The sequence below is a fragment of the Nuphar pumila genome, chromosome 7 (assembly GCF_984573655.1).
Source record: "Nuphar pumila chromosome 7, dmNupPumi1.hap1.1, whole genome shotgun sequence".
Taxonomy (NCBI): domain Eukaryota; kingdom Viridiplantae; phylum Streptophyta; class Magnoliopsida; order Nymphaeales; family Nymphaeaceae; genus Nuphar; species Nuphar pumila.
This window is the reverse complement of record NC_143255.1, coordinates 8,811,152-8,883,240: the sequence shown is the minus strand read 5'-3', so window position 1 is coordinate 8,883,240 and position 72,089 is coordinate 8,811,152. Positions and strand designations below refer to the sequence as shown.

Here is a 72,089-nt window from a genome sequence, read left to right as displayed (position 1 = left end):
ACAACTGAAACGGAAGGTTCATCCTCAAGATTGTCTGGCATAGAGATTCTAAGAAGATTGCGATACTTTCCAGATGTATTAACAGATGCCCGCAGTCCTACACCCTTCCGTGGATTTGGGAAGGATCACAATTGGACGGAGAAATCTATTTTTTGGGAACTACCGTATTGGCCGACCCTATTGATACAACATAATTTGGATGTGATGCATGTAGAGAAAAATGTGTTTGATAATGTGTTCAATACAGTAATGAATATTAAAGGAAAAATGAAGGATAATCTGAAGGCCCGTATGGATTTAAAATTAATATGTAAAAGACCAGAATTGGAACTCAAAGAGTATAATGGCAAAGTACTGAATCCAAAGGCAAAGTACGTGCTCGGACCTGATCAAATAAAACATGTATGTCAATGGTTGAGACAACTGAGATTTCCAGATGGATATGTCTTAAGCACACATACGAGCATGATAGAATCACATATAGAGTTTTTTTATTGCCTTAGAGCACATATGAGCATGCTATAATCACATATAAAGTTTTTTTGCCTGCCTTAGAGCACATATGAGCATGCTATAATCACATATTCAGTTTTTTAACTGTCTAAGAACATATATGAGCATGATAGAATCACATATAAAGTTTTTTTGACTGCCTTAGAACACATATGAGTATGCTATAATCACATATTCAGTTTTTTGACTGCCTAAGAACACATATGAGCATGCTATAATCACATATTCAGTTTTTTGACTGCCTTAGAACACATATGAGTATGCTATAATCACATATTCAGTTTTTTGACTGCCTAAGAACACATATGAGCATGCTATAATCACATATTCAGTTTTTTGACTGCCTAAGAACACATATGAGCATGTTATAATCACTTATTCAGTTTTTTGACTGCCTTAGCACACATACGAGCATGATAGAATCACATATAGAGTTTTTTTATTGCCTTAGAGCACATATGAGCATGCTATAATCACATATAAAGTTTTTTTGCCTGCCTTAGAGCACATATGAGCATGCTCTAATAACATATAGAGTTTTTTTATTGCCTTAGAGCATATATGAGCATGCTATAATCACATATAAAAATTTTTGCCTGCCTTAGAGCACATATGAGCATGCTATAATCACATATTCAGTTTTTTGACTGCCTAAGAACACATATGAGCATGATAGAATCACATATAAAGTTTTTTTGACTGCCTTAGAACACATATGAGTATGCTATAATCACATATTCAGTTTTTTGACTGCCTAAGAACACATATGAGCATGCTATAATCACATATTCAGTTTTTTGACTGCCTAAGAACACATATGAGCATGTTATAATCACATATTCAATTTTTTGACTGCCTTAGCACACATACGAGCATGATAGAATCACATATAGAGTTTTTTTATTGCCTTATTGCACATATGAGCATGCTATAATCACATATAAAGTTTTTTTGCCTGCCTTAGAGTACATATGAGCATGCTATAATCACATATTCAGTTTTTTGACTGCCTAAGAACACATATGAGCATGTTATAATCACATATTCAGTTTTTTGACTACCTTAAAACACATATGAGCATGCACAAATCACATATAGAGTTTTTTTACTTCCTTAGAACATATATCATTTATGATAGAATCACATATAAATTTTTTTGCTTTGCCTGCCTTAGAGCACATATGAGCATGCTATAATCACATATTCAATTTTTTGACTGCCTTAGCACACATACGAGCATGATCGAATCACATATATAGTTTTTTGCCTGCCTTAAAGCACATATGAGCATGGTAGAATCACATATAGAGTTTTTTTGTCTGCCTTAGAACACATATGAACATGCTATAATCAATATTTAATTTTTTGACTGCCTTAGCACACATATGAGCATGATAGAATCACATATATAACTTTTTGCCTGCCTTAGAGCACATATGAGCATGATAGAATCACATACAGAGTTTTTTGATTGCCTTAGATCACACATGAGCACATGATAGAATCATATATAGTGTGTAATTTATTTCATTATATTTTGTTTATCAATACTGACTATTCTTTTCTTATGTAGGCTGCTAGCGATAATCAGCGTAGCGGAGCTGAAGGGACAGATAAAGACAATGAACAAGAAGACGCACAAAATCTTGGTGATGATTAGAGAACTGTGTTGAAGAAGTTCTAGTTTTTTATGTTTCCTAATTGTAAATAATTAAACTTGTTAATTTTAAGGTGGAACGATTAATTGTTGTAGAATCTTGTTATATGGAATTTTTTGTGTGGTTTGTTTTTTATTTACAGGAAATATAAATTGTACCATTCTCGGTATTTAATTTTTAAATAAATTTTTTTAATTTTTTTTTCGTTTTTGCGACGGATTAGCGACAGAACCATCCGTCGCTAGTCATATAAATCTAGCGACGGCATAGCGACGGACGTACATCCGTCGCCAAGCCGTGGTCGCCGTTTAGTATCAGCGGATTGGTGATGGAATACAGCGCTCGTTAGTCCGTCGCAATTAGCGACGGACCTGGCGACGGAATACATCCGTCGCCAGTTAGCGTCGAAAAATTCACAACGTAAGCATACCGTCGCCTCGTCGTCGCTAACAGGCGTAACGACGGATTAGCGATGGATTAGCGACGGAATGTGGTCGTCGCTAATACCCTGCTTTGTTGTGGTGTACCTAGTAGGGACTTCTTTTGGTATGAAATATATCATCTTACTAGGAGATAGGGTCAGCAGGCCTCTGAGGTATCTAAAATATATGGAATAATCAACCCCCAGAATGTCGTGTTGATGCCCAGATAGTACCTTCCATAAGTATCAGGGAGATGAGTTAAATATCAAAATAATGCATTAGCTTAGGTTCAACGATACTTGATTGTAAGAGTGAATGAACGTTGTTGTGTCAAGTCCTGCATAACCTTAAAGAATGTATCATAATCGATATACAACTGGACTGATTAGGAAAAGACCCACATTGTACCTGCATGACTAAGCGAAACTTGATGAGCTTGCGTTTGGATTTTGTGGGATACAGATCAGTTAAGTCATGGAGACTTGAGCTTGATAATCCAATTGCAGCCTTGAAGAGGCTTATGTGATGTTTAGGCTAAGTCGTGAAGACTTGACCTTGATGTTCCTATCACTGCCCTGAAGATGCATACATGCATGATATGTATGCTAAGTCATGAAGACTTGAGCGAACGATTCAAACATAGCTCTAAGAAGGCTCTTGCGATATACGCTAAGTCGTGAAGATTTGAGCATTGTTATTGTGAACCTTGACCTTGAGTGTCTGTGTATTTTATAAAAATACTTATGTGATTGAATGCTTTCTTACCAGACCAGTAATGATATTGACCCTGTTTAATGTGGCTTACAGGTTATGAACCTGCGTTGCGATATGTGGAGTAAGGCAGTATCGAATTCTAGGGTTTCTCTAGACAGTGTTGCACCATTTTTTTTATTGAACCAATACTGCTTTTCCAAGTAGTAATGTTTGTAATAAATAAGTGGTTTTGATAAATAAAATACTTCGGTGGTCAATGAGTTGTTTGGCCACATACCTGTGACTCGCCTGAAGCTTTCTAAAATTGATGACTCATTAATTATCAGTCATTTTTGCTGCTATAAACTTTTTTTATGTTTTCCTGCAAATAAAAAAAAAATACGAAAATTTTAACTTAGCCTTGTTTTGAAAAATTGGAGCGTTACAGTTTCATTATTTTTTGTGTTGAATCGTAGAGACTACAACATCTCACCTAGTTCTTGAGGAATAGATTGATCCTCATTCTGATGGTGATCTAAAGATTCTTGAGACTAGTGGCGTAGCTAGACTTCATGTGAGGGGGGGGGGGGGGGGGGCGCAAACAGGGGTGTAGCAAAAAAAAAAAATTGGTGTGATAGTCGGGGTTCGGGGGCAGTGCCCCCGTTTTTTTTTTTTTGAGATAAAATAAAAAATGGCTACAATTATTAATAAAAATCTATTTCATATGGACAAATCAAACTATTTGCTGCAGTAAAAAAATGGATAAAAATCTATTTCATATGGAATCAGGGCTGGGCTAGGACTGGGCTTTTAAAAAAAAGAATTTTTTTTAACTGTTTCGGGAGGCAGGACCCCCCAGCTCCGCCTCTGCTTGTGACTGACGTATATCATACACAAAGTTTTGTGGGATCTAATATAAGCTGTGGGCTCATCATGGATCGGGTTTTCATCACAACTTTTATTTTCTGTGTATGAGGAGGACTTGTCGATTTTTCCAAAATTGTGCTTCTCAGTAACATCATCAACGTCCCAAGTTGCAGGATAAGAGCTGAGCTATCCCTCAATACTATCAATGTAAATCTTCTTGGTAGGTGGATATAAATACTTGTATCCTTTATAGTGGGCGTTATACCTTAGAAAAACACTGAGTAAAGACTTCAAATCAAATTTGTTTTTACAGTATTGTGGTAAATAGGGAAAACACCGACTTCCAAAGACATGAACAAAATAATAATTAGGCAAAATTTCATGAAGTTTAAAATAAGAAGAATCATTTTTCATAGATGACGTAGGTAGATGATTTATAATGAAAACTATGATAGAAAAAGTTTTCACCCAAAACCTTTTAGGAACATTGGCATGAAAAAGTATAGTTAGACTTAATTCGCTGACATTTCTATGCTTTCATTCGAAGATGCCATTTTGTAAAAACTTTTATCTTTTTCTCAAACTGTCTCAACAAGTTTATGAAAATGTTTGAAACAATCAAAGAAATTAGATTTTCTTTTCATGCGATAGAACAAAGAAATTAGATTTTCTTTTCATGGGATAGAACAAAGAAATTAGATTTTCTTTTTATGCGATAGAACAGTGTAAATCAAGAAAAATCATCAATAAAAAAATATAATATCTGTAATTTTTTCAGGATAAAATATGTGCAAGTTCCCTGTACAGGTTCAAAACTTTGACTTTCAAACTTTTTAAAAGAAAGTTTAGATGATTTTCTAAGTTGGCAACCAGAACAAAAAATTCTTTATTGTTATTTTTAAAAAACTCAATGAATTTATATATTTTTTTTGCGAAAGATAAACATTTCTAATGTTGAGATACCCAAGACATTTGTGCCATCTCTCATCTGTGGTTTTCTTGAACCAATTTGCAAAACATGCCCTATGTCCTTGCTCCAATGTGTAGAGACCTTCTTTTGTATTACCTATTACAACTACTCAGTTTTTGTTGTCCTGTCTTTTTAACACAACCAGAAGTAGAGGAGAATTAAAAAATATATGTTAGTTTTGTAGTAAGTTGGTTGACACATCAAAGATATTTTTTAAAAATTTTTGGGACAGATAGAAGATCGTGTACAATTTTTTTTTATCTTTCATTATTGAACCTCGGTTTCCATTTTGACTTGTTTTCTTTTGCTTTGTTTTTCTGTCACGTCAGTCCAGAAGAGAACGTCTTTCCAGACCTCACACGGTTTCGTTCTTATCAATTTTTAATGCAGCCATGAATAGACAACGAGAATGGTCCCACCGCTACGTATAGGATTTAGGTATGGTTTTATTTTTTATGGGTCCGATTAGAAGCACCATCTAGCTTTGTTGTGATAAAAAAATTGTGCTTCTATAGATTGGTTCCTCTAGAATCCTAAAAATGAGATCTATGGCTTTCTGGGTCCCCTTGAACAGGTTTCATTCATACATCAAAATCCTGAAATTAGGGTTGTGGTCATAGTAGGGGCCCATACTCGCATCTATTGGCATTTACTTTGGGTTCAGCACAAATTTTAGAGTGGGGTGGTGTTGGGGTTAAACGCTTCTTTTTAACCGGGGTCCTCCCATAGATTTTAATACATCAACTCAAATCAACAGAATCCATCCGAATCAATTCGCTAAATATTTTAAAATATTAAAAAATGACAAAAAATGATCCCATTGCATTCAGTTTGGACTGATTTTATGCTCTGTTAGGGCCAACGCCAGGGGTGACCAAATCGGTGGGCTGAAAGGAAAGTGAAAAGGGCTAACTATATGAAAGGAGTGTTTGAAAACTGGCCAAATCAACTTGGTGAGTCAGTTGATTTGGCCATTCACCGATTTAAATTAGTGAATGGCCTGGGAATTGATAAAACTCCACGGAGTCATGGGCTGACTAGGCCGCGTAATCTTATGATCGTGCCTTGAGTTTGAGGCTTTCCTTTACTTTACTGTGCTCTTTGATATTGTGGAGTCTCGCCTTACTTTGAGTCAGTGAGCTTTTTTCCAGTATTGATTTTTCTTGATTGAAAGAAGACGTGTGAGTATTTTTCTGTTGAAGACTTTCATGAATACTTTTATGCAGAATTGATTTCTTTTCTTGAGGATGTTTATACAAAATTCAAAGACACCTTACTTTAAACCCGTTGATTTGTTCTTTGAGATCAGAATTGAGATTCTTTCCTTCTCCAAGACATCGAGTGGTTGGACTTATTGTGTAGTGATCTTATTGTTATACCAACCTTGTGAAAATTGGATTTCAGAAAAGAGATTTCAAGCCTAGAGGCACGTTCTTAAGATCGCTATCTTTAGAACTTCAATCGCCCCACTCCGAAAATTCTGAAGATGCGAAAAAGGGTTTTGTTACGACTGAGTTCTCAAGATACAACTAGGCTTGAACCTCAAGAGAGTCACTGCTTCGCAAGAACAGATGACCTCTCCCACACATGAACTCTGCAAGCCAAACCGAGAAGAAAGAAGGGAGAAGACTGGAGAGTCAGAAATTATGATATCTTCAAAAGATGAAAATAGAAGATATTTATAACCTTTTAGAGAGGCCAAAACGTTTTACGATAAATGAGATTAATGGCCATAAATCTGACAGTTTGAAAATAGGACGAAAAGGTACCTGAACGGTCACCCACCTTTGACTGTCAATCAAAGGCCTCCAAAACCGTCCAACAGTCACAAAGCGCCTTAAACTCAATATAAATGCTATTAAAACTTTTCAAACGGCCAGATGTCTCAAAACCGAAAAATCAAAACGGATATTTGCGCCTCATATGCACCTCGCACCGCTGCGAGCGTATGAAGTGCGCCATCAAAACGCCACATTGCGCCTCAAGCGCCCTTGCGCACGCACGCGCGCGCGCGCGTGTGTGCGAACGGCGCGTTCGTTGCTGCACGATGCGCAGCAACGTCCGCAATCCACCTAAATACTCAAGGCTTACCAAAGTAAAGAATAGATTACAAACTCTCTATTTAAACCTCTTGAAAAACTTTTCTCTCTTAGATATGGGACTAAACTTTTTCAAAACACTTTTGGTAGAATCATTAATAATTTAAAACTTTCCTAACAATCCCCCATTAGTTTTAAAATATATATGGCTTGCATAGAAACTTATGCATTAGTGAAAGTGTCTGCATGACTTGAACCCCCACTATTTGAAAGAAAACCTAAATTAACCAAAGTGCTAAGTAGACTTACCTTGAACTTAGCTCCTTATATTGTTAACGGAGTTTTCAATCATACATAGGTTTCCAAAAGTTCGATTGTGTGGATTTCATGTTGGCACATTTAGAGCCTTGTGCTTTCCTAGATTCATGAGTGCTCTAGAGAATTGTCAATTCTCATAAGAAACGGCTCACATTTCTACACTCATATAGGTGAGCTTGTCTAGGTGTACTGTAACACACACCTTAGCCTTAAGGCCTACAAACTCATTAAGAGTTATTAGCTCAACCCTCATATTAGTTACAGCTCATGAGCACACATCAGTAATGGGCTTACATAAATATGCTCAATATCTGTCATTCACCAATTCGTTTCCCATTGAACCTATGCATGTGGGATCTCCAACGCTCTAGGTTGGGTATCCTTAGGTGATGACTTAATTGGCTTAATTCTCATTCCCCTCGATGTTTTATTGATGACATCTCTCGAAAGGCCTTTCGTAAATGGGTCTGCCAAATTTTGACATGACTTCACATATTTCAATGAAATAATATTGTCATCAATCATTTGTCTTATAAAACTGTGTCTTAGACTAATATGTCTAGACTTTCCATTGTATTTCATATTACCTGCTTTACATATAGCTGATTGGCTATCACAAAACATTGAAATAGCAGGTATAGGCTTCTCACCTAGTGGAATATCCACTAGCATATTCTTAAGTCATTCAGCTTCTCTACAAGTAGATGCCAAAGCAATAAACTCAGATTTCATTGTAGAATGAGTTATACAGGTCTGTTTCTTAGACCCCCATGCAACTGCTCCTCCTCCAAGGGTAAAAACCCAACCACTCGTAGACTTGGAATCTTCAAAGTCAGTATTCCAACTTGCATCACTATACCCTTCAATAACAGCAGGAAACTCAGTATAGTGAATTCCATAGTCTAAAGTATGCTTTAGATATCTAAGAATCCTGTTCACTGCATTCCAGTGTTGATGACCAGGATTATTCGTGTATTTACACACTTTACTCATTGCATAGGCAATGTCAGGCCTTGTGCAGTTCATTGCATACATAAGGCTACCTACAACACTGGCATATTTTAATTGTTGAACACTAGCACCATCATTAGGAGTCAATTTCATATTTGGATCATATGGGGTGCATGCTGGTGAACTATTAAGATATCCATACTTTGTAAAAATTTTCTCAATATAATGTGATTGACATAATACAATGCCATTTTTATTTCTTATTATTTTGATTCCTAAAATAACATCTGCAACACCCAAGTCTTTCATACAAAACAAGGAAGATAAAAATCTTTTTGTTTGATTTATGCATTCACTATTGTTACCCAAAATAAGCATATCATCAACATATAAACAAATAATAATAATTGAGCTACTATCTACTTTACTGTAGACACATTTGTCCGCATCATGAATTTTAAAACCATTATGCACCAGAGAACTATTAAATTTTTCATGTCATTGCTTAGGGGCTTGCTTTAATCCATATAAGGATTTTTCAAGTTTGCAAACTTTGCGCTCTTGCCCTAGCACTACAAAACCTTCAGGTTGCTCCATATATATCTCTTCATCTAATTCTCCATTCAAAAAGGCCGTTTTCACGTCCATTTGATGGATTTGAAGCTTATATATGGCAGCCATGGCAATCAGAATTCTAATAGTAGATATTCTGGTTACAGGAGCAAAAATATCAAAATAATCAATACCTTCTTTTTGTTTAAAGCCTTTTGCAACCAAATGTGCTTTAAATTTATCGATTGTACCATCAGCTTTTAATTTCTTTTTGAAAATCCATTTGCAGTCAATAGTCTTGCAACCAACAGGTAAATCCACTAATTTCCAAACATTATTAGACATAATTGATTCTATTTCATCATTAATAGCTTCTCTCCAAAAGGCAGCATCTTGAGAAGACATAGCCTCTTGAAAAGACACAGGATCATTCTCAATTAGAAATGTATAAAAGTCAGAACCAAAATTAGTTGGTTTTCTAATGCGTTTACTGAGTCTAGCTTCAGTTTCTGGTTCATCAACACAATCATTAGAATATTCAATCATGTCATTTACTGGAAGTTCATCTACTATAATCCGACTGTCATCAAGAAGAGAATCAAATGCATTTTTATGTTCTATGAAAGATGCATCTCTAGATTCTACAATAACATCATTAACAATGTCCAAAAATCTATATGCTTTACTATGTTCAGCATACCCAACAAATGCACATTTAAATGCTTTAGGTCCAACCTTCTTCCTTTTATTTTCTGGAATTTTAACATATGCTAAACAACCCCAAACACGAAAATAACTAAGATTAGGTTTCTTACCAAAACACAATTCATAAGGTGATTTATCAGATTTGGAATAAGGAACTCGATTAAGAATATAACAAGCAGAAAGTATAGCCTCTCCCCATAAGTTGGAATGCAAACCCGTATTAAGCAGCATAACATTCATCATTTCTACAAGTGTTCTGTTTTTCCTTTCTGCTACTCCATTCTGTTCAGGAGTTCTAGGAGCTGACATTTGATGGATAATACTGTTATCTTCACAGAATTTATCAAATTCTCCACCTAAGTATTCACCTCCTCTATCTGTTCTTAAATATACAATCTTTGTTTTAAACCTATTTTGTACTTCAGCTAGATAAAGAAGAAATTTGAAAAATGCTTCAGATTTATGTTTCAACAAATAAACATAACAAAATTTTGAGTAATCATCTATAAAGATAATAAAGTACCTATTGCCACCACGACTCAAAACATTATCCATCGTACACACATCAGAATGCACTAATTCAAGTAATTTATAATTCTTTTCTACACTAGGAAACGGGAGTCTAGTTAGCTTAGTTTGAATGCATGTCTCACACTTATGTTTATGTTCTATTTTCACATGACACGGAAGAAGACCAAAGTTATTCATATTATGAATGCAACGAGAATTTATATGTCCTAATCTTGATTGCCAAAGAAAATAGGAGTCAACCATATAAACAGAAGTAGTAGCTTCATTTATGCTCATCTTGAACATACCACCAGTGGCAAACCCTTTTCCTACAAAGATTTTTCCTTTGGTCACAGTTACAATCCCAGACTCAATAACAATCTTAAAGCCATTTCGTGACAGTAGATCTGCAGAGATTAAATTTTTTTGAACTTCTGGAGCATAGTGGACATTCTCAAGTGTTAGGACTTTTCCGGAGGTGAACTTAATTTCCACACTCCCTTTTCCCAGCACTTTAGTTGAGGAAGAGTTTCCCATAAAGAGATTGCATCCCTCCCCCACTACTTCATACGACTTGAACAAGTTCCTGTCGTTTGCCACATGAACAGTGCTTCCAGTATCCAAGTACCAATCTTTATTTGCAACCACCATAAAGGTTTCAGAGATTACAGCAACAAGCCTTTCTTCTGACTCATTTGGCTTAGGACCAGTCCTCTTCCATTCTCTGCATTCTCTAGCAAAATGGCCAAACTTGCCACAAACATAGCAACTAATTTTCTTTTTATCAGTTGACTTTTTCCCTTTCACGAAATTCTTTTTGATTTTCTGGGTTTTCATGATTTTGCCACCCTTGTTACTAACAAAATTCACTTTAGGATAACCTTCTTTAGGACTCGAATTCTTTTTGTCACGAAGACGAGTCTCTTCCTCAATTCGGATGTCCTTAAGAAGGCCATCTAAAGTGATTTTCTCATTTTTATGTTTTAGGTGATTCCTATATTCTTTCCAGGAATCCGGCAGCTTCCCAATGATGACAGCAACTTGGAAGTCATTATCAAGATACATACCTTCTCCTTTGATCATATAGGCCAGTATTTGCATCTCATGAATTTGAGCAAGTATAGGCTTATCATCAACAATAGAAAAATTAACATACTGATCTACTATAAACCTTTTGTTACCAGCATCTTCTGCATTATACTTGATCTCGAGAGCATTCCACAACTCTCCAGCCGACTCCAATGGTGAATACAAGTCAAAGAGAGAATCGGCTAAAGTGTTCAGGATATGCCCTTTGCATCGGTAGTTGTCAGTAAACCACTTCTCTCGCTCTTTCTTCTGTTCTTCAGTCTCAACTTCTCCAGCATCGACAGTGGGACAGGGCTTTTTGAGAACATAGTCAATATGCAGCTCGGATTGCAAGAAAGAGACCTTTGATTGCCACCGCTTGAAGTTTGACCCATCAAATCGATCGAGTTTTTCAAGGTCACGGCTAAGCAGATTGATGGAGTTGGATGTCGAACCAGAGGCCATGATGAAGTTCTAAATTGTTATACCAACCTTGTGAAAATTGGATTTCAGAAAAGAGATTTCAAGCCTAGAGGCACGTTCTTAAGATCGCTATCTTTAGAACTTCAATCGCCCCACTCCGAAAATTCTGAAGATGCGAAAAAGGGTTTTGTTACGACTGAGTTCTCAAGATACAACTAGGCTTGAACCTCAAGAGAGTCACTGCTTCGCAAGAACAGATGACCTCTCCCACACATGAACTCTGCAAGCCAAACCGAGAAGAAAGAAGGGAGAAGACTGGAGAGTCAGAAATTATGATATCTTCAAAAGATGAAAATAGAAGATATTTATAACCTTTTAGAGAGGCCAAAACGTTTTGCGATAAATGAGATTAATGGCCATAAATCTGACAGTTTGAAAATAGGACGAAAAGGTACCTGAACGGTCACCCACCTTTGACTGTCAATCAAAGGCCTCCAAAACCGTCCAACAGTCACAAAGCACCTTAAACTCAATATAAATGCTATTAAAACTTTTCAAACAGCCAGATGTCTCAAAACTGAAAAATCAAAACGGATATTTGCACCTCATATGCACCTCGCACCGTTGCGAGCGTGCGAAGTGCAAGGTGTGCCATCAAAATGCCACATTGCGCCTCAAGCGTCCTTGCGCACGCACTAAAAGTGTTTCCCGTCCAAGTTGGCAATCTCCAGGTGGGGACACCGATAGTCAAGCTTCTAGGGAGCCCATCAGTTACCACTGAAAGTGTTAAGAATAAAGCAAAAATAAACTAACAAATCGAGTCTTCCCCACAAGTGTGAATCAATGGAAACAATGTGACGATGACAGTGGAAGAAATAAAAATCAAATCAACAGTGGAAACAAAGGCAACACACAACGATTTACGTGGTTCCCTCTCAACTGAAGTATGTCCACGACGATCGATAGGTCAACACCTTTCACTATCTTCTTGCAAAGATTACAAGGTGGCCAAAAGGCATAAGCCTTACAAACACACACAGTGTAACAAACAAACAAGAGGATATACCTCACTAAAGAACAAGGGAACAAATGATCTGAAGAACCAACCTGTCGAAGCTGTCCTAAAAGAAGTGTAGCAGTACTTCTTACCCCTTGCTCTCTCCGCACTCTTTCGGTGCCTTAAAAGTGTTTCTCACACTTTCTGTCTTTTTGCACTCTGCAATGCTCTCACTGAAAAGTCATATCCAAATCTCTCATCCATACTATATATATAGGAGACGAGACCCGCATTGAACGCGAAAAGAGTAAATGTCTAGCATAACTTACGAAGCGTCAGAAGCACTAATTGCTATTCCAGCAATACTCACGAATCATCATTCTACGATGCCATAAATCGCTATCTAGCGATGACCACAAATCGCTATGCGGTGATGTCACGAACTGAGTTCCTGCAGAAGCCACAAATCGCTATCCAGTAATACCACAAATCGTTGTCCTACTGACAACACAAATCGCTCCTCAGCGATACCACAAATCGCTGTCCTGCTGACAACACAAATCGCGCTCCAGCGATACCACAAATCGTTGTCCTGCTGACAACACAAATCACTATCCCACGATACCACAAATCGTTGTCTTGCTAATAGCACAGATCACTCTCCAGCGATACCACAAATCGTTGTCCTACTGACAACACAAATCGCTATCCCGTGATACCATAAATCGTTGTCCTGCTGACAGCACAAATAGCTCTTCAGCGATACCACAAATCGCTGTCCTGCGAATACGAAATCTGATTTACACAATTCCAAACACTAAACACAAATCACTGATCCACAAACTTCTGAACAGTTGAATCATCATTCAGCTGAAGAAGACTTCTACAAATCGCTATCCAACAAATACGAAAAACATCCTCGATAAGATCAGGCGACGTGCTTGGAGTGAGGCAGACGAAGATAGAATAAGAAGAGAAACCCAACAATTCTGCCCCTTCTCGACTTATGAGGAAGCTTCTTTCATTACTGCTAAGAATCGACACTTCTCATGCTTGCCCTTAGTCAATGATTTGGTCAGCATATATGATGTATTGTCATCAGTATGCACTTTCTTCAACTGCAACAATTTTTTATTCAAAATATCCTGAATCCAGTGATATCGAACATCGATATGTTTTGATCTTGAATGAAACGAGGAATTTTTACTTAAGTGAATCATACTCTGGCTATCACAGTGAAGAACATACTCATCTTGCTTCAGGCCCAACTCTTGCAAGAATTTTTTCACCCACAACAATTTTTTGTTGTCTTCCGTAATGGCGATGAACTCGACCTCTTTAGTGGAGAGAGCTACACATTTCTGTAGTTTTGACTGTCATGCAACTGCTCCCCCTGCAAAAGTAACCAAATACCAAGAAGTAGACCTTCTACTGTCTACATCACCAGCCATATCAGAATCTATGAACCCTTCAAGAATAGGTTCATTCTTTCCAAATCACATACTCAACTTTGAAGTGCCCTGGAGATACCTGAGGATCCATTTCACTACTGCCCAGTGTTCCTTCCCTGGATTTGAAAGAAAACGACTGAAAACTCCAACAGCATGAGCTATGTCTGGTCGAGTACTGACCATAGCATACATCAATGAACCTACTGTCGAAGCATATGAAATTTTCTACATCTCGATTCATTCTTCATCATTTGCAGGACATTGCCTTGAGCTGAGTTTGAAGTGGCCTGCAAGTGGACAATTTATAGGCTTTGCCTTGTTCGTGTGGAATCTCTCAAGAACCCTTCTAATGTACTTCTCTTGCGATAACCAGATCAGCCCATATGATCTGTCACAAATGATTCTCATCCCAAGAATCTACTTTGCTGGACCTAAGTCCTTCATGGCAAAGGTCTCACTCAGCTCTAGCTTTAACTTGTTTATCATGCTGATGTCTTGGCCCACAATCAGCATATCATCCACATAAAGCAAGAGAATGGTAAAATTACCATTTGAAAATTTCTTCACAAACACACAATGGTCTGTAGAGGTTCTTGAATATCCATGCTCAGTCTTGAAGGAATCGAATTTCTTATACCACTGCTTGGTGCTTGCTTTAATCCGTACAAGCTCTTCTTCAACTTGCAGACAAGGTGTCCTTTACCCTTGTCAATGAAGCCCTCAGGTTGCTTCATATAAATTTTTTCTTCTAAGTCACCATGCAGAAATGCAATTTTTACATCAAGCTGCTCAACTTCCAAATTCATGATTGCAGCTATACCGAGCACAGTTCGGATGGAGGACATCTTTACAACTGGTAAGAAGATCTCATCAAAGTCAACTCCCTTCTTCTGAGCAAAATCTTTCACTACAAGCTGTGCCTTGTACCTAGGTTGGGAGTTGTTGCCATCAGTCTTCTACTTGAAGACCCACTTGTTCTTCAACACCTTCTTCCCTTTAGGTGTCTTTACCAGATCAAAGGTGTGATTCTCATGCAATGAATCCATCTCTTCTTTCATTGCCTTGAGCCACTCAGCTTGGTTTGCATCCTTCAAAGCTTCTTCAAAAGTTTCTGGCTCACGAGTATTTTGGGGATGACTGTTTTTCCCTGGTTGACCTCCTTATCGGAGTCTAAGGAAATGACTCTTGGGGTGCTGGCTCTCCCTCAATTTCTGTCCCAGCACTTCCTCCCTCTGCATCATCCTGAGGAGGTGGCATCTCCTCCACAGGATCCTGAAGAGCCGGAGCATCAAGGGGATCTATATCAACAAGATCACCTTTACTGGATTCTGATGGCTCAGACTCACCAATTTCTTCAATGGTCTGATCTTCCAAGAAGACGATATCTCGATTTCTGATCACCTTCTTATCAACCGGGTCATACAGTTTGTAGCCAAATTCTTTATGTCCATAGCCAAGGAATATGCACCGTTTGGCCTTTGGATCAAGCTTTGACCTCTCTTCCTTCGAGATGTGAACAAATGCTTTGCAGCCAAACACCCTTAAGTGTCCATAGAAAGGTTCTTTCCCAATCCAAACTTTCTCTAAAACATCTCCCTTCAAGGGAATAAAAGGAGACAAGTTGATCAGATCAACTGCTGTCCTCATTGTCTCACCCCAAAAAAATCTTGGCAATTTAGAGTGAGACAACAGACATCTGACTCTCTCAAGAATGGTGTGATTCTTCCTCTCCGCAACCCCATTCTGTTGAGGTGTCATCCTCACTATCGTTTCATGCTTAATTCCACGACTGATGCAATACTGATCAAATGACCCAAGGTATTAGCCACCATTATCCGAGCAAACACACGTCTACCAGTTTCCCTTTTAGCCATGGCCTGAAAATGCTTAAATACCTCTAGAACTTGGTCTTTAGTTCTCAGAGCAAAAGCCCAGACTTTTCTTGAGTAATAATCAATGAAAGTCATAAAGTACAGTGCACCACCAAGTGTCTTGACCTTCAGAGGTCTACATACATCAGAATGTATAAGATCTAGAATGTGAGATGTTCTAGATGCAATGCTTCAATGGAAAGAAACTCGATTCTATTTACCGTGGAAGCAATGGACACATGGTTCCAAAGGTGTACCTGTGGCACCGGCCATGAGCTCTTTCTTGAACAGAACCTGCAGTCCCTTCTCGCTCATATGGCTGAGCCTTCTATGCCATAATTTTGTGGACGAGCCAGTCTCCACAGTATTCACAACACTACTGCAAACTTTCGCTTGCAAAGTGTAAAGGGAACATACCTTTGTACCTCTGGCTACCACCAAGGAGCCCTTGGTTAGCTTCCACCTTTTATCACTAAAGGTGTTGATGTAGCTCTCATCATCCAACTTTCTGACAGAGATCAGATTCAGTCGGATGTCTGGTACATGCCTCACGTCTTTCAACAACTTGCAGCCAACATTTATTTCCAAGCAGATGTCGCATAAGCCAATAATCTTTGACACATCTTCATTTTCCATTTGAACATTTCTGAAATCATCTTGCGAATAGAAAGTAAAGAAATCAATCTGTGAGGTAACATGAAACGAAGCTCTAGGGTCAATCACCCAATCGGTCTCCTGACCGATCAAATTTATGTTGGTGCCATCACAGACAACTGTGAGCTCTTTGCCTGTGACTGCGGCTGTAGCACCCTGCTTCTCTTATGGGCTCTTCTTTTTGCTCTGCTCCTTGAACTTGGGCTTTCTGCAATCCCTCTTCATATGCCCCTTCTTGTGACAATAATAACACTCGACGTCTTTCCTTGAGCTCGAGTGTGAGTGGCCTCTGGATTGGACACGGAAGTGTGGGGTCTTACTCTTACTCTTGCCTCTCCCCTTATTTTTAATCACAAATGCCTCGAAGGAAGAAGTAGCACCTGATGACCTTCTCCTAGTCTCATCATTCAGCAGGCTGCTGGTAACTTGGCTCATAGTTACCGTTCCATCAGGTGCAGAGTTACTAACAGTAACCACCAAAGTTTTCCAACTCTCAAGAAGGGAACTGAGGATCAATAAAGCTTGTAGCTCATCATCAAAAGAGATCTTCATCGTGGCCAGCTGATTCACAATGCTTTTGATGTCGTTCAAATGCTCTGCGATAGAGCTACCCTCTTTATACTTAAGGATTACAAGCTTCCAAAATAGAAAAGCCTTATTCACTGTCGTCTTTCTGTTATAAAGGCTTTCTTGTTTGGTCCAAAGACCATATACTGAAGTTTCTGTGGATACGTGATGAAAGACACTATCATCTATCCACTACCGAATGAAGCCGATCGCCTTTCAGTCTAGCTTTCTCCATTCGTCGTCTTTCATCTCTTCTAGTTTACCGCCGATACCCTCAATGGGTATATCCAGATCTTTATAAACTAAGAGGTCTTCCATCTTAGTTTTCTATGTCATCCAGTTTGTGCCATTCAAACTGATCATACGCTCAACAACGTTGTTCTCCATGACTTAACACACGAATATATAGACCAAGGCTCTGATACCAGATGTTGGGGATAAAGCGAAAACAAACTGACAGATCGAGTCTTCTCCACAAGTGTGAATCTATAGAAACAATGCGACGATGACAGTGGAAAAAATAAAAATCAAACCAACAACGGAAACAAAGGCAACACACAATAATTTACGTGGTTTTCTCTTAACTGAGGTACGTCCACAGTGACGGATAGGTCAGCACCTTCCACTATCTTCTTGCAAAGATTACAAGGTAGCCAAAAGGCATAAGCCTTACAAACACACAAGGTGTAACAAACAAACAAGAGGATATACCTCACTGAAGAACAAGGGAACAAATAATCTGAAGAACTAGCCTGTCGAAACTGTCCTGAAAGAAGTGTAGCAGCACTTCTTACCCCTTGCTCTCTCCACACTCTTTCGGTGCCCTAAAAGTGTTTCTCACACTTTCTGCATTTTTGCGCTCTGCAAAGCTCTCACTGAAAAGTCATATCTAAATTTCACATCCATCATATATATATATATATATATATATATATATATATATATATATATATATATATATATATATATATATATATATAGGGGATGAGACCCGCATTGAATACGAAAAGACTAAATGTCTTGCACAACTTACGAAGCATCAGAAGCATTAATTGCTATTCCAGCAATACCCACAAATCACCATGCTACGATGCCACAAATCTCTATCCAGCCATGACCACAAATCGCTATGTGGTGATGTCACGAACTGACTTCCTGTAGAAGCCACAAATCGCTGTCCTGCTGACAGCACAAATCGCTATCCCGCGATACAACAAATCGCTGTCCTGCTAACAGCACAAATCGCTCTCCAGCGATACCACAAATTGCTGTACTGTTGACAACACAAATCGCTCTCCAGCGATACTACAAATCGTTGTCCTGCGAATACGAAATCCAACTTACGCAGTTTCAAACACTAAACCACAAATCACTGATCCACAAACTTCTGAACAGCTAAATTGTCATTCAGCTGAAGAGGACTTCTACAAATCGCTATCCAGCGAATACGAAAAACATTCTCGACAAGATCAGGTGACGTGCTTGAAGTGCAGAGGACGAAGATGGAATAAGAAGAGAAACCCAACAGAAAGGACCCGCACAACCCACAAATGAGTTTGCGACCTCATCCTCCCACTACAAGAAAAACCCTGATTAGCGATGAACATTTGCGATAGATTTTTTCTGTCATAAATTAGCGACGGAATTAGCGAGATAACATTATTCGTCGGCAATCTTTGAAATATTTTTTAAATTAGCGACGATACAAATTTCGTCTCAAATCCGTCACTAATTACCGACAGATTGGCAACAAAAAATTTTCGTCACAAAAATTGTATCTACTTAGCGACAGATTGGCAACAAAAATTTTTCGTCACAAAAACTGTATCTACTTAGCGACGGATTTAGCGACAGAATATTTCCCACGCTAAAACTGTCACCAATTAGCGATGAATTTGCAACGAAATATTTGCCTCGCTAAATCCGTCGCTAAATTTTGATTAAAGCTACCAAATTAGGGCGCTAAATTTCCCATCGCTCTGTCTCTCTCTCGTTACTCACATCCTCCTCCTTAAGGCGTTTCAGCTACCTCCTCCCCCATGTCTACTCACGTCGCCTCCCTCCTCCCCCATGTCGACCCATGTCGCTGTACGACGATCGAGGCCAGGACCAGCCGACGACGGTCACCTGCCCTTCGACGACGCACCTTCGGCGTTGCATCTTGGGCAACACCCTGACGATAGGCAAGGGGCTCGTTTTACTTCTTTTTTGTTTTTAATGTCTGTCGCTGGAGCTATCGGTAAAACGACGATGCCACCGGGCATCCAATGGCACCGGCAAGGCCACTGTCATCCACGGCATTCTCGTCTTCCCGACGAGAAGCCACCGGTTGGAACCACAACCCGACGACCATGGGAACCAGAAAAAGGGGTTTTTAAAACCCTTTCCCGATTTTTTGTTGCTGGCAATTCGACGGTCACACCCCCCACCTCCTTGCATCCTGCGGCAATCCCGGTGACGACAGAACCTCCTTGCATCCCAACGACCACAGGTAATACATCGATCCTCCATTTTTTTTATAGATCTAATCTGTCGCCGGGGATGTTTGTCGCCCCATGACGACAATCGCCGCGTACCGGTGATTGTCGCCCCAAGGAGACTCTGCCGACGAAGAACCCCATCGCCCAACGACAGAGGTTTTTCATGGATGTGATGCTAGGAAACACTGTCGTCGAAGACTATTTTCTGAATACAGAGACAATCTGTTACAGTCGGCGGGCAGTCGCCGACGACTGTTTTCTGAATACAGAGACAATCATCACAGTGGCAGATTTTTTAAAAGAGAAGGGCGAGCAAAAGATCATGAGGTGCACAAAATTTCTGTCATACTATTAGTATATTACTTATTGTGTATTTGATTCTGGGAACTTTTTTGGCTTATTGTATCCATCTTTTTCTATGCATTTGTTGTATCGTAATATTTAGCATATGAACAGTCAATAAATTGTGTATTCACTATCTATTTATGTTGTTTGTAACCCTTCACGATTCCATCTGCAAGATTATGTGAAACATAAATAGCTAAAGTAATTAGAACCTACAATATTCTGATATATAGTCTAAGAAGTCCTTAAGGGATGACAAGTTGGAGGTTAGAAATAATGTTCTGTTTTCTAACTTCTTTTATTTTTGGAACTCACAAACTGGAATATTATCTGCTCTTGTTCCTAGATAACCGACAAAATTTTACCTCGCATGGATATGCTTTTAGTTGATTAGGAACCGACCAACATGTCATGACCTGCTCACTTGTCATCAACAAACTTTTAGTTGTTTGGATGAATCTTATCCAGAAATTCCATAGCTTCAAATAGTTGGTTTGGTTTTGAATTGAAATTGGTTATGTTAGACTATTGAATGCATTTAGTAGTAACTGAACAGTTTGCTAGGTGAGTGCAGGTAGGGGTGGCAATCGGGTCGGGTTGGCGGGTTGGTGGGTTGGCGTGTCAGCATACCTCAACCCGAACCCGACCCGTTTATTAAACGGGTCGGCTGTGGCAAACACGAACTCGACCCGTTTAATAAACGGGTAACCCGACACGACCCGCCAACCCATTTAATAAATGGGTTGGGTCGGGTAAACGGGTTTTCAGGTTCGCGGGTCGGGTTGACGGGTCGGGTTGGCGGGTTGACGGGTTGGGCAAACGGGTTGACCCACCCGCCTAACCCGTTTATTAAACGGGTCAGCCGGGTTGGCGGGTTGGCATACCCCCAACCCGAACCCGACCTGTTTAATAAACGGGTTACGCGGGTCGACCCGTTTATTAAACGAGTTGGCTTAAGCCCAACCCGAACCCGCCTAAGAGGCGGGTTGGCGGGTCGTGTCAGAAATTGCCACCCCTAAGTGCAGGTTTCATGCTTCATCTCATACACAAGTCTTCGAGGATGAGAAAGCTAAGTGTGGCCTTTCTTCTTGTGGAACTGATTGTGTTGGACTCCATGGTAGAATCAGTCAAGGAGGCCTGAGAGACAGTGGTTTACCCTTATATTGGTTGTTGCTAGACCTTGTCACAAAATGTTCAGAAATAATTCTCAGTATCATGTATACTATTAGAATATTTTGTTAACATGCCATGGAAAAATCCCTCATAACTTGTTTAATCATGAGCTTATTGTACTTTTATATTTTTGAGTGATGTTACTGTTTCACCTCTGCAAAATGATAGTAGTGGCATTCATTCTTTAATCCCAAATGAGATATTCTCTGGACTCTTTGCTAATGTTTTTATTATGTGTTGTCATGTATTGATCTTTTTCAGATAAAAGATGAAGTTGGGTCTGTCTTGGATTTTATAAAGTATGTCTATGATGTTTTTGGTTTCACATTTGAGTTGGAGCTGTCAATGGTATGATATTTTTTCACTTGCATCTGATAAACAATAGTTTGTTCAATATAAAGTTAGTTGATAGTTCATTGTTTCATTTTTCTATTAAAATCTTATCTTTTAATAATGTTACATTTTGTTTTTTTATTTTTTTTGGGTCTTGGTTTCAAGTACGGTCATGATTCTTGGTATGTTGTCATACCATCATGGAGTGACATTATTCACTGGCATTGGGTTAATATTCTTTTATTTTTGTACTTTATGTGCTTCAGAAAGTTATGTTCGCAGTTCCTCTTTTGTACACCTTAAATGGTTTTGTAACTTGCAGCTACATGTTTCTTATTCTTTTCTTGTCTGTTTGTTGTTATATTGTTAGAGTTCTCCAGATTTGGTCCTCATGCATATAACCTTTAGTTATCTTGTTGAATCTGTGAGTGGTTTCATGAACTTGACTTTTTATCCCAAAAAATTTGCACTTGATTCAAATCCTGCAGAAAGGAAAAAGCTTTAGTACTGAAACTTTTCAGTAAATACTCTTGGTTTGACCAAATACGTCTTCAGTTGTAAAGCCACGTCTATATCTGTATATCGAATGACTCAAAAAGAACATTGGTGAATATCAAACAAGTTCAACGATCATGCAGCTGCGGTGCATGAGGCGCACGCCTTGGCTTGAGGCGCGGGGAAGCTTCTCTTGGTTTCCCTTTTGACTTGTTTCTTTTGCTTTGCTTTTTTGTCACCTCAGTTCAGAAGAAAACGTCTTTCCAGACCCCTACACGGTTTCGTTGTTATGCATATTTAATGCAGCAATGAATAGACAACGAGCCTGGTCCGATTAGATGCACCGCCTAGCTTTGTTGTTGTGATAATAGTTTGACCACTTTGAAAGTGAGTTCTTTTTTTTATTGGACCACCTCAAAGCTTCCCTCGGTTTTCCTTTTGACCAGAAAAAAACATCTTTCCAGACCTCCACACGGTTTTGTTCTTACCCATTTTAATGGGTTCATGAATGAAAAGACAACGAGCCTGGTCCCACCGCTCCTTATTGGATTCAAGTATGGATTTTTTTATGATGGTCCGAATGAACTCGGGTCAGAAACCAGTATTATCATGGCAAATCAGGTTTGCGCTGATTCTACTTGATCCGAACTTAGATGGGGGCTACCAAAAGTTTGCAAAAAAAAATATCTTTCATTATTGAAAGGAAAGCACGAGGTAGGACCTTTTATTATATATATATATATATATATATATATATATATATATATATATATATATATATATATATATATATATATATATATATATATATATATGAGTATTTTTTAGCTGTTCCGACACCATAAATGTGTTGCACATGGTCGATGAGTGATCTTATTATTAAAAAAATACAAATCGGACGGCCACGATGTCAGCTTGAGCAAAAACGCTCATGTTCAGCATGACCTGATCCGCTTCCCTTTGCACCAGAGGTTGAACTCAAATCAACAGAATGACATGGGGTTCAATTCGGCCTGCTTAAAAGATCACCAGATTTTCACTCAAATCAACAGAATCCATGCGAATGAATTCTGCTCTAAATCAATTCATTAAATATTTTAAAATATTAAAAAATGAAATTAAATACAAAAATCAGCTTTGAAATAGACTGATTAAAAAAAAATGAACCCATTGGATTCAGTTAGGACTGATTTTATGCTCTGTTTAGGAGCCGTTGTTGGGAGGAGCCATGACAGGGGCGACCAAATCGGTAGATTTGCCAACAATTTCCTTGCAAGGTTGGTACATAATAAGGCATTCAGAAATACCTTAGTCCATCTTAATCACATTCAGAAAAGGTTGGTACATAATAAGGCGTTGTACATAATAGGTATAGCAATGATAGGTGGTTCCAGTTTTGACAAGGTTATAACTGCTGGAGGTGAGTCTGGCTTATATTTCCCCCTTACAAAAATACCTAGCTGAGCTGTCCAGCTCTATCTTAATCCTTAAACAAGGTTTGTCAACGGGAGCTCCCCTTGTTTGGTAGGAGCGGTTAGTGGACGTCACCTTGTGTCGAGAAGTTGTAAGTTCAAATCCCAATGCTGTGATGTAAAACTGGTGGGGTCTGTCTAAACCTAGCTTGCCTATAAAAACCAAAACAAAAAATTCTTAAACAAGATAAAGCCTATCAAATGACGTTGTCCCATGCACTATTTCTGAAACATAACGTAGGCTCTATCTGCCACACAAGAAAAGTAGACTCTATCTTGCAAGCCATTCAAGCAAATAGTTTTTTTCAAAATTGATGTGGATCATGCAAACTTGACCCATCTTATGTAAGACCCGTATAATTAAAATTTTTGTCAAAGAATGCTTTAGACACCTGAAACAAGTCTATGAATTGGCAAACACTAAAACCCAATCCAATTTTAGAAATTTCTAGTGATTTGTGAAATTTTGTCAAACGAGTAAAACACTCGCGAGATAACGCGAGAAGTAAGAATTTTTTAAAAGAAGTATCCTAAATTCAAAATTCTATCAAAGAAAGGTTGTTATTTTTAAAATAAAAATATACTCTTAGATGAGAGTGAACTTGAGTGAAAGCTTGCTAGCCGTCTATCTTTCCTTTAAACCCCAACTGGCGATCTTGAAAACCCTAAATTATAAGTATCTGTTGAGAAGAGATAGAAAAAAAGCAATTTTTTCTTCTCTATGTCTCTCCAAAATCGTGGAACCCTCCCTTGAAGACCGGTTTCCTCTTTTGTACTAGAGCATAGGGTGGGTACCGATTTAGAGACTCTCCTCTACCCTTCATGTAAAATTTCATATTTTTGAAAAAAAAAATTCGAACCCAAGTTTGATACGAATCTGATCCGAACCCATTAGGGTTATAAATCGCTATCATGAGGGTTTTAAACCCTGACCGGTGGCCCCTACTGTCCCTTCCCCTCTCCTTTGTAGCCAACCAGCAGGTGGTCGTGGCCCCTACTGCTCCTCCCCCTCTCCTCTGTTATGTTTGTCAGAAGGCCGGTAGGAGGCCAACGGCCCCTACCGTGCCTTCCCCCTTTCTCGGGTTGCCGGAGGGTCGGTATGAGGCCGACAGCCCCTTGGTGCACCCCTTCATCTATGTGGTTGTCAAAGGACCGATAGAGGGCCGACATCCTTTGCCCGACCCTTCTCATCTCTCGTTTGTTTGCCAGAGAGCCGACTTTATGTTGGCAACCCCCTGTCGCGCTCTCTCCCTCTTAGTCGCCTCTCGATTCTAGTAGGTAAGGGCTCACTCCCACTTGCCTCTCAGAATTCGGCTGACAGGGGCATGGCCCCTATCGCCTCTTGATTCTGGCCATCTGGGGCTCGCCCCTGCTGCCTTTGGGAATCTAGTTGAAGCCCCTGCTACCTCTGGGAATTTGGCTGACAGGGGAATGGCCCCTGTCGCCTCTTGATTGAGGCAGGCAAGGGCTCACCCCTGCTGCCTCTGTGAATCCGACTGTGTCCCTTGTCGCCTCTCGTATCCGACAGACAGAGGCAAGGCCCTTGTCGCCCCCATTTCCAATAGGTAGAGGAGCTCGCCTCAACTACCTCTGAGTTTTGGTGGGGGGCATGCCCCTACCGCCTCCCTGTTCCGACCGACAGGCAGGGACAATACCCTTGCCCAATTTCTCATTTCAGTGAGACCAAACGAGTCTCCCCGTGTTTTGTTTGGTAAGAATTATTAATTCACGTGACCCTATGTTGAGATGTTGTATGTCCGAACCCTATAATATCAAGTTACGGGTTGGTGGCAACCCCCATCTCGGTTAACACTTGTGGTATATTAATAATCATGTTTGTTTATTGGCACTTCGCGCGATTCGCTCGTGCTCTGCAGCCCAAGTCCTGTATCACCTACACCCGTAAGCACTTGCAGCGATGAAAGCTCTCGAGGTAGGGAAAAATTGCGTGAGGCAAGGGCGTAGCTGGGGGGGGGGGGGGCAGGACTGGGCTGTAGCCCAGTCCTGCCTAACAGTTACTTTTTTTTGTTTTTTTTTTTTTTAAAGCCCAGTCCTAGCCCAGCCCTGATTCCATATGAAATAGATTTTTATTAATAATTGTAGTCATTTTTTATTTTATCTAAAAAAAAAAAATTAGATAATCGCACAAATAATTTTTTATTGGTTCCTTCGATGGTCGATGAGTGATCTTATTATAAAAAAATAAAACTTTTTGAATCATACCAAAATCCGTATAAACATTAAACTTTGCATTTCCATGCTTTAAAAGCAGACGGGACTGGAGGCAAAGTGTAAAAAAGAAAAAAAAGGGACAACAGCAAACTTTACGGTAGTATCCACTCTACCTCGTGATCAAAAATCCAAATGCAACTTCACATATTTGATGCGCTACCAAAAGTTTTTAATAGTTGCTTGCTGCCCATCTAAAAATCTCATTTAGGGATGTCAGTTGCTCCGATTTAGGCATTACCAAATCTGATGAAAAAAAAAGTAAAACTGAATCCGTGTCCTACTAGCCTAAAACATGATATTTACATTTAATCGGATTCAGATTTTAGATGGATTTTAGATTTGAATTTCAATGCAAAATCTATACCGAATCCTAATATGATTTTTAATCGAATTTGGATTTAGGTATCACTGAATCTGACTTAATTGGATCTGACCTTATTGGATTCAGAATCGGATGAAAAAAGATGAAACTGAATCCGGATCCAACTAGCCTAAATCACCATAGTTACACTTAATCGTTTTCTAATTTTACTAGGATTTAGATTTGGATTTCAATGCAAACTCGAGTCTGATTTTTTAATAGGATCTGGATTTGGCTACCAAATCTGACTTATGGGATTAGAATTCGGGTCAGACATCGGGTTAATCCGACCTGTTGACATCCCTGCCCATCTCATCCACTCTTTTGAATTAGTTGCAAAGATTTTGTATGACTGGCAGCACAAGGAAGCTTTCCTTGTCATTCTTTTACTTGTTTTCTCTTGCTTTGCTTTACCATTATGTCAGACCCAACTCAATGAGTATGGCCCCCACCATGACCTACCTGGTGGAAGTGGAAGTGGGTTGCATTGCATCCACGGTGACAAAAGCATAGAATGGGATAATAGCGCTCAGACTTTTTCTTTGTGAGAAATTAAACTTTTTATTTTTCTCATTTTTCATTCACTAATAAAATTAATTAAAATAAATTTCTTGAAAATAGTTTCTGCCAATTTTTGCCTTTCTATTGGGACAAGGTAAAGATTGCTTTTTTTGTAATTGTTTGAACGAAAAACAAAGATATTTGTCACATGTATCCGATTCAGGGGTTAAATGCAACTGCTGCAACTTCAACTTAAATAGGATGGGTACGGAGAGGATATTGGCTTGACAGATCAACAAGGTTACCCTGTATATAAAACTATACCAGTTTTGAAGGTTCTCTACTGTTACTCGAGTCAATAGGACTTTCAACAACCGGTTCATTTTTAAAGTAGAGAGATAAAAAAAAAAGTATATGTAACATGGTTCGATCAATGCCACCTACATTCATGGTGTACGTTGGATTTTTTTTGTTCTCTCATATATAATAAATTCATTTTAATAAGATGAGAATCAAAAGATTTACAAGGGGAAGAGGATGATAGTCATTGATTCGTCTTTTTTCCAAAATATGCAGGTCTTTAAGTTTCTGTCAGCAAGAACAACACGTAGGATTGCCTTAGGCATGTTTTTTATTTCCTTAACTTATCAAGCTGTAAACCAAAGTGTATTGTTCTTTTTGACTTATCAAAGAATTCATTTAACAACTTGGAAATGAGCAAATGTGGCATCATGCATGAACTAGCTAACATAGTTAACACTAAAAGATATTTTGAGTCCAGTAATGATCAAGTATTGCAGGGCACCTACCAAGCTTTCCCACATAGTGGGATCATGAAATCGTTCATAGAGATTAGATTGGCATTTTTGGGCTATAGGATTAGCGATGACCTTACAGTCTTGCAATTGTCCCCGTTCCAATAGATTCTTGGTGTATTTTTCTTGACACAAGAACATTCCTTGGTTATTGTATTCAACCTCAATACCACAAAAAAATGAAGATGAGCCAAATCCTTAATAGGAAACTCTTGTCCAATTTTTTCAATAAACCTTTTCGTGAGTTCGATATTGTTCTTCATCAAAATTGTATCACCAATATAAATGAGTAAAATAAAAGTTTCACATGTCTTGTGAGTTGTGACTAATAAATATAAAAGGATCAACAGTGCTACAAAGAAATCCTAAATTTACAAGAAAAACACTTAGTCTATGAAACTAGGTCATTGATAGGGATGGCAGTGGACCGAGGGAAAGCGGAGCCCCGCCCCGCCTCGCCCCGTTTGGACCCGGGATGAAGGGTATAAAACGGGGATGGAGGCGGGGACAAAGGTTAAAATCCATCCCTGTCCGTGGGTGGAGGCAGGGATGGACGTGCACTTTTCCCCGCCCCGCCCCGTTCCCGCCACGATCCCGCCACGATCCCCGCCTCATCCCTACCCCAACCACTTTTCCCCGCAATATCCCCGCCCCGCCCCGCCTCATCCCCGTTTGAACCGAGGATGGAGGACATGAAACGGGGATGAAGGCAGGGATGGAGGATAAAATCCATTCCCCGACTGGGATGGAGGCAGGGGTGGAGGATAAAATCTTGAGGCGGGGCGGGGGTGGAGACCTTGTCCCCCGCCCCGCCCCGCCCCACTGCCATCCCTAGTCATTGAGGCTTGTTTAAGTCTATAGTGGGCCTTTTTAACTTGAAACATACTCAGGATTCTTAACATCTTTGTATTGAAGAGGCTCTTTCATGAGAACGTTCACTTTCAAAATATAGTGAAGAAAAACATTTTTAACGTCTAGTTGAGTAATGCCCCACCCTTTGATAGTAGCAACAGTAAGGATAGTTATAATACTTTTGGGTCTTATAACAGGTGAGAAAGTCGCATAAAAATCAATGTCCTTAATTTGAGTAAAACCACAAGCAACAAGTCTCTTTTTAATTTGATCAAGAGTCCCATTAGGTTTTAGCTTGATTTTGTATATCTATTTCCAGCTGATAACATTATCATTGGTTCTTTTTGGAACAAGATCCCAAATTTCATTGGTAAGAAAAACGTGCATCTCCTCATCCATGGTTTTCTTCCACCCCTGAGGAGAGAGAACAACATTAATAATGTGAGGTTCCTTATGAACGTTTTTAAAAAAATTACTTGGGGTTAAGTTCAAAAATGTCATGCATAGACTTAGCGAGAACACAACTTTCATTGTTAGGGGTGTGCTCCTGGTCATATTCTTCTTGAGAGAACATTTCATTGATGTTGGTGCTGAATCCAGATTGAACATCAACCTTTTATCGAGAGACCAATAGTTCATTATTGTTGGTGCTGAAACAAAATTCATGTGGAGATTGCAACATCTCACCCTCCTGTCGAGACTATAATGTCTCACCTGATTCTTGTGGAATAGATTGATCTTCATTCTGATGGTGATTTAGAGGTTAAAAAAACTGAGAATGATGTATATCATGCAAAGTGTGGAATCTGTTATGAAAAGTGGGTTCATCATGGACAGGGTTTTCATGAAAAATGACTTCATACACAATATGAGATCTATTATCACCGTTTTTATTTTCTATGTATTAGGACTTATGGGATTGTGAATCAGACATCTAGACATCTGTTAATAATTTCTACAAGTGTTTCTATGTAAGATTCGAGACGGATCTTCTTTTAAAGATGGTAAAATTATAAAAAAAAACCTTCGACTAAAACGACAGAGGGGATAAACTTAAAAAAAAAGGTGGCTTCCTATTTGGGAACCACCTCTGTGATAAATCGAAGGGGTGAGGATAAATCTCACGCCCCAAAATCCGTGGGAGGGGTAAGGCTTATCCTTACCCTACATGAGGTCTATAAAATCCCTCATGCAACCTCCTCCATCAGATATCAAATGAGCGATAGAGGGAGAAAAGAAAGAACAACAAAGAGAGTGAGGAGAAAAAAAAAAAAGGAGCCTATCAAAATTTGTCCGTCGACGATGAGGTAAAACCCTCCACCTTGTTCATCTTCTTCCTCTTTATTATATATATATATATATATATATATATATATATATATATATATATATATATATATAGAGAGAGAGAGAGAGAGAGAGAGAGAGAGAGAGAGAGAGGGTGAGGGTCTGCTGGGTCACGTTGATGGCTGACCCCTCTACCGCAGAGAAATGGGAGAGAGGGTCGGCTCAGAGGTCGACCCCTTTTGAAGACGAAAGGGGCTTTTCCCCTTTTCATTTCTGCTTTTTGGGCTTTTTAAGACCCAGATGGTTTGGGCGTGACCCAGACTGAGCCCGCTTTAAAAAAAATTTGTTGTGATTCAAGACAGAGTCGATCTAGGTCGCACCCAGACTGAGATAGACCCAGAAAAGAAAAGAAAAATGGTTGTGATTCAAGACCGAGTTGGTTTGGGTGTGACCCAGACTGAACCAAAACGACACCCAGGCCGAGACAAATAAAAAAAACGGTTTTCGATTGAACTGGTTTAGGTGGAGTCGGTTCAAACCAAACCGATTTAGATCAACCCGGGTCAGACTAAACCGATCCAGTCTGACTGGGTCTCGGTTCTTAGTTTGGGTCCAATTTGATATGGATTTGGACTAACTGTTCTAGATCTGATTTGATCAATCTTGGATCCATATCAAAACTGGGTCTAGATTGAGTCAGATAGTTCTAGATCCAAATGAGTAATGGATCTGGTTCCAGTTAGACATTATTGGATCTAGATTATAAATAGATCTGGATTGGGTGATGAGTTATTCTAGAATTGTACAAAAATTTGAAATAACCAAAATACCCTTATGGGTACCCGAGATCTATTTTTGTAAAATGAATATATTTTTGCACTCCAAACTCAGAATTGAGTGAGGTCTGGTGTGTTGGACTCACATTATAGAAAAGAATCTATTGGTACATTAGTTTTAGTCAAATTAGTGATACAAAAATTAAAGTTTCACGAGTCAATTCAGGAGGGGTATTATAGTAATTTCTATTATAATATAAGAGGTTATGTGAATTAATATGAAAATGTTTATGTAATAACCAGATCCTACTGCCAGTGCATCCTAAGACTAGAATGCAATTAAATCACATGTTTTGTATTTGAGGTAAGGGATATTGTAAGTAATTTTAATTGTAAATAAATATTTTTACGTTGCATGTTATTGCAATGTTGTAAATTAATTAGCATGATAACTTTCGAATGAGAATATGATATGCATAAAATTACTATGATTGACATTATGAGTTGATTACATATATATATATATATATATATATATATATATATATATATATATATATATATATATATATATATATGGGATATACACGCTAGTTGTAGTATTTCATGCATATTAGAAAGAAATTCTGTTTGTGATTTCATGTCTGTGTGATTACTAATAACATGCATTGTGATGATATTATGTTTAGATTGGATTTTCATTTTTTCTATTCATGTTGTGTAACGCCCCAACTTTTTATAGTAAAAATTTTGGACATATTTTTTTTTTTAAATAGCAGAAGTGACAAGTCCAAGCGTCGGGCGAGTTACAGGTAAGCCAGAGAGGTACTGAAATCATTTCATTCATTTATTAAAGCATTAAGTACATCTCATAAATGAAAATATAAATCTAACTATTCAGAGTTTAAACAGGAAACACTGAAAAACTGAGATCTCTTGACTACTTCCAAATACGCCGCCACGATGCTCCAATTATGCGTTACCTGAAAAATTTTAATGCAGAAGGGTCAGACTCCCCTGTCTGCGTAAGAAGTATTATATTTATATGTTGTCTCAGTGTCCTGTGTACAAATATGTGTAACATTTGCAGAATCATAATTGTAAAGTTTAAGGCAATATAACTTGCTAAGAAGGAAAATTCTACTGAAATAGGCATGCTTTCTACTTTGTTATTAAACAAGAAAATACCAGGTGTGTGTTCATTCTTACACGCATTATGTGTTTTCATCATTTACAAGATTCACTACAAGGATTACAACATTTATTCACAAACATCTATGAGAACAATATAAACATTTTATGTTTATCTTTCCATTACCCTATCGCATAGGCATTCAACATCGTATCCGATCCTCTCCAAGGTAGATCATGGGTCCGGTAACATATACCGTCTTTCAGGTACACCCAGAGCTCGAAGAATCCGGTAACATACACCATCTTGCAGGTGTACCCAGAATCTCGAAGGTTTTATTGTTATATTTTTATTTAACATTTTCTATATAACCATGTGCGAGCTATCGCACCACGAGGATTTCCAAAATCCTGAACCCAACTCGGGTTCACATACATTGTATGCATTTTAAGGTTCGGGTGCTATACACACCATCAACATAGCATTTCTCGAAATATGGCTCGACTCGAAACCCACAATTACGTATTTGTTTATGAGCTATGGCGTACACATTCGTACCCGTTAACCATGCCATCCATGTGGCATGGTTTGCTTGTTTTGTTATATATATATATATATATATATATATATATATATATATATATATATATATATATATATATATATATATATATATATATATATATTAAAGTGCCCTTACTAAGGTCACAAAGACTCGTCGCAACAAGACTTATTTATCATTCATATCCACATCTCTTTCTTTACGTGTACATGGATTGAAGTCACATAGACTTCATACACCCCACTTCGGGCTGCCCTAAGCACACCCGATTCGTGGCCATGTGGCCGTCACCTCAAACTGATGCCAAGAACAACAATACCAACTATGGCTTCAAAACTACAGCCACGCCATATCAATGGGGCCTGTAGTTCATGTTGGACCAGTGGGATCCAGCCGCATCAGCAAGACAATGGTCCAACCCGCATACCGTGAGACATACTGAGTGCCGGCCCAACGTGCTCCACCTGCACGCTGCTGATGTGGACCCGGCGACCCTATTGGTGGTCTGCTGCCAAGAGTCATAGAACAAACCCGTTAGGGATCTGTGATAACCACGGCACCGATGTGGTTCAGCCCGGCTTGACAGGGAGCCGATTTGTCAAAATGGGTTTGATCTGTCTGGTCATCCTTTCCAAGTCAGGAACGTTGCTAACGTTTAGAATAGTTTCAACCCATTTGTCCTTCATTTGATCATCAGGGCTAAAGTTTTAAGAAAAGGAACTAGATTGGGTTCTCATGTACCTGCTAATCCCATACCGAACCAGACTAATGGGTTCAACCACCTAGGTGCAGATTCACCATGCACAGTTCTACATTGACAGAAGTAAATCATGAACTAAATGATATAGTTTGTTTGTTTGTTTTTTTGAAATCATCTATTTGTCATCACTGCCACCGATTTATTTGATAAAGAAAAGAAACGTAGCAGGTATTCGATTTTATCAACCACTCCAACTACTATATAGATGCTATCACAATATATATACATACCCCTATTAGCACATTTCTAATCTACGTCGGATTGAGCATAAGCACACACTTACATCAATGAACCCTTTGAATATGAAATGCTAATAAACCAGCTTGTTAACTATTGTTTTCAACTACTCAGGACCCACAGACGCATCTATATTTCAAGGACAGCATAAACATGTAAAAACCTACTCTGATAAACCAAAATCTTTTGGGCCATCACTTGCATAACTATACAAATGAAATCAAACCTGTTCAGTATTGTTTGGAAATCAATAACTAAAATTTCACCTGTACAGTATTGTTTGGGAATCACTAACTAAAATTTCAAATCACTCATCCTATGTTTGTCACTTGTTGATTGTGCAACCACCCTATCACGTAACCCTTACGAGTTATGTGATAGTATCTTGGTTCAGTTCACCCGATGGACTTGTTATTATATATATATATATATATATATGGAGCTTAGCACAAAGTTGGATGCACGCTGGTAGCAGTATTGCATGGCTCGACAAAGCTAATGAAGGCTAAAAATTTAGCAGATGTTACTTAACAGAAATGAAAGGATATGAAAGAATCGATTTGTTAATGATGAATCAGACCCCAAACCAAAGGTCGATCAAAATAGGTATACGTTGTTTCATAACAGAGACCCATCGATTTTTTTTTTTCATGACTTAAACCCACGTGAAAGCTCATGTCTCCACTTAAGAAAATAAGAGCTAGTTCAATACTATGAATTATTGTTCAACATCAAATATGTAATTCACCATTTTCAGATGCTCAAATCATGGTAATAACATTAGAACATAATCTAATATCAAATAACCCGCTGGGTTAAACACCTTCGACTTAAAATAGCTTATATCTATATGAAGACACATAACTCGTCTTGGTGGAGGGTTTTTTTTTTTGAGCAGCTCACCGGCCTCTTATAGAGCCACATACGTGAAGGAGTTGGCACTCCAACACCCAAGGGTGTGTACAACACAAGACTCTTGTGTTAGCCAAGACAAGGGCGGTTCGCTGAACCACCATGCATTATTATTTCGTTGAAGGGATGACTCGGCCCATCCCGAGCACGAGCCATGACACCGATTGTCAAGAAGGCAGATGGTGTTGTTCATAACAAGGTGGGTATTGCTGCGACATTTTTGCGCAGCAGGACATGAAACTTACACACAATATATAACACCCCTTACCTCGTTCGAAGCTTTGACCGGCAACGATGGTGATTTCTTCTTCACGTTGGAGCCCACTACGATGCCAATGGAGTCCAGTCGTACAACAATAGAGATTCACACTACCAGCAGCAATGGAGGTTGACCCTCACAATGGAAGAGAAGGAGGAATAGGAAACGTTGAGAGAGAGAGAGAGAGAGAGAGAGAGAGAGAGAGAGAGAGAGAGAGAGAGAGAGAGAGAGAGAGAGAGAGAGAGAGAGAGAGAGAGAGAGAGAGATGGGTAGTCTGGTATGGCTCCCCATCATAACTTTCTCATTTAATTCCCCCCTTCTTAGGGGAGTTTAGGTTTTTCAAAAACTCAACTTCCAGCCCACCTTTTTAGTGGGTGCTTGGAATTTCCAAAATCGCCCCCTTCCTCTCTTTAGAAAAATTATCTCAACCACCTATACTTGTTGCTTTAGTGGTACCCTTCTCCCTTATTGGTGGGATTCCCCTTATTTTTTGGTAAAGTGAGATGAAAAAGCCACAGAAATAGGCTTGGCCAAGATCTCACGGTTTTACCTCTTTCTTTTTTTTCTTTTTACTTTTTTTTTTTCACCAAAGTAAAATTTATCACTTTTCTTGTGCAAAAAGTAAAATTTCATGCACAGGGGGTTTTGAAGTGGAGTCTTCAACGTAAGGGGTAACAAGCCCCACCACTTGTGCTATGTTGTTTTTCGTTGCAAAGGGTGTGAATTAAATTGTATATAACCCTTTCAGTTTCGTTCCAGATTTCATAAAAAAAATAATGTTTTTCACTTCTACATGGGCGCACCGTGAGTTTTGAACTTGAGATGTGACTCCAAACAATCATGTGCCCTACCACTACACCACACCATCACTTGGTGTTTACTTTGCAAGAAAATTCCTTTTATGTCATATTTGGACGTTTTACCTTGTTGATGAATTTCTTCCATTTTCAAGTGAATTTTTCACCCGTTGGTTCTAAACTTGCACTCTCTCACCATAAATGTGCTTCAGATCTCACGCTATTATCTCGAAACCATCAGATTTCTCCACTTGGCCTCGTGAACCGGGTTGGATCATCGGATCTCGCTAAAGTCCGGATCCCAGTACCCTTTCTAGTATTCATTATCGGGTTCGCTCTACTGGCCCGTAAGCTTCAAAATCACATTGAATATTTCATAAACCATATTATTTCACATAAACACACATTTTTATTTCATTGAAAATTTCCTAAAATTCATGGGTTTTACATCCTACCCTCCTTAAAATGGATTTCGTCTGCGAAATTACAAACATCAATCGACACAAAAGTTATGGTTTTTCTTAGTTAATGGCACGTCTTTTCCTTCAATGGAGTTGAATCAGCTCAAACTAAATTTTCAGTAGACTTCTTCGGGCAAAACTTAGCAATATGTCCTGATTGCTCACATTTGAAACACTTGCCATTATAGAGAGGGCAAACTCCGAAGGGATGATCCTCATTGCACCGTCGACAAATTTGTTGAGCCTTTGGCTGTTGCGATTTCCTTTGTTGTTGGCGGTTCGGGTAGCCTTCCTGCCGCATTTTCTTTTTTGTAGGTGGTGTGAACTCCCTTTCACTAGGATTTTTCTCATTAGTACTCACCTTGATCTGTTGCTCGGGTTTATCCCATTGATTCTTTTGCTCTTTGACGCAGTCTTCTTCCAATAGGGTCGCTACTTCGATGGCCTCATCGAGTGATTTTGGCCCTCGGGTGAACACCTTGGTCCTCAAAGCTGGCTTCAATCCACGAGCAAACTTCATTGCTCGATCCTCTTCCATGGTGTATACATTTGGGCAATATCGTTCTAGACAGCGAAACTTAGTGATATAATCCGCCAGTGTTGTTGCCCCTTGTTGTAGGTCTAAAAATTCTTGCATTTTCTTACTACGTTCATGCTTAGGGAAATATGCAGAGTTAAAAACCTCAACGAACTCGTCCCAAGTAACCTTTTCATTCTGGAACTTGACCGCAGAGATCGTGTCCCACCACTTCTCAGTATGGTCCTTCAAACGATAGGTACCGAAGTTCACCTTGTGTTCCTATAGAACATTCAGAACACGAAAAATACATTCTATCTCGCGTATCCATGTCTCTGCAGCTTCAGGGTCCGTTTTGCCCTTAAAAGCAGGAGGATTCATTTCCATAAAGCGCTTGTAAGTGACTGTACCTATGTTCTGCCTATCTTGGGCCACCTGTTGGAGGTTCGCACCCACTTGTTGCATTGCAACCACCTGCTGTTGCACAGTGTCCATAATATCGTTGCACCTGCCCTTCCATGCCATCTATCAGGACAAAAAAAAACATAATAATCATTAATCGTTAGGTTACCCAATTATGCTTGCTAAGTAATATCCCTAGCAATCTTTCATAGTTCTCAAATGCACGATGCGCAATTCAATCAGTGCCACAATAAAATTTATTGATGCAATAACTCATTCTATACATATATTCTTCGAACAACCTCAAGCGACACCGCATAAGGCCACTATCGTCAGAAAATCATCATTCTAGATGACCCACGTTAGAGAATTTCCACTCTAACACACTATCCGGAAAATTACCACTCTGATATCATAAATAAGAAGTCATCACTCGAATGACATTGTTAGAAGATCATCATTCTAATGACATTGCTGAAGAATCATCACTTCATTAGAGAATCATCATTCTAATGACATCATTAGAGAATCACCACTCTAATGCCATTGCCGAAGAATCACCACTCCAACAACCTTCATTAAAGAATCACCACTCTAATGGCATCGTTAGGGAATCACCACCCTAGCGGCATCGTTAGAGAATCACCACTCTAATGGCATTGCCGGAGAATCACCACTCTAACAACCCTCATTAGAGAATCACCACTCTAATGACATCGTTAGGGAATCACCACCCTAGCGGCATCGTTAGAGAATCACCATTCTAATGGCATTGTCGGAGAATCACCACTCCAACAACCCTCATTAGAGAATCACCACTCTAATGACATCGTTAGGGAATCACCACCCTAGCGGCATCGTTAGAGAATCACCATTCTAACGGCATTGTCGGAGAATCACCACTCCAACAACCTTCATTAGAGAATCACTACTCTAATGGCATCGTTAGGGAATCACCACCCTACCGGCATTGTTAGAGAATCACCACTCTAACGACATTGCTGAAGAATCACTACTCCAACAACCCTCATTAGAGAATCACCACTCTAATGACATCATTAGAGCATCACCACCCTAATGACAACGTTGGCATTACCAGGAATCACCACCTGAGCCAACACAACTCACCACAATCCCTTTCGACTGTGGTTGGGAAACAAGAATTTCCACAATGCTCTCTCAAAAACCATAACACCCAGAAGTCTGGTGTTATGTAGTCCCCAACTATGACCCTCTCAGGAGTCGATTGCCATCATCGGCAACCCAGAAGCCATTTGCTAAGCATATAACATCATTTACGTTCTCATCACCAAGAACAACTGGGGATCTACAACATCCTCCTACGAGGAACTCAAAAGTTCAACAAGCACAGACAAGGCTTTCGCCTTCTGTCCAAAAGATTATTCAATAAGGTACCCTTCATCAATGATAGGGTCACTAACATCTCCAACGAAGTTGGAAAAGGAAAAACATTAACTTAGAGCCTCATCCGATGACTCTTATCAACACAATCATCGTTTCCATTGCGATTGGGATAATAATTTGGAGACTCGTTACGATTCACCAATCATTTTCTAGAAGGTAAAATACAAGCAGTCTTTGAGTTTCGGTCTAGAACTTCAACTCTCGCAGGAGTTGACACGAAACTAGCTTGGGAAGCTACGCCCTCAAGCGCATCCATATTTCCCATCCAGAAAAAAAAATATCCATATCGTACTTTAAGTGGCACTCATCTTCTGTGTATCCTCTAATGGGTCACATGATATAAATTGTCGCCCACCAGCTGCATTGCAGTAGCCTGCCAACCTACCACTTCGGCTAGGTTATATAGCATCTCCATAATATCATTGCAACGGTTTACCCAAGCCATTTGTTTGGGCAATAAAAAGGTCGTTACAACCTTAGTTATAAATTCATGAAAATATAATATGCAATTATACATTTTTATCTTTACATTAAGAAAACAATATTTCTACATACTTACAGAGCCATCGCGGTCGCTGGAAGAGTCAAGATCTCATATTTTTCAGTCCTGCTCTGATACCAAAACTGTAACGCCCCAACTTTTTATAGTAAAAATTTTGAAGAATTTTTTTTTTTTTTGAAATAGCAGAAGTGACAAGTCCAAGCGTCGGGCGAGTTACAGGTAAGCCAGAGAGTTAATGAAATCATTTCATTCATTTATTAAATCATTAAGTACATCTCATAAATGAAAATATAAATCTAACTATTCCGAGTTTAAACAGGAAACACTGAAAAACTGAGATCTCTTGACTACTTCCAAATACGCCGCCACGATGCTCCAATTATGCGTTACCTGAAAAATTTTAATGCAGAAGGGTTAGACTCCCCTGTCTGCGTAAGAAGTATTATATTTATATGTTGTCTCAGTGTCCTTTGTACAAATATGTGCAACATTTGCAGAATCATAATTGTAAAGTTTCAGGCAATATAACTTGCTAAGAAGGAAAATTCTACTGAAATAGGCATGCTTTCTACTTTGTTATTAAACAAGAAAATACCAGGTGTGTGTTCATTCTTACACGCATTATGTGTTTTTATCATTTACAAGATTCACTACAAGGATTACAACATTTATTCACAAACATCTATGAGAACAATATAAACGTTTTATGTTTATCTTTCCATTACCCTATGGGTACGCATAGGCATTCAACATCGTATCCGATCCTCTCCAAGGTAGATCATGGGTCCGGTAACATATACCGTCTTTCAGGTACACCCAGAGCCCGAAGAATCCGGTAACATACACCATCTTGCAGGTGTACCCAGAATCTCGAAGGTTTTATTGTTATATTTTTATTTAACATTTTTTATATAACCATGTGCGAGCTATCGCACCACGAGGATTTCTAAAATCCTGAACCCGACTCGGGTTCACATACATTGTATGCATTTTAAGGTTTGGGTGCTATACACACCATCAACATAGCATTTCTCGAAATATGGCTCCACTCGGAATCCACAATTACGTATTTGTTTATGAGCTATGGCGTACACATTCGTACCCGTTAACCATGCCATCCATGTGGCATGGTTTGCTTGTTTTGTAATATATATATATATATATATATATATATATATATATATATATATATATATATATATATATATATATATATATATTAAAGTGCCCTTACTAAGGTCACAAAGACTCGTCGCAACAAGACTTATTTATCATTCATATCCACATCTCTTTCTTTACGTGTACATGGATTGAAGTCACATAGACTTCATACACCCCACTTCGGGCTGCCCTAAGCACACCCGAGTCGTGGCCATGTGGCCGTCGCCTCAAACTGATGCCAAGAACAACAATACCAACTATGGCTTCAAAACTACAGCCACGCCATATCAATGGGGCATGTAGTTCATGTTGGACCAGTGGGATCCAGCCGCATCAGCAAGACAATGGTCCAACCCGCATACCGTGAGACATACTGAGTGCCGGCCCAACGTGCTCCACCTGCACGCTGCTGATGTGGACCCGGCGACCCTATTGGTGGTCTGCTGCCAAGAGTCGTAGAATAAACCCGTTAGGGATCGGTGATAACCACTGCACCGATGTGGTTCAGCCCGGCTTTACAGGGAGCCGATTTGTCAAAATGGGTTTGATCTATCTGGTCATCCTTTCCAAGTCAGGAACGTTGCTAACGTTTAGAATAGTCTCAACCCATTTGTCCTTCATTTGATCATCAGAGCTAAAATTTTAAGAAAAGGAACTAGATTGGGTTCTCATGTACCTGCTAATCCCATACCGAACCAGACTAATGGGTTCAACCACCTAGGTGCAAATTCACCATGCACAGTCCTACATTGACAGAAGTAAATCATGAATTAAACGATATAGTTTGTTTTTTTTTTTTTTGAAATCATCTATTTGTCATCACTGCCACCGATTTATTTGATAAAGAAAAGAAACGTAGCAGGTATTCGATTTTATCAACCACTCCAACTACTATATAGATGCTATCACAATATATATATACATACCCCTATTGGCACATTTCTAATCTACGTCGGATTGAGCATAAGCACACACTTACATCAATGAACCCTTTGAATATGAAATGCTAATAAACCAGCTTGTTAACTATTGTTTTCAACTACTCAAGACCCACAGACGCATCTATATTTCAAGGACAGCATAAACATGTAAAAACCTACTCTTATAAACCAAAATCTTTTGGGCCATCACTTGCATAACTATACAAATGAAATCAAACCTGTACAGTATTGTTTGGAAATCAATAACTAAAATTTCACCTGTATAGTATTGTTTGGGAATCACTAACTAAAATTTCAAATCACTCATCCTATGTTTGTCACTTGTTGATTGTGCAACCACCCTATCACGTAACCCTTACGAGTTATGTGATAGTAACTTGGTTCAGTTCACCCGATGGACTTGTTATTATATATATATATATATATATATATATATATATATATATATATATATATATATATATATATATATATATATATATATATATATATGGAGCTTAGCACAAAGTTGGATGCACGCTGGTAGCAGTATTGCATGGCTCGACAAAGCCAATGAAGGCTAAAAATTTAGCAGATGTTACTTAACAGAAATGAAAGGATATGAAAGAATCGATTTGTTAATGATGAATCAGAAGGTCGATCAAAATAGGTATATGTTGTTTCATAACAGAGACCCATCGATTTTTTTTTTCATGACTTAAACCCACGTGAAAGCTCATGTCTCCACTTAAGAAAATAAGAGCTAGTTCAATACTATGAATTATTGTTCAACATCAAATATGTAATTCACCATTTTCAGATGCTCAAATCATGGTAATAACATTAGAACATAATCTAATATCAAATAACCCGCTGGGTTAAACACCTTCGACTTGAAATAGCTTATATCGATACGAAGACACATAACTCGTCTTGGTGGAGGGGTTTTTTTTTTTGAGCAGCTCACCGGCCTCTTATAGAGCTACATACGTGAAGGAGTTGGCACTCCAACACCCAAGGGTGTGTACAACACAAGACTCTTGTGTTAGCCAAGACAAGGGCGGTTCGCTGAACCACCATGCATTATTATTTCGTTGAAGGGATGACTCGGCCCATCCCGAGCATGAGCCATGACACCGATTGTCAAGAAGGCAGATGGTGTTGTTCATAACAAGGTGGGTATTGCTGCGACATTTTTGCGCAGCAGGACATGAAACTTACACACAATATATAACACCCCTTACCTCGTTCGAAGCTTTGACCGGCAACGATGGTGGTTTCTTCTTCACGTTGGAGCCCACTACGATGCCAATGGAGTCCAGTCGTACAACAATAGAGATTCACACTACCAGCAGCAATGGAGGTTGACCCTCACAATGGAAGAGAAGGAGGAATAGGAAACGTTGAGAGAGAGAGAGAGAGAGAGAGAGAGAGAGAGAGAGAGAGAGAGAGAGAGAGAGAGAGAGAGAGAGAGATGGGTAGTCTCGTATGGCTCCCCATCATAACTTTCTCATTTAATTCCCCCCTTCTTAGGGGAGTTTAGGTTCTTCAAAAACTCAACTTCCAGCCCACCTTTTTAGTGGGTGCTTGGAATTTCCAAAATCGCCCCCTTCCTCTCTTTAGAAAAATTATCTCAACCACCTATACTTGTTGCTTTAGTGGTACCCTTCTCCCTTATTGGTGGGATTCCCCTTATTTTTTGGTAAAGTGAGATGAAAAAGCCACAGAAATAGGCTTGGCCAAGATCTCACGGTTTTACCTCTTTCTTTTTTTTCTTTTTTCTTTTTTTTTTCACCAAAGTAAAATTTATCACTTTTCTTGTGAAGAAAAAGTAAAAATTCATGCACAGGGGGTTTTGAAGTGGGGTCTTCAACCTAAGGGGTAACAAGCCCCACCACTTGTGCTATGTTGTTTTTCGTTGCAAAGGGTGTGAATTAAATTATATATAACCCTTTCAGTTTCATTCCGGATTTCATAAAAAAAATAATGGTTTTAACTTCTACATGGCCGCACCGTGAGTTTTGAACTTGAGATGTGACTCCAAACAATCATGTGCCCTACCACTACACCACACCATCACTTGGTGTTTACTTTTGCAAGAAAATTCCTTTTATGTCATATTTAGACGTTTTACCTTGTTGATGGATTTCTTCAATTTTCAAGTGAATTTTTCACCCGTTGGTTCTAAACTTGCACTCTCTCACCATAAATGTGCTTCGGATCTCACGCTATTATCTCGAAACCATCGGATTTCTCCACTTGGCCTCGTGAACCGGGTTGGATCATCGGATCTCGCTAAAGTCCGGATCCCAGTACCCTTTCTAGTATTCATTATCGGGTTCGCTCTACTGGCCTGCAAGCTTCAAAATCACATTGAATATTTCATAAACCATATTATTTCACATAAACACACATTTTTATTTCATTGAAAATTCTTTAAAATTCATGGGTTTTATATGTTGTATGAATGATTATATTGAGATCAACATGCATAACTCCTTAAATTCTGAAAGTGGCGACCTTTGGCAAGGTCTACTTGGTTTGCAGCCAGAGTGCAATCACCATAAAGAGTTTGGTGTCAATGATTTAACGATATAGAGACACTATATTATTGTATGCTTAGTATGAAATGAGTATCAATTCCATTGTCATCATGAGATTAAAGAGTAAAATTCGTCGTGATCGGTTTACGATATCACTTGTGAGAGAATGAGTGAATTACGAGTTTGAGAATGTAGTTCAATTTATTGAACTTAGTTATGACTTAGGATTACACTCATAAAGTGTTTGAGACTTTAGAGAACCATGGATGATTGATAACGATCATGGTTAGGATGTAGCATGAACTATGGTTAGGAGAACCTAACCTCCCAGCTAGCTATCGGTGGGGTCCTCTTTTTTATTTCACTGCAGTGCCTGGTAGTCCAGAAACCCCTAGAAGTGTATGGTTAATTGACTGACCAACATATAGAATTGAAATCTTTTACGAGATTGATATGCTCATAGACGGCTATGATCGGTATAGTCGAGTGAGTGATAGTCTGTGGTGATCACGTGTTTGAGAAAGTTAATGAGAGTAATTAAAATATATAAATGTCTGTGGTATATCGAATACTAAACTAAATCTAGGGGCTTAGAGCCCATTACAATTATAAGTTTAAATGTTTATTTGCTTATACTTATTTCTTATTGGGTTGTAGACGCATCCTCATGTTTGATTGCACCTGTAAGTTCAAGGCATACTAGCACAGGCAAAAATTGATCAACTTCATCTTCGACAGAATATTTCATAGCTTTTACTTTTATGTCATTAAACAATAATGTAATTGCTGTTTTTTTTGTTATAAATGATAACATTGTGAAAAAAAGTGAGTTATTGTAAATAAAAAAAATATCCATGTTTTTCTCTATGTGAACTTTGTGCTCTTTCTCTTTGAAAAGTAATACCAATGAAACTCGAACTCTTGATGTCCTAAATCGAGGTGTTACATTAACAAAAGTAATAATTTCACTTTGAGTCTTTTTGTTCTCAACCTGCCAAGCCTCTCACCATCCCTTGTAGTTGAGAGAAAACACAATGAGAAAGCCCCTGATCACCGTGATATCTTGACCAACCTAGATACTTTTAATTTTTACCCTTGCTGTTATTTTTTTATTGGACCACCTCAACTTATACCATGATTGAAAAGAAAGCCCGAGGAAGCTTCCCTCGGTTTCCCTTCCACCTGTATTGCCACAACAGTGATAAACATGCACACACATGCATGCTCGCACACACACACATATCCCACTTACCTGCGCTTTGAATAAGATAGTTTAAGATTGTAATATGAAAAAAAATCACGAACTGTTTTGGATAATCAAAACTTTCACCTCAGAGAACTAAAACAAATGCCGGATAAAGATAAACAACGGACTGACAGGCAGGACAATTGATTAATGAAAATCAAGTTTAGATGGCCTTCCTGGTTCATGAAACAATGGAGAGTCCTCTTAGGCCTTCCGATGTATGCTCACTTAATCTCGTGAAAGGAAGGCAAGACAGCAATAAGAGGGTCACCATATCCAACTGGCTCTGCAAACGATTCAAAAGTGAAGTGAAAAGTGAAAAATGGAAAAACAGGAAGAACACACCAATGAATGTTATAGGTCTACAATGATTACCTCCTTTGTACAGAAGCTTAATAACTTCCCCAGCCACATCTGACTGCTCAGAAGTAGAAAAAATATTAGCATTTGAAGAGAGAGAGAGAGAGAGAGAGATGCATATTGGTCTCAGTTTCTGTCAGAACCTGCATTTCCTACTCTTAGAGTAATACATGTTCCTGTTTTTGGTGAAAAAAACCACCCATCTCTATCCAAATCTTTAGAAACAGCAGATCCTAAATTTTTTGACTTGTCTTTTTTTTAAAAAAAAGACAGCAGTCCTACTACCTTTTAGAAGATCCATAGGATCCTCGCTTTGATTCTGCTTGGCCGGCTCCATCACTCTTGTTAATGGAAACTAAGGAAAATTTTCAAATGCCCATACTGCTTCTAAGTGAGAGAGAGAGAGAGAGAGCGCCGAAAGAAGATCAACATTAATACTCATGAAGATCAACAAAATGTTGAACCCATGAACCGAACAAAGAAGAAACAAAACTAAAATATAGAAAAAACAAAGCTAAAGAAAAAGAAACTACAGACAGCTAGCAACAAAACAACAAAGCCTACTCAACCAGGATCTGCAGGATTAGAAGAAACCACCGCTGAGTGAACGTCGTTCAGATGAGAGGAGAGGTCTCTAAGATGCATACGTAATATTGCATATACATCAACCAGGATTTTATGGACAAGATGACTAAAGATGACCGGAATTTGATGGAAAGTAGCATCATTGCGTGCCATCCAAACAAACCACCAAGTAGTAAGCAACCATGTCTTTCAGATCAGTCTCCACCGCTTGCATCGTCTAATTTCAATAGAGCCCAGGAGAAGATCAAGCGCAAAAGACTCTTCTTTGACAATTACGTTCGGAGATCTCCACGTCCTATCACTACAACAAAGCAGTAGATTAGCGACGACCACCTTCCGTCGCTAATCCGTCGCTAACATGGTTAGCGACGGATTAGCGACAACGAGGCGACAGTATGCTTACGTCGCGAATATTTCGACGCTAACTGGCGACGAAATTATTCCGTCGCCAGGTCCGTCGCTAATTGCGACGGAATAACGAGCGCTATATTCCGTCGCCAATCCGCCGGTACTAAACGGCGACCACGGCTTGGCGACGGATTTAATTTCGTCGCTATGCCGTCGCTAGATTAATATGAATAGCGACGGATGGTTCCGTCGCTAATCCGTCGCAAACACGAAAAAAAATCAAAAAAAATTTATTTGAAAATTAATTACCGAGAACTGTACAATTTCTATTTCCTGTACAATTTATATTTCCTGTAAATAAAAAACAAACCACACAAAAAAATTCATATAACAAGTATCTACGACAATTAATCGTTCCACCTTAAAATTAAGAAGTTTAATTATTTACAATTCAACAATTACAATTAGGAAAAATAAAAAAATAGAACTTCTTCAACACAGTCCTCTAATCATCGCCAAGATTTTGTGCGTCTTCTTGTTCATTGTCTTTATCTGTCCCTTCAGCTCCACTACCCTGATTATCGCTAGCAGCCTACACAAGAAAAGAACAGTCAGTATTGATAAACAAAATATAATGAAATAAATTGCACACTATATGTGATTCTATCATGTGCTCATGTGTGATCTAAGGCAATAAAAAAACTCTATATGTGATTCTATCATGCTCATATGTGTGCTAAGGCAGTCAAAAAATTGAATATGTGATTATAGCATTTTCATATGTGTTCTAAGGCATCTAAAAAAACTCTATATGTGATTCTACCATGCTCAGATGTGCTTTAAGGCAGGCAAAAAACTATATATGTGATTCGATCATGCTCGTATGTGTGCTAAGGCAGTAAAAAAATTGAATATGTGAATATAGCATGCTCATATGTGCTCTAAGGCAGGCAAAGCCAAAAATTTTATATGTGATTCTATCATAAATGATATATAACATGTTCATATGTGTTCTAAGGCAGTAAAAAAACTCTATATGTTATTATAGCATGCTCATATGTGTGCTAAGGCAGTCAAAAAACTGAATATGTGATTATAATATGCTCATATGTGTTCTTAGGCAGTCAAAAAACTGAATATGTGATTATAGCATGCTCATATGTGTTCTAATGCAGTCAAAAAAACTTTATATGTGATTCTATCATGCTCATATGTGCTCTAAGGCAGACAAAAAGTTATATATATATATATATATGTGATTCTATCATGCTCATATGTGTGCTAAGGCAGTCAAAAAATTGAATATGTGATTATAATATGCTCATATATGTTCTTAGGCAGTCAAAAAACTGAATATGTGATTATAGCATGCTCATATGTGTTCTAATGCAGTCAAAAAAACTTTATATGTGATTCTATCATGCTCATATGTGCTCTAAGGCAGACAAAAAGATATATATATATATATATATATATATATATATATATATATATATATATATATATATATATATATATATATATATGTGTGTGTGTGTGTGTGTGTGTGTGATTCTATCATGCTCATATGTGTGCTAAGGCAGTCAAAAAATTGAATATGTGATTATAGCATGTTCATATGTGTTCTAAGGCATATAAAAAAACTGAATATGTGATTCTACCATGCTCAGATGTGCTTTAAGGCAGGCAAAAAACTATATATGTGATTCGATCATGCTCGTATGTGTGCTACGGCAGTAAAAAAATTGAATATGTGAATATAGCATGCTCATATGTGCTCTAAGGCAGGCAAAGCAACTTTATATGTGATTCTATCATGCTCATATGTGTGCTAAGGCAGTAAAAAAATTGAATATGTGATTATAGCATGTTCATATGTGTTCTAAGGCATCTAGAAAAACTCTATATGTGATTCTACCATACTCAGATGTGCTTTAAGACAGTCAAAAAAACTATATATGTGATTATACCTGAGAGGGACCTGGAATCGAAGATCCCCTATCCTGAACAGCGGCCTTGATCTCATTTCGGAGAAAGGGGGCGACGGTGTATTGGAAGTAGTTATTCAGTGATTCATTAATGATCTCGCGTACATCATCACCGGAAAGAATAGTCGGCTGCTTGGAGCTTATGTCGGCGCAAGAAGTCGGTGAGCCGTAACTGGAAGAACCAATAACTGGTGAAGTGTTCATATTACTCCCAAACCCGAACACGCGACCTTTTTTGGGTTCACCTGCTGCAGTCACCCATGCTGTAGGATCAAATGATGGATGCTGAGTAGCGTCTTCGCCATATCGCTCTACCATCTGTTGCTCATATGCCTCCTACAAAATAATGTTTAAAGTATTTATTAATAATTAATGATAACATTATGATAACTTGCATATATATTGCAATGATTATTAATAGAATTAATACATACCGTTGTCGTTCTCGCCTTCTCTGATACGAAGACTCCCGTGGTCTTCCGTTTATGTGTTTCTACAAACACATCCTTATATGGTACACTGCCTCCTTTTTCTGCTTCCTGCGAAGTTAAATGACAAAAGATTTAGTACACAAGTTTGCAACAATACTTATAAAATTAATATTATATATTGATGAGTTACCATTTTCTTTAGGTGGCTCCCAAATGTCTTAGATCCACCTGTGTGTAGATGGGCTTCGGGCATCTTCGATCGATTTTGTGAAGCCTTCGCAGAGCGATTTTTAAATGCATCTCCCGCCCACTTATCACACATTTCATCCCAGTAATCTCTCCTGATAGTAATAGGACCATGGCTCTTCCACAGTAATGGATCATCTACTACGCCAGATGCTTTTTTTGCTGCAGTCTTCATAGTGTGCAGCATGTCTGCAAATCGATTGACAGCCACCTTCTGCCACACCTTCCTTGCATCATTTTCTTCCGCCGTAGTTGCAAAGCGATTCGAAGCCTACAAATATTTTCAGAAAGTTAGTAGACATTGCTTAAATAAATTAAATATGAAACACATTAACTATGAGGAACAACTGTATACCATGAATGAGGACCACAATCTGTCTAACACCTCCTTTGGGTACTCTTTCCATTGAGCAACTGGTCCTGGTAGATGTTGAAGAAGTGAATTCCTAATCTCCCGTACTACTTCTTGTGGCTCAAACCTCGTGCTGCACATGAATTGTTACACAGTAAATATCAATATAAAATATTTAAAAGATATGCAATAATTGAAAACAAAATACTTACGGTCGATTATCGATATACACTATTCGAATGAGTCTTCTTGTGCCAGCCTGAGAAGACCCTGTTTCCTGTGTTGGCTGTTGACTTATGCGATCAACTGGTGTAGGTGGGTCGTGTACAGGCGCATCATCTGTAAAAAAATACATTAGAAATTCTCAGAATGTGCATTTGAACTAATCAAGCATCTAATTAGTTATATGATATACCTATCACAGGAGCCCGTGAAGATGAAGGTTGAGCCTGGCTACTACTGGATGAGCGACCACTATAACCTCCACGAACCATATTCTAACAAATAACATATGTCATACAATACATTCAAATAATTCACATCAAGTATTACAATGCATTCAGGTCATTCACATCAAGCATTGCAATGCATTCAAGTCATTCACATCATTGACATCAAGTATTGCACTAATTCAAATCATTCGTTAATTGCATAAATTATAATACATTCAGATAATTGAAATCATTCACATCAAGTATTACAATGCATTTGAATCATTCGTATCAAGTATTACAATACATTCAAATAAAATTTTTAATCATTCACACCAAGTATTACAATACAACTCACATTAAGTATTACAATGCATTTAAATAGAGGTTTGTAGTATAAGATTTTGCTCACTAGCTTGAGAATTCTTCCTCGTCACTAGTTTGACTTTCTTCTTCTTCTTCTTCTTCTTCTTCTTCTTCTTCTTCTTCATTGTTTGCCCATCCACTTGGTACATCATTTGGATCACATTCCTCTATGAATGTTTCATCGGCCAATGGAGATATGACATGCATTTCATGCGCAACATCGTGACCATAAGCGAAGTCACAGACATCATCTGATTGATAGTAATCACTGTCTTCAGCTAACTCATCTTCCTGTAACTGATCATACTCGGGGTATAGTTTGGATTTCACCTTGCAAACTGCCCACCATTCATTTCTATCTGACTTTTTTATACTCGGATATGAAGTATAATAAACTTGTTGAGCTTGCGAGGCTAATATGAATGGTTCATATGTTCCAAACCTGGATTTATGATTCACCTCCACAATGCCTGAAGCTTTGTCGAGTCTTGTTGCAGCTGGATCAAACCAATGACACTTGAATATCGTAACCCTGTTATTCATGCCTAAGTAAGTCAACTCCATTATTTCCTCTATAACACCGTAGTAATCATGTTCATTTTCACCGTAGCTGCTACCCTTGACACACACGCCACTATTTATCGTTGATTTGTTTATACCGTAGTCTTTTGTATGGAATCGATAACCATTTACGATATACCCGTTGTAGCATTGCACAACTTTGGTTGGACCATTTTCTAAATCACATATTCCTTGATCTTTAACATCACCATTGCGAACCTACGCACAAACATAAACAATGATTGTGATCACGATCAATTAAGTAACTTAGTGTTGTTTATAAGTACAAAATTTATGTTAGCTTCTTTACCAACTGTTTCAACCACTCCACAAACTTAGTTTCACGTTCTTTTTGTACTTCTGCATCAGTGAGATGTGAAACTTCATTTTGCAACTCCAGATCAAATCGTCTGCAAACCACAAATACTTATATTACCGAGTCATGTATCCACATATAGAACATAAAAGGATTTATAATTGAGTTGCATATACATATACAATCATGCACAAACGGTTAAAACATGATTGACTCAAATTATACTCGGACTTCAAATTCATTAGTTGAAGAACTGCAGACAAGATAGTGTGACTCTCACAACCGTTCCAAAGTGGCTCATCAGCATCTCTAAGTAAATCATAAAATCTACTAGCTGCATCGTTTGGTGATTCTTCATCTACGGCAGTTCTTACATCACTAGAACTCATATCAGAACCCAGTTTTGTTCCTGCAGCATCAAATATCAAATTCGTATATGGATTATCGTGCACCACATTCACCTGTGCATCAAAATCGTTTCTAAATTCTTCTCCATGAAACGTCTAGTTCTGATAATCACTCACAAAACCCTTCCTGTATAGGTGATGTCTAACACCATGAGGTTCTACAAATCAATTATTCTTACAAATCTTGCAGGGACACCTAATCCGACCTGTGGGATCTACCGTACTGACACTTGCCGTTGCAAATTCAATAAAACTGTCGACACCATCCATATATTCATGCGATAACTCATTGTCCACTATCCTACGGTACATCCATTCACGGTTTGCAGTCATTCTGTCGTATGATATTACGAATAGTATCCTAACCAGTTAAAAGAGAACCATCAGAATGCTATGATGAAGAAAATATCAAATTTATCATGCAATATATGATGTCATACAATCACAAGAATTATGATGCATGCATTGATAACTTAATATTTTCATGTGCAAACTATTCATGACACGATACATTCATTTGAAGCATGCTTTCAGTATACAATTTCACATGGAAGACATAATCAAATTGAAAGTAACTACATGTAAGCATGGATACAATCACATCAAACATTGTAATACATCGAAATAATTCATATCAAACAAATGTCAAACATGTACCTGCAACAAACACACTTCAATATCTCACTAACTACTACCATGCATAGCATGGACTCCGTACTCCAAAAATAAGAACACATCCATATTCATACATTAAAATCATGCTCAGCATGATCTCCGAACTCCAACAAAGCAGTCCTAGATATCAACAACAAAGCAGGCCGGACACGGCAGGGGGTCGACCCCGGCCGGACACGGCAGGGGGTTGACCCCCTGCCGGACATCAAAAGGGGTTGACCCCCGGCCGGACACGGCAGGGGGTCGACCGCCTGGCGGAGTCGACCCCCTGCCGGAAAACGCAGGGGGTCGACCCCCTGCCGGAAAACGCAGGGGGTCGACCCCCAATCCATTTAAGGTGAAATACGTACCTGCGGTTGCTCCGGGCAGCGGCGGCGGCAGCGGAAGGTTGACGGAGATCGACTTCCGACGAACGGTGGGGGCTGGCAGAGAGGTCGACGGGATGTATAGGGCGGCAGGAGGGAGAGGGCGGCGGGCGGGAGCAGCGAAAGGAGAAAGGAAAAAGAGGGCTGGGGTTAGGGGTAATGCGACATTTAGCGACGGCTTAGCGACGGATTACTTCCGTCGCTAAGCCATCGCAATTCAAAAAACGAAAAAGGCGACAGAAAATATTTCGTCGCCTAGGCCGTCGCTATGTTGCGATGGAATTTTAGCCGTCGCAATTCTGTCGCTAACTGTCGTATTTATTGCGACAAAATATTCTCTCGCATAATCCGTCGCTAAGTAGCGACGGATTGGGCGAGGGAATATAATATGTCGCTAGTTTCGTAAAATTCTACAAACATAGAGACGGATTAATTTCTCTCGTTAATCCGTCGCTAAGTAGCGACGATATAACGCCGTCACTAAATTCCGTCGCTAATCAACTGTTTTTTTTGTAGTGTATTAAATAGGGCTACAAAGATTGGGCAGGACCAAAATAAATGAAAAGTAGTTTCTTCAGCAGCTTGACACAACACACACCAACTTGGAAACTGAAAGCCCAACTTCTTTAAATAATTGTGAGTCTGAACCCTATCATGCAAAATTAACCAAGCCAAGAACCGAGATCTTGGAGAAGTGCCCTTACCCCATAACGCACACTCAGGGAACCAATCTGCCCCTGAGGAGAGCAACGATCTATACACTTTGTGGGTGTGGAACGCTCCATTTGGAGTAATCGCCCATTGTAACCACTGATCATAATTTCCAGCATCCCCAGTTTGATCTCTGAAGGACGATAAGGCTCTCAGCCACATGCTTCGCAAGTGCGAGATCGCCAGACCCCGGGTTCCATGGCGAAAAAGAGATAAATCAGGAGCACCATATTTAGCATAGAGCAAGCGAGCACATGGAGAGCCTGGTTGATGGGTCATCCAACATTGCTTGGCTACGAGAGCAATACTCCTCTGTCTTGGAGCAAAAACACCTAAGCCAGCCATACGCCTCGGTAACACCACCATTCGCCAACCAACCAAATGGCGCTTACTCTTGAGTTGACACCCAGACCAAAGAAAATCCGACATTAAACGACAAATTTGCTTCTTCACGCCCACATGCATCACGAACATTGACATGAAGAATTCAGGGATAGAAGAAAGAACATGTCTGATTAAAGTCAGACGGCCAGCAATGGAGAGATAAGAAGCCTGCCACGAAAGAAGCTTGTTTTTCACTTTTTGAATAGTTGGAGCCCAAGCAGCGAAAGAGAGGCGTTCCACTTGTAACGGCAGACCCAAATATGTCATCGGCAACTCAGAGATTGCATAATTAAAAATTTGTTTACCCACTGCAAGCATAGGAGACTGAACATTGAACATAGTAAGAGAGCATTTGCTATCATTTAGGGAAAGCCCAGAAAGAGAAAGAAAGAACTGGAGAATAAACTTGAATCTAAGCATCTGTTGCACGTTTGCTCGCCCAAAAATAATCATATCATCAGCATAAATAAGAATATGGTCCGAAAAATCTGGAACATCTAGAGGATCTATCAGGCGTTTCTTCGCAGCACGCTTGAGCAACACCACGAGACCCTCAGCAATGGCATTGAACAACAAAGGCGATAGAGGGCAGCCTTGCCTTAATCCACGCCCCAACTTGATCTGGCCACCTCTAGTGCCGTTAATCTTAATCATGGAATGAGCATTAGAGACCAATTCCCTCACCCACCCAGAAAAACGACGACCAATGCCAAAATTGGATAACATTTGAAATAAGAAGGGTCAATGCACAGAATTAAAGGCTTTATGAAAATCCAATTTAAGAGAAAAATAGGGTTGGTCACTAAGATATAAGGAGTGAATGACTTCAGAGACCAAGATGAATGAATGGTGAATCCTCTTATTGTGGATAAAGGCAAACTGAGAGTTCGAAAAAATTTGGTGAGCCACGACCTTCAACCTATTATCCAATACCTTAGCAATCATTCGATAAAGGGCACTCATAACCGAAATCGGGCGAAACCTAGAGATATCAGTGGCAACATCCTCTTTCGGAATTAAAGAAATAATTGCCAAGTGGGTTTGAATAGGCAATCTAGAGTTGCAATAGAACTCATCAAACATGTTAATAATATCCGGCTTCACACAAGACCAAAAAATTTTGAAGAAATCCACATGAAACCCATCAGAATCTGGAGCTTTCCACTCCGACAAACCTTTGATGGCCCTAAAAATCTCATCTTCAGAGAACCTCATTTGCATAATTCTGGCTTGATCTTGCCGAATTGAACCGACAGAAACAGGGCCAATGACACCCTTTGCAATAAGTGAAACCGAATATAAATCTTTAAAATACTGAGTGACAGCTGAAATAACGTGCTGATTAAGGTACGAAACGCTCACAATGGTGATTGATGGGACGACATTCCTCCTATGATGATGAGAAGCATATGAGTGAAAAAATTTAGTATTATTGTCTCCGGCCGCAAGCCATTTCACCCTTGCCCGTTGCTTCCATCTAATTTCCTCTTTGACCCTCCAGTTATTCAAAAGCGTTGATAAGTCAGTAGATCTGTCCTGCAAACTCTGCAGGTGAGAATCAGATAGAGACTCCGGGGAAGACATAGTTTGATACAATGTTGAAATCGCTTGCTCCCAAGTAGCCATTTGATGAAATTTAGCCACATCTTGATTATGGAGCCAAGCTTTGATATCCTTAGCGAGACAAGACAACTTCTCATGACACCGGATAGCTGCCCACTGCTCATTGGAAGGCTTGTTCCAAGAGTCTGAAATAATAGTGTGAAAGTCTAGCTCTTGGAGCCACCATTGTTCAAACACAAAACTCTTGGCTTGTTTAAAACCATCCCCCCAAATAGTGATTAACTGACCATGGTCTGAGATAGAGGGAGCCATCAAGACACACTTGACATCGGGAATGAGATCCAACAAATTTGGAGTGACAAAAACCCTGTCAAGAACTCTGCAGCATGGGCGAATCCTCCTATTCGACCAAGAGTAATGCTCCCCAATAAAAGGAATTGGGTAAAGGTGATGTTGATTAACAAAATCTTGAAAACCTCGCATGGATGGATTGGGAAGAACAAGGTTATTAGAATCCTGGATAGACAAAAGACAATTAAAGTCCCCCATAAGAAAATGATACTTCCCGTTTGATATGACGATTCTATTTAAGTCGTTCCATAAAGCAGGCCTCATGACAGCGTGATTCGGGCCATACACAACAGTGACCACAACCCTCCTGCCACTGTCCTGCAAAGTTAGGGCAACAGACAACGAAAACAGACCAATGTCCAGTTGAGAAATATTTAAAGATTGCTTCCCCAAAATAAGGATACCACCAGCATGGCTTACCACAGGCTTAAAAAAATAGTCAGCACCCCTCCATATACCAGAGGCAACAGAACGAGAAACTTCATCCATCTTAGTTTCACAGATAGCAATCAGGTCAGGCTTCTCCTGTCTAACCCAATTAGCCAAAAACGTACGCTTAGATGGGCAATTCAAGCCCCTGATATTCCAACAGAGAGACTTCATGTCACACAATCTGGAAAAATCTGAGGAGTGTGTGGCCTTGCCGACCTTCGAGGAGACCTGCCATCGAAAGTCGTAACATTGAGAGGGTTGCTCCTCTTGCCTCTACTACCACTGCTGACATGCCTATGTCGAACAACCTCCGTACGCTTAGTAGCCCTCGAAGAACCTGGGGAATCACCCCTTAGACCAGAGCCAACATCAATTGAAGGATCTAAGGAGCCACCTAGGATAGTAGAGACTGCCGAAATGGTAGAAACCATATCGACAGTTATATGAATCAACTGCGATGAGGAGAGAGAGATATCAAGCATCCGGGCTGCCTCTTCAACCTCAACACCCAAAGGTGACAGAGTGAGGGACTGTCGAGGAACTGGTGGAGCGGAATGGAGAGCCACACACCTCCAAAAACTACACAAAGAATCAGTGACGGTAGAGGCAGTAGTGGTGGCCTCATTGGCGGCTGACGATAAAAGAAAAGGAACCGATAGACCAATAATCATGCATCTGTGAGCCTCAGTGGAATGAGCATTAAACGCCATAATGTGAACCGCCATGTAATCAAAACGCCTCAATGGAAAAATAATGAAGGACGATAGCAAAATTGACCTTTTCCCACCTTTTGCATGACTGCCTAACCAAGCTGCCAATCCACCTCGAGAAGGGGCCCTAGTCGTGAAAGGTACTGAGTCACTGACAGAGAAATCGTGATGGGCATGAGCATGGGAAATATTGATGGACTTATCACCGGTAGGATAATAATCAAAACTAGTTACAGCAGAAATCATGGGGCCCCCCGGCAGCACGTTCGATGGTCGTTTGGCAACGTACGCCGGAGGTGATGATATAGCCAGAGCGGTATGAGAAAATGATTTTCCGGTGAACTGTCTGGGCAGAGCATGAGATAACTGGACCGGGACCCAGATAGTCCCAATCTTGATGGCACGAAAAGAAATCTTCGGCTCCTGAAGATCTTCAATCTGCACCCATGGCGAAAAAGAAGTACGTCGTGAAGGTCGCTTAGAGCTCTGACAGGCAAAGTGGCTCCCCAACACAGGAGATTTGTGGGAGTGAAGAGGCTTTCCGGTTGAATGGTTGTGAGGAACACTTATTCGCCTTCGCTTCCAAAAAGGATGACGCCGAGCAAGGAAAGATGAACCACACCTATGGCAATCAAAGCATTTCTGAAAATTTAGAGAAAAGCATGAAGCGCACCACCAATCTCCTGGTCTAGCGCGACGCAACTGAGATCTTGTGCTAAGGGCACAAAAAGAGCGTTGCCATGAAGGTTGAACCTGCTACCAGCCTCGATCAGTGACCCAATGTGGAAGCTCCCGAAAAAAGAAAGGCGGGTCAAGTAGCGCCATGACAGAACATGCTTCGAGAGGCTCTCTCCTGACGATACGGATAAATTTTCTGACATCTAAGATATGAAGAGAGCCCGCATCCAGGCATGAACCGAAAACATCCGAGAGATTGAAAAATAATCGATGCTTGAGTCTGAACGGTAGGTCAACATTGAGACCCCACCGTCGAAGGGAGAATGTTGCACCCCAGTCATTAAGTGCATCCTGAATGATATGGAGGGCCCTCCGATTTTCTCCCAAAGAGCGATCAGAAGCAAGACCCCAAAAAACACGCGACGAGTAACTCATGAGTAAGAAAGGATAGGGAGAGAGCACCTGGCTGTCGGAGGGATGGTCGACAGATGCAGTAGGAGGTCGACCTATTCGACCTATTCAGCAGTCAAAACGCCAAAGAGCTTGATGCCTGAAGGATGGTGGGCGATTGCAGATGGTGTTGGCTCTGATGCGGTGAGGGATGATGCTGTAGAGGAAGGGCGATGGTGGCTCTGATGCGGTGAGGGACGACCCTGCGATGGCAGGGCGAAGCTGGCATCGGAGTATTGCATCTCAGCAACGTTGGAAGAAGACATAGGCAACTCCCATGGGAATAACAATACGTGATCTCAAACCACAACGCCGATCGCCGGTGGCTGAGTACCGACGCAAATCACCGGTAAAACCACAACAGCTGTCTGAGGGGAAAGGAGGAAAAGCTGGGCAAGGGCAAGAGAGGGCTGCTACACTGACTCGAATGTCGCCTTCACCGATCACTGGATAAGCCTCAGGTCCACATCAGCAGCGGGAGTTGAAAGGAAGGCAACCAAAGATCTATAGGAGCTGTGGAAGAGGGGTAGAAGGAGCGATGCCGCGGCTGAAGGGACAGAAAATCAACCCTAGGGTTCCACACCTTCATTGGAAACCCCCAATCTCATGACTGAAATGATCACACGACTGTGGATCTGTGGATGCGCAAGGTTCGGAAGCAGCAGCGTCGACCTCGCCGGAAACGGCCCCCGGATGTGGATATTCCGGCGAAAACCGGTGTGGTTTTCTCGGATCTCCGATGGATCTCGGGGTGGAGGGAAGGATGAGGAGGAGGGACGGTAGATGAAAGGGGAGGGACGGTAGATGAAAGGGTGGTGTTTGGATGAAAGGGCGAAAGGGGAGGGACGGTAGAGAGAGAGAGAGAGATATGCATATTGGTCCTAGTTTCTGTCAGAACCTGCATTTCCTACTCATAGAGTAATACATGTTCCTGTTTTTGGTGAAAAAAACACCCATATCTGTCCAAATCTTTAGAAACAGCAGATCCTAAATTTCTTGACTTGTCTTTTTAAAAAAAAAAAAAAGACAGCAGTCCTACTACCCTTTAGAAGATCCATAGGATCCTCGCTTAGATTCTGCTTGGCCGGCTCCATCACTCTTGTTAATGGAAACTAAGGAAAATTTTCAAATGCCCATACTGCTTCTAAGTGATTTTAACTTGAAAGTCAAATTTTGTGTGAAATGACTCTTACCATCTTCTTTTTAATTCTTGGTGTGATGAGTATCGTGCTCCAGAATAGGCATATATCTCACCAAATTTTAAAGAGTTACAGGGAACCAAAATTGCCCAGCAACAACTCGAAAGTAACTGAAAAGTTTCAGGAACTTCAAATTTTCAGTCTTTTTGAATTATTTAAATATATGTTCATGTCCACAAAAATGAGAAAAGGGCAGCTAGGAATGCTGGCTGAATGAGGATGCCAACGGGTCAAAACAGTAGTTTGTTTCCATGGAATATGAGTTCAACAAAAGAAACAGGCATAAAAAGCATTTTGGCATAAAATGGGTTAGCGGAAAGGGCCAGTTCTCCTAACATCATCTAACAGGGATGGATGGGCACTTCTTTTGAAAAACCAGAGCATCGACTGACCTTGTTGACTGATGAGAGACACCATGGAGCAGCAAAAAGGGAAAGAAAATCACCTTCACAGGCAGCTCAGTGCCAAACTGGTTCAAATATCCAATGAGCTGTCCTTCTTTGATCATATCGCCCTGGTTATTTAAAGCAAAAGAAATTCGACAAATCAAAAGTTAATACTCCTTAGTAATTAGTGAAGAAGAACAGGAAAGATCAAAAAACAAATTTGAAATGTAAACCAGTATTCTTCAAATCATCTTTCAAGAAAAGGAAAACTGGAAAAGTCTTCTCGTTGAAGAATTACATTTTTTGTTGACATATACTTAGATGAAGAATTGGTACTTAGTAGTGATGTGGTTACAGTTATTGCAAGTTTGCAACCAAAAAGTACAGACAGCAATACCTCTTTACATATGGGGGCTTGTTTCTTCCCTTTAATTGTTCTCCCTCGACGAAATGAGCCAACCTAATACGGTGGAAGCGTACACAATTTTATATTTGGGGTCAGTCAACATTTGAAAACTGTTAGAATACATCACATACCGTAGGAGAATGTATTAGGACATATGCATTAGTTCCAACTCCATCTAAAACTGCTAGCTTGGAAGTCTTGGTTTGTGAGACATTGGCAAATGGATTTGTAGTTGATGGGGAGGATTTCCCTGGTACAGTTGGTGATGCGGAAGCTACAGATTCTACCATTGGCTTAGTTGGAGCAGGTAGTGGAGCTGAAGTGGACACAATATGTGGTGGAGCTTTTGTTGATGCTATACTCCTAAGATGCATCTCAAAGTTTCCCACCTGAAGAAAACTATAAGATTTTGGTACATGATAAAAATAGAATACTGGTATCAGAAATGTTGACTACTTAGAATAAAAATATATAAGGTTATCAGCAAACCTCCAGTAACTTCAACCAGAATAATGCTATATCCACATAAGACTGCAGTGATTTGTATCAGAAAACTGCAGAGGATGCTTTCAGAGGCCCAAGATAGACCACTGATGAAGGTAGAACATTTTCACTTCTGATAGAAGTACAGAGCTAACTAAAGAGTCTGTTTATCTTATATAGGAACAGCAGGGGGTCGACCCCCTGCCGGAAGGTAAGGGGTTGACCCCCTGCGTTTCCGGCAGGGGGTCGACCCCCAGCCGGAAATGCAGGGGGTCGAACCCCTGCCGGAAAACGTAGGGAGTTTTAAAATTTACCTGGCGGCGGCGACGACGACGGCGACGGAAGGCTGACGGGGATCGGCAGCCGGCGACGGTGGACGGTGGGGGCCGGAGAGAGGCCGACAGGAGGGAGAAGGCGGCGGGAGGAAAAGGGCGGCGGGCGGGAGCGGGAGCAGCGAAAGAAGAAAAGACAAAGAGGGCTGGGATTAGGTGTTATGCGACATTTAGCGACGGATTAATTCCGTCGCTAAGCCGACGTAAATCAAAACACAAAAATGGTGACGAAATATCTTCTGTCGCTATTTAGCGATGGAATATTTTCCGTCGCAAAAGCCGTCCCTAAATGGTGCGTCCATTACGACAAAATATTCTCTCGCAAAATCTATCGCTAAGTAGCGACGGATTTTGCGAGGGCATATATATTCCGTCGCTATTTTCGTAAATTTCATTGATTATAGTGACATATGTGTTTCTCTTGTTAATCCGTCGCTACCTAGCGACAGAATTATTCCATCGCTAATCACCTATTTTCTTGTAATGTATAGGCATTTTGCCAAAATATGTCAAAATGAGACTAGGGTTTTGGCTTTGATCCCATTCCAGATCCAATAGATCGGATCCAATCTTTAAGACATGTGCTGATCTAAGTGGGTCTACACCTGATCTAACTTGGATTTGACACGATCCAGAAAGTCTGAGACAATCCCAAAGCATGGCGCCAATTTAAGTGGGTTTGGACTTGAGCCAGACTAGGATTCGACCCGATACAAATCTAGATCTAGTAGATCAGATCCAATCTCAATGACTGACACCAATCTATGTTGGTTTAGACCGGTTCTAAATCTAGGCCTAGGTCCAAATATGATCCATTTGCCAAGATAACACTCAAAGAGATTGGCATCGATCTCTTGGATCTGATCCGAATTCAGATCTAGACACAACCTAGATCCGACTCGACCAGACCATGTCAGCGCTAGTAAGTAAAACTGGGGTCGATCGATCAGTGCCAGCATCACTAATTAATTGGCATTGATCTATATCGGTGCCAGTTTGTGTAAGTAGCACCAATCCTGATCAGCACCAGTGCACTCATCTAGCACCGATCTTGGACGAGAATTTAGCGGAAAGCCTATAAATACTTCCATTTGTGCCATTTTTCAAAATTCTTGAGCTTGAATGAACTTCTCCACTTGAGTGCTTAGGTTCTAATGAAAAATTGAGAGCCATCTCAAAACACACATGACAAGATCCTCATCCATAACTGGTTTCCCAGCCATAGCAAGCTCGTGGAAAATAAGCTTAACTTTTTTAACATAGTCATCAATGCTTCTATTGCCCTTCTTTAGACATTGAATTTTTTATTTTAGTTGATGACCCGAGAGCGTGAAACATAAGATTCTGTCAACATTTTTCAGACCTCATAAGGCATCTCAAGACCAACAACCAGCGTATGAATTGATTCGAACAATGACAAAATAATCCCGATCAAGAGATACTGGTCATGTCACCTCTAAACAATAAATTCAGGACTGCATTATGTGGGCTTGGATTTAAACCCATCTATGTACCCATCAAGTAGTTTGAATTTAGAAGCACATAAAGCATGTTATTCAGCGCAGGTAACGAAGGAGGATTAGAACTTATCTCAGAATTGTTGGATGCCATATATAGACTACTTGAAAAAAGAACTGCAGCTATGTTGGCTTTGATACTATGTGAAGGTATCCAAATCACTCCTCTCACGTTCTCTCTATCTCTCAATATATATACACAAACGGGCGCAGATCAGGTCATGCTGAACATATACCCTTGGATCATAGCTTTTTCATGTTAAAATATGTTTCTATTGAAATTTGAAAATTTGGTATGTCTAGGCCATTGATTTTTTCAAACCTCATAAATTCTGACATATACCTCAGAAAAACATGACCAAGGGTCAAATGTGCAAATAACTGAAAAAAATAAAAAAATATTACAATTTTTTTACTAAGAGGTTCCTTACTACCAGCGTAACAAACATTACCCCTATATATATATATATATATATGAATGGGAAGCTGGGTTAGGCAGACCCATCAGTTACACAACATACCATTGGGTTTTGAACTTGAACACATGGGTGACCGTGAAAAGATGGTCGGAACACAGCTCCTACCAAGCAACAGGAGCCCCGATAGTGATCGTGAAAGGATTTTAAAAAGCTCTTTGGAAGCCATCTGACTTAACCATTGTGACAAAGCTTGCCTGATTTATGAAAATCTCTAGAAAATATCATACCTTGTATTACACACTATATTTATGTTTTTATTGGCTATTTATCATAAAAAATTGTGCTTTTTGCTTTTAAGTATTTTTTATTTATATTTCTATAAAATTTATATTTTATATTTTAAATTAATTTTTTTATTACTATGATTTTGCCTAAAAATGCAAAATTTTCAAAAAAAATCTATAATTCACGAGTTTTTGGCTGTCAATATTTTGTGGTTTTTAACTTTTGTCAATATGGATTCAACATACGAAGCCACTAAGAAAAATGTTTTCAATAGAAAATTCCCAAACAAGAAACAAGGCAACTAATTCAGTACAAGGTGAGAGAAAATTTTACAGCAATGCATTTCATTTCCCGCACACCTATAACTAAATTCGATGTTGCCTGTACTCAACTCGTAACCATAAGAAGTTGAAACCCGTATCATCAAATGTCCTTCACCTAAGAAATCCTTAAATTCACTTGTTGGAAATCGGAAGTAGAGTCCAGTCTCCAGTGCTGCTCTCTCTCCTTGTAGCGTTTTACGGAAGACGATCGTTCCGTTCACTATGAGTTCTAAACACACATCAATGGGTGATGTCTCATCAAAATTTGGACTGGAGCGCGATGCCTTTGTCAAATAAAAATTGCAATGCATATCTCCGGGATATCTGATTAACCTCACGCCTTGGACTGGAATCCCAAATAGCAAGTGGGGAACCACACGGCTTCCAGTAATGCAGAAACCCAACAACTCATAAAATGACGCCTGCAAGTCAAAGAGTTAGGCTCTAATCAGTCCAAATGCATATCACGAAATGTGCTACATATACCAATCACTAGGGATGACAGTGGAGGTGGGGGACAAAGTCTCCACCCCTACCCCGTCTAAAAATTCTGCCTTCCATCTCCACGTTTTGATTTTAACATCCATCTCCTTCATCTATTCCCATTTCATGTCTTCCGTTCCCAGTCCAAATGGGGGTGAAGCGGCGTTTCTCCCCGATCCACTAGCATCATTAAAGGTATTTTAGTTATTTTACTAATGGAGATCGGAAATGAGGCCCAAGCAGAGAAGGCATGAATCCATCCCCGTCTCCATCCCTGCACGGGTTTTGATTTTAACCTCTATCCCTGTTAAAAAAAAAAGACCGTGAAGCAAGAAGGTACCTACCTGTGACAATCTGCTCATAAGGTCAAAACCCAGGCTTTCACACCCACTCATGTCCAACCATTTTAAAGACCGGAGGCTTTCAATGCCTGGAACGTCAGTGAGATACTTGCATCCTGTGAGTCTCAATTCCGCTAAACGCTTCAGGTTTGAGATGTCTGATATTTTACTCAAAGCAGTACAATCTGAGAGATTGATGTAAAGAAGAGAAGAGGGAAGCGGAGGAAGAGACCCGAGCCTAGAGAGGCCACTCAAGATAAGACGTTGTAATTGAAAAAAATCACCAATAAAATCCAGATGGAGTTCCCCAAAGGCTCTTGAAGATGGCTCAGGAAGGAAATCAACCTTTAGCTCCATCAAAGATTTCAAACATCCAATGGAATCTAGAAATTGTTCAAGCGAATTGCAAAGCACTAGGTATAGATGAGTTAGGCTCGTTAAGTACCTAATGGAAGCAGGTATCTCTTTCATTAAAGTGCAGCCCTTCAGGTTGAGCTTTTTCAAAGACTCCAACCCACCGATGGAATCAGGAATTTCTTTCAGAAAGGAACAATTTTCTAGAAAGAAAATACCAAGCTTCTTCAAGTCTCCTATGGAATCAGGTATCACTTTCATTGAAGTGCAGCCCTTCAGGTTGAGCTCTTCCAAAGACTCCAACCCACCAATGGAATCGGGAATTTCTTCCAGAGAGGAACAATATTCTAGAGAGAAAATACGAAGCCTCTTCAAGTCCCCTATGAAATCAGGTATCACTTTCATTGAAGTGCAGCCCTTCAGGTTGAGCTCTTCCAAAGACTCCAACCCACCAATGGAATCGGGAATTTCTTCCAGAGAGGAACAATAATTTAGAGAGAAAATACGAAGCTTCTTCAAGTCCCCTATGGAATCAGGTATCCCTTTCATTGAAGTGCACTCCGTCAGGTACAGCTTTTCCAAAGACTCCAACCTTCCAATGGAATCAGGTATTCCTTTCAAAGAGCGACAATTATATAGAGAGAAAATACAAAGCTTCTTCAAGTCCCTTATGGAATCAGGTATTCGTGCTATTGAAGTGCAGGACGTAAGAGAGAGTTCTTTCAAAGACTCCAACCTTCCAATGGAATTGGGAATTCCTTTAAGTGACACAATCATTTAGATATAAAATACTAAGCTTCTTCAAGTCCCCTATGGAATCAGGTATCCCTTTCATTGAAGTGCAGACCATCAGGTTGAGCTTTTTCAAAGACTTCAACCGACAGATGGAATCGGGAATTCCTTTCAAAGAGCGACAATTTGCTAGAGACAAAATACGAAGCTTCTTCAAGTTCCCTATTGAATTAGGTATCCCTTTCATTGAAGTGCAGCCCGTCAGGTTGAGCTTTTTCAAAGAATCCAACCCACCGATGGAATCGGGAATACCTTTCAGAGCGCGACAATTTTCTAGAGAGAAAATGCGAAGCTTCTTCAAGTCCCCTATGGAATCAGGTATCCCTTCCATTGAAGTGCAGCCTTTCAGGTTGAGCTTTTCCAAAGACACTAACCGACCCACGGTGTCGGGTACTTTTTGAAGTGATTTACACCTAAGTAGGCTCAACTCCTCCAAGTTCTTTAAGTCTCCTAATGAATCGGGTAGCAGCCTTAACGATCTATAATGATGAAGATTCAGCACCCGTAAAGGCGTGAATTTTCCGATGAAGATTGGTAACTGTTCCAGTGATCTGCAGCACTCTAGAGGCAATTGAGGCAGGTTCTTTAACCTTCCTAATGATTCAGGTATTCTTCTTAGGCCAGAACATCCCTCAAGGTCAAGACGTTCTAGGGATTTCAAGTCCCCTAGTCGTTCTGGCAGAAGAGAAATTGTTATGCAATCTTTAAGGACGAGGACTTGAAGCAACTTCAGCTCACACAGACTGTTAGGTAGTCCTTTTAGTTCCTCACAGCCCTCCATACTCAAGAAAACCAGCTTCTTAAGACGCCCGATTGATTCATCAATTTCTTCCAGTGACGAACAGCCACCCAGCACCAGCTTTTTCAGGCACTGGAGATGAGTGAAATCAGGAGTGCGCTTGAGTCTCTGACAGTAACTGAGATCGAGGATCTTTAGCCTTGGAAGCACCTGCAGATCAATATTATTATTATTATTTTTTATATTAACAAAAACATTACATGCATCAAAAACATATGAGAAACTGGGAGTAAAAGAAAGGGTGAGCTTGTTCAATGTTGTTCATCACTAGGATGCATGTGACTCAAATTCCCATGACCAAATGCCCATCACTCATTCTTGGTACCTTAATCAAAGGCACAAAACTCGTTGGCTCCGCCTAAAATAGGCATTTGAATCATGGGGGTGCTTGCTGCTTTTCCATATTTGATTTTGCACACTGAAGAAGAAAATGCACGAGTGTTTTTATTCCTACTATTTTTTTGACTACTAACCACGTTACCCATTGCTCGAAAGCCACCACAACTCAACGTCAGATATTTTAGATTCCCATAGTAGCTTTCATCTTCATACCCATAGTAGCTTTCATCAAGCATTTCGAGATTGTTCATTGCTTCAGATGCCTCCTTGCTCAAATGCTTATGTCCGTTGCCCATATTCCGAAAAGTCATGCCTTTTATGAGAGGGAGCTGGGATACCTGCACAAATAAGAAAGGAAACAGACCTAATCGGGTTACCCAGAATGCGAGAACGTGCATGTTTCGACTCATCAAGCAGACCTTGAGGGTCGCATGCACCAGCTCATCCACAAACTTGACTGACTGGATTTTATAACCCTCGCCGAGTCTGTGCAATCAAACTAGAGGGCGATGGCCTCATTGAAATGGAATGAATACGGTAAGCTGAACACCGATTCAAATCGAAATCAGTTGCAAGGGAAACTCTTCTTAAGGGTCTTATGTTTTCAATTCATTCCTTTGTCATGCTAACATATGTTAGGAAATGACCTTTCTACCTACCAATGGATCGAAGACAAGGATTTTATCAACAAAAAACTGCATACGTTCACGAAGCCTTCTTTTTTTATTGATTGAGATAACTATAATAATGAGTTTATGTTAAGAACTACCCTCTAAAAGATTTACAAAAGAAAACTCTTACTCTTATAGACCTAAGAACCCTTACTCTTAAAACTTAAATTTTTTTAGGATTCTAAGGCATACTGCTCTTGAAACTAAAATCTTATCGACACTCACCTACCGTAACTCTTTGTACCATCATACTTAAACCAAAACTCTAAGACTTAGACATTGATCCTATATAACTTGATACTATCACACCCATTTTTTTTTTTTTTGCTACACCCTTGCCCCCCCCCCCCCCCCCCCATGAATCCTAGCTACGCCACTGGGCGTACGTATGAATATCTGGCAATAACATTTTGCTTCATAAACCATTTACATCTTACAATCCAGATCATATGTATCCGTTGACTTCACATATTGATTTGAAAAAATAAATTATTCAATATTTTCAAACGCCCATCTAATACCAAAAAATTCAATATTCACAAAATTCCTCTTATAATCCCCACCGTAAAAACTGTTTCTGGGTATAATTTTGAAAAACAAACATGATTCCTATCAAATAAACTATGTGGTTGCATCTATCAAGTTTGATTGAGAAGATGCAACCTGCACTTGTAGTTTCTAGTAGGTGCTCTTATATATATATATATATATATATATGGATTTTCAAACCTAGTTTTTTACTAACCAAACTAATGGTTAGATCTACCAAAAAAGTGTTTTCTACTATATTGCATGTACTGTGCTCGCAGAGTATAGGAAACTTATATTGAATGGGGGTATTGGATTTTTGCCAAAATGGATGGATTTTGCAAAGCTGTGTTGGGTTTTATGTTGTATCTTTTATGTTGTTTACTTGTGTTCCTGTTGTGATGGGGTCACCCCTCGTCACCAACTACCCCTACTTGTACTAATTCTTCCTAACCTCTTTGTTTTTCCTTCATATATATATATATATATATATATATATATATATATATATATATATATATATATATATATATATATATATATAAGCTTGTAGACCAGCCTAGTTTAGTACCCTTGGGGCACACGGGTAGGCAATGAGTCAGGCATATGGGCTGGGCCGGGCCCCTTGTCAAGACCTATTAAAGATGCATATAAGATGTTGCATCTATTCCAAACTAAAAATTCTTATTCTTAGTCCCCGTTGGGATAACATGAGGCAAAACTAAGTTTCTTAGAAACCAAGATTTGCTTTCAAATAGGTCGGCAAAATATAGATTTGTAAAAACGTGGAGATTTTCTTGGCACGTGGGGATTTTTGGAAAAACTTTGTTTATAAAAATATAGTTTTTGTCAAAATTTATTATACATAAGTAAAAAACTACCAGCAAAAGTTTATAATAGATACTTATGGGTGGGTGAGATGATATCTTAATGTGAATAAGATATTGATTGGATATGAGTACAAGGATCCAAAAAGTAGCCCAATATCGATGAGGAAAAAGAGTCCTTACCTTCTCCAACTCTAGCTAAAAAGCAACTCTCTTTACTTGACAACATACTTGAAATTTGGAATGGTTGGACCAGTCATGTGGGCTAATAAATCTGCTTGTTCACATGGAGTTTCCCACGTCAGCACTACTTTTTCGAACTTTTTTTCCACTAATTTGTTTGTTGTTGACGAGGTTTTATCATTCTAAGTTATGTTAATATCGCAATGTTTTTGCCATAAATTCACAAAATATTAAGATTATGAGAGATTTTGAAAGCCTCACGATATTAACGGGATTTTTACGCTTTGGAAATAAGTCTCAAAAATATTGCGCCATTTTCAAAATGTTGGCATTATTTGTTACTATCTGTATATATATTTGCTCAAAATTCAGTCAAACCTGTGCCTATGAAATCAATCTTGTGTTAATGACCAACTTTTTAATATTATGAAAAATAAAATATATATAGAATACGCCGTAATCATTCTGATGCCAATATTCAAAGTTCTAATACTATGCAAATAAAGATAGAAATCAGTTTAGATCATACCTCTGCTTCCTCCATCACCCTTTCTATTTCATCCGCATCCCATAGCCTGCTGTAATTTTGAGGTACGAAATGGCCTTCTTCTTCTCGAACTATAGTCCTCCCCATATCTCGAATTTGGTCATGCATTCTAAAAGTACCTATTTCATCATCAGCATCAATACTAATGAGAGACTTGTGTTCGAGAACTTTGAGTGACAAGCTTGGGGAATAACAGCAATCCTCCCACATGTAAACTGGAAATTGTTTCTCCTCTCCAATAAAAAAACATGCTATGTCTAAAAATATGCGCTTCTCGAATTCCGTCAGTGAATCGTAACTTATTTTTAACTTTTCATAAATGCCTTTATTTTGAACTCGTTTCAAATCTATCAACATTTCTTGCCATTCTTTTTCATCTTTTTTACCATAAAAGAGTGACCCAAGTACTTGAAGAGCTAGTGGTAGCCCCCCCGTTACTTCCACAACTTCCTTAGATAGTTCTATAAAGTCTGCCATTGGTTGAACATTCCCAAATGCATGGTGACTGAATAGCTGAAGTGAATGCTCATCGTTCAGTTCTTTAAGGGCATAAATTTGGTCTTCCTTCAGTCCATGATTTACGAATACGTTTTTATCTCTTGTTGTAACAATAATCTTACTTCCCGCACCAAACCATTCCTCTTGCCTTGAAGATTTTCCATCGGCTATAAATGCATCAAGTTGCTGCTTGTTATCCACGTCATCAAGAATTAGGAGAACTTTCTTACTACTCATTCTTTGCTTGATCAAGCTAATTCCTTCTTTAACATCATGGATGTCAATTTCTTCTTTTAAAATGTCAGAAATTAGCTTTTTTTGTAGTTTGGGAAGTCCCTTGGAATTTTCACGAACATCTGGGATGAAGCAACTACCATCATATTCAGTAGATAGCTTATTATAGATGGCCATCGCAATTGTCGTCTTTCCGATGCCACCTTGACCACAAATTCCAATAAGACAAACACCATTTGTTTCCCTGTCCAACATCTCCAACACTTCATTTAATTGAGAATCGATCCCAATTAGAGGATCTATGTCAAATGAGACCTTTCTTAATAAATTAGATACATTCTTGCATATAAGTGTGATCAGTTTTGCCTCATCCCTGCAAATTGATGACAACAACAAATAAGTAATTCCAAAGCTTGAAGAACATTATCCAACTTTATATATATATATATATATATATATATATATATATATATATATATATATATATATATAGGGTAAATATTGGTTACTAATGAAGGTAAGGAACTAACAAATTGAAATCACTCTTTTTTTTTTCTTAAAAGAATTCTAATTTTTTGCAAATCAAATTTTAAGGATGACGGCAGGTTTTTAGTAGGAAACTTATTTTTAATCATGTGATTATGACAAGTAATTAGTTTTTTAAAGGGGTCCAAAAGTCAACGGCCCACAATGTGCCAAAGTTTAGTAACTCAAAACAGATATTAAAGGCATAGAGCTGGAAATCATAGATTTAAGCTTTATTGACTCAAATTGAGTATAAAGATGTGTTCATCAAGTTTATCTGCAAAGGATCAAAACTTAGATCATATTATTTCGATCTAAAAATAAGACTTTTGAGTTGTGAACTATAATATTGACTTTTTTGAAACTTTGAAAAAACTACTTAAATGTCACAATTCAATTATTTAAAACTCATTTAATGGCCCATAATGTGCCAAAATTTTAGAACTCAAAAAATCATGCTTTACATCAGAAAAATATAATTCAAGGCATAATCCTTTCTAAACAAACCATATTGAACACATCTACGTAATTAGGTTGAGTTGATACATCTCGCACCTATGATTTTTAGCCTGTTAGTTCATTGACTTTATATATATATATATATATATATATATATATATATATATATATATATATATATATATATATATATATATATATATATTGTGTGTGTGTGTGTGGTGGGGGGTATATGGTTGTTCTGTGTCATGGTACCATAGGGACTACACACTCATGGTAGGATAGATCTAACCATCAAATAGTAAATCTAATGATAAACATGATTTATTTAGTATATTAGAAGGTTTTGTCATGTTTAATACATCATATATAAGATTCTATTTTTTATACCATGAAAATCAATGGCTCATAATTCATGAAAATAAGAGTGATTTATAAATGATATAAAACATCATATTTTAGTCAACTTTAACACATGAAAATAATAAATAGAATATATTAAACATGTAGATCTGTGTAAACCAAGGATGTACCACCATAAGCTGGTGGTACAATAACTCCATAGATGCGGCCTATATATGTATATACAGTGATACAGGGATAGTGTTTGCTACCCTCATGGGTGGATAACAATTAGTGAAAAAATGTAATTTTTTTGAGTTTTGTTGCACATCCAACCCTCCATATGTGACTACATATCAAGTTTAGCAGAAACTAGTCTTTGGATCATGTGCCAACATTGTACCAAATTTCAAAACCTCAAAAAGACATATTTTTATGTCCAAAAACTATGATTCTAGGAGGGTAGCAAATGCTATATATATATATAATGAAAAGCTACAAAATTGATACGGTGCTAATGGAAACATGTTATTAGGGTTTCGGTGTTTGTTTCCAATTCTGATCCCACTGATGTGTTCAATATGATTTTTTTTTTATATTTACACAAAGAAGCCACCCTTGGGAACAAAGACCTAGCCGCACTGGCGCTACCTGTCGTCCTTGTGGTCACTGTCCTTGTAGGGTTTACCCCCTTGCTCCCAGGGAGTAGCCACACTTCTGCTTGCATAAGAGCAGACACCCATGAGATTTGAGCCTAAGACGCTTACCTTGTAGCCTTGGCTCCCATCCCACTACGGCAAACCCTTTTGGGATATGGAGTCTCAAAAATTTACTAAAAATAAACACTTCGATCATGCATTTTAGATAAAAAAAACAGCATTTATTTAAAAATAATTATAGGTCGTTGATTTTTTCAAACCTTATAAAAACCTATCCATGTATTGGAATCAAATGCTCCAAGAAGTGATTTTTATAAAGACAAGCAGATAGATCACATATGTGCTCAGCGTTTTGAAAAAACACCGAAAATCCAATTGCAATATATATATATATATATATATATATATATATATATATATATATATATATATAGAGAGAGAGAGAGAGAGAGAGAGAGAGAGAGAGAGAGAGAGAGAGGTTGTTACTGACCCATCTGTGTCAGGGAAACAGTACCCAGAAATCTGCCCAGCTCTTGTCATGGCGTTTCTCAACGCATTAACATCCAATTCTTTATTGCTCTCGTGGTTTTTAACGGCTTCAAATGATCCCGTTTGATGTCGGACATCAGAAGGATCAACATGAAAGAACACAGGAATGATTGGCCTCTCTTTCTCAGCGTTTTTGTTAATCTCCACCATCTTGGCTATCTCCATTAAACACCACTTGGAGTCTGCATAGTTTTTGGAGAAGATGGGCACAAAAATCTTTGATCCCTCCATGTACTTGAACAGTTCACTGATTTTTTCGCCCTTTTGCAAGTCCTCACTGTCTATGAAGGCTTTTATGCCATGCAGTTTCAGTCGTTGGTAGAGATGGCCAGTGAAGCCCTTGCGGGTGTCCATCCCTGAAAAACTTAAAAACACATCAAACTCAAACCCACCATGCTTTGATGGGTCTGCTGCCTTTTCCTCCATGCTCTTCCTCTTCATATCACACAAGCTACGTGATGGTCTTTCTTCTTAGATACAGAGAAGCTATTAAACGGGAGTTACAATCTGCCCAGTCTTAGTCCAACCTCTACCATCCCTTTATAGCCGAGAGAGGTAACACAACCATAAAGCCTCTCACCATCTTCTTTTTAATTCGTTTGTTTCTTTCATTATTGAAAGGAAAGCGCGAGGAAGCTTCCCTCCCTCTTGTTTTCTCTTGCTTCGCTTTCTTATGACGTCAGACTAGAAGAAAACGTCTTTCCAAACCCCC

General features: G+C 39.2%; 1 protein-coding gene across 1 annotated transcript; it reads right to left on the bottom strand.

Moving 5' to 3' along the window:
* Positions 1 to 45,838: 45,838 nt before the first annotated feature.
* On the bottom strand, positions 45,839 to 71,876 carry LOC149831057 (TMV resistance protein N-like). Its single transcript, XM_090013641.1, has 6 exons — positions 71,319 to 71,876; positions 68,094 to 69,216; positions 65,490 to 65,693; positions 62,784 to 65,166; positions 62,317 to 62,669; positions 45,839 to 46,072 (listed from the first exon to the last, which is right to left on the bottom strand). Exons 1-4 carry the CDS (start codon positions 71,816 to 71,818, stop codon positions 64,186 to 64,188), a joined length of 2,808 nt encoding a protein of 935 aa, XP_089869767.1. The 5' UTR covers positions 71,819 to 71,876; the 3' UTR covers positions 45,839 to 46,072; positions 62,317 to 62,669; positions 62,784 to 64,185.
* Between the last annotated feature and the right edge of the window lie 213 nt (positions 71,877 to 72,089).

Excerpts from the sequence above, each read along its gene's own strand:
- LOC149831057 (XM_090013641.1), bottom strand. The coding sequence starts at position 71,818 with ATGAAGAGGAAGAGCATGGAGGAAAAGGCAGCAGACCCATCAAAGCAT. Across the intron at positions 69,217-71,318 it reads TGTTTCCCTGACACAGATGG|GGATGAGGCAAAACTGATCA; the intron begins GTCAGTAACAAC and ends ATCAATTTGCAG. Across the intron at positions 65,167-65,489 it reads TTCGAGCAATGGGTAACGTG|GTGCTTCCAAGGCTAAAGAT; the intron begins GTTAGTAGTCAA and ends ATTGATCTGCAG.